General features: G+C 48.7%; 1 protein-coding gene across 1 annotated transcript; it reads right to left on the minus strand.

The window, feature by feature from the left end:
* Positions 1-5,994: 5,994 nt before the first annotated feature.
* On the minus strand, positions 5,995-11,124 carry LOC144095100 (uncharacterized). The gene is made up of 3 exons (XM_077628902.1): positions 10,875-11,124; positions 8,276-8,485; positions 5,995-7,506 (listed from the first exon to the last, which is right to left on the minus strand). Exons 1-3 carry the CDS (start codon positions 11,112-11,114, stop codon positions 7,264-7,266), a joined length of 693 nt encoding a protein of 230 aa, XP_077485028.1. The 5' UTR covers positions 11,115-11,124; the 3' UTR covers positions 5,995-7,263.
* Positions 11,125-72,089: the final 60,965 nt, after the last annotated feature.

The following is a 72,089-nucleotide window of genomic DNA, read 5'->3' on the forward strand; positions in this document are numbered from 1 at the left end:
ATCACTCACGAGTACTCCTGCATTTCGGGAAGGCAGGAGGGATGCATCTGCTGATGAACTGGGAGCACAAAGCTGGACCTGGCTGCGCGGATCAGGTGTCGACTGCGTGGCAGGTGATGGATGCCACGAGAGACGCCGGCATAGAGTTCGTTCGCCAGCTTTACCCAGTCCCTTCATAGGAACAGGGTAGCGCCGGTGTTCGGCACGATAGTGCTCAGTAATGTCTTTAAAAGAAAGAAGAGGCCTGTGATGTGGGTTAAGATCCTCCAAAGAAATGCCTGGTGCCCTATAAGTTAGTGTGTGGGCTGCCTCATGGGCGGCTTCGTTACCTGGCATGCTTTAGTGGCCGGGGACCCATATGATTAAGCGATGAGTTGGATCGCAGTCGCGAGTACTCTGGTGAAGAATTTGGTGCGCAAGTGGAGTTATCCAACCGAACTCAAAGTTACGACAGGCTCCACGAGTCTGTGACCATAAACTTAGAGTCAGGATGGGAGGCTGCGAGGGCGATCGCTACCTCCACCGCATGAGTTGAGCTGGGCGCTCTGGACGAGCGCTCCGCCTGCTTTCCCTCGTGTATGACTGCAGCCGTCTACCATTCCCCTCTGGAGTGGTAGGGGCCTGCAATGTCAACGTAGAAGTCGTGTTTCTTTGAGGCATAGTGGCTGCGCAGGGCATCCGCCCGCGCCTGGCGCCGGGCATTATGGTCTTCCTTGTTCATCTTAGTCGGAAGGGGTTGAACGTAGAGGGCGCGTCTCCACAGTTCGGGCACTCGAACCCTTTCCATCGTATGGTGGTCATGTTTGATGATGTTTGGTTCAAGAGGCAGCGACCGGACACGGTCTGAGCGAGACGCCTGTATTGGTTAAAGAGACGCGCCTCGCGCACTTCCCGATAGATCTTCACCATCCCCAACGCGATCAGTCGCGCGTTGGAAGTGGAGATCGGGAGGTCTAGGGCTCTCTTGAAAATTTTGCGGAGTACAACCTCCAAGCAATCATCGTCATGTTTCCGTAAGCGGAGGTAAGGAGTCGACTACTGTACTCGACTAGTTACGAAGGCATGGGCGAGCCGCATAGCATTCTTACTTCGCAACCCTCCTCGCTTGTTGGAAACGCGGCGAACCAATCGGTCCCCCTGGTCGCCGACTTTGCGGAGTTTGGCAAGGGTCGCGTCTGCCTTGCGATGCTGAATAATGACGAGACCGAGTAGTCGCAGCTTCTGCGCTTCACGGATTGGGCAGCTGGCGAGAGAGAGAGCTGAACGGAGATTTTGCATTTCGGAGAATGTCGAATATGCCCAAATTTAGACTTGGATGGGGCGCACTGGATGCCGCCGTACGTAGCATATTGTTCTATTGTGCTCCCCGCTACTTGCAGGCATTACTCCATCTCTCCTATGTTTCCCGTAGTAGTAGCCCAGATGGGGATGTCATCGGCGTACAGTGCATGCTGAACACCGCCGACACCTGCTAGCTGTACTGGGAGGTGTATCATGGCAATCTTAAAGAGAAGCAGGGACAACACAGCACCTGGTGGTGTGCCCCGCGTTCCCATCTCGAACGGGCCGCACTCGTTCACTTGTATGCGTATATAGGCCAAGTGGTCTGTTAAAAAATGTGTGATGTAATTGAATGTACGTGGACCGCAGTTGGTCTCGATACGATGTTTTAATATGACGGCTTGTTTAACATTGTCCAACGCACCCTTCAGATGGAGTGCTAGGACTATTTTGTGATTGTGTGTGTGTTCTATGGGTTCGAAAATCTCGCGATGAAGCTGTAAAGGTATGTCTTATGCGGACTTATGAGGTCGAAAGCCGAACATGGTGTCGGCAAAGGTGTTCTTGCTCTCGAGATCTTCCGAGAGGCGGTCACGGACCATCGTTTCCATTAGTTTCCCTACGGAAGAAGTCAGGGAGTTGGGCCGGAGGTTGTCTGTGTTTACCAGTTTCCCCGTCTTCCGGATAAAGGTTACCAATGATGTCTTCCAATCGGGTGGCAACGAAGTGTCCCCGGTCCATATGGCCTTGATATATTCAAGTAGGGATTCGTATGCCCGATCGGGGAGGCTCCGCGCCGCTATAATAGAAATATTCAGGCGAAACCCATAAACACCCGTGGGCTGTGCGATGTCAGTGCACGTTAAAGATCCCCAGGTGGTCGAAATTATTCCGAAGCCCTCCACTACGCCACCTCTCTTTCCCTTTTTCTTTCTCTCCCTCCTTGAGCCCTTCCCTTACGGCGCGGTTGAGGTGTCGCCGATATGTGAGACAGATACTGCGCCATTTCCTTTCCCCCCCCCCCAAAAAAAAAACAATTTTCAATTTTTGCTCCAATCCCGTAATCTGCATCGCGGGTTTTGCCGCCTGTGATCGCTAAAATGCCATAACCGCGTTTCTCTTACACCACGATATATGATCACGTGATCATCTCATCTCCTACCGACGTCAACCGTGTCCGTGCGCACTTACTTTTCACGACCTAGAAATTACGAGATTCGTGTCTGGGGTTGCCTCGATGGCGTTCATATCGGTGGACAAACTACTTGCTTGTAGGCAATCTGCAGCAGCTTCTCTCGATGTCAAGGCGTTGAAAAAGCAGATTGTGGATGAAAATGACTTCCCGATATGAAGGGATAGATTATATGCTGCCATAAATTAGTTAACATTTCGATTCGCCGCATCTAGTCATGCCACTGGACGGTTCTTTTTCCTCATTGCTGCACGCACAAGACTTTCGACACACCTCCTTTTTGGTTTTTGAATTTTACATACCAAGACACCCACCCTATGCAGCGAAGTTTTTCTTGTTTGAAACTGTCGCGTCAATATTCACATTACAAGCGGCACCTTCGAACATTTGTATGATTATAGGCTACTGGTGCGGATATTCATGCGAAACAGCGAAAAGCTACCGGGAACGCCATACCTCATGGACAAGACCAGCTTTCTTGAACGTTATTTTTAATTGTAAGGCAACTGCGAAATACAGTAAGATACTGCCATGATGATATTTTGGGGGGTGGTCTAATCTTTTGTTGCCTAGCAAGATCTTGCTTTTAAAGTTTTTTCCTGCGCTCTTCGCAATGAATGGCAGAAAACTACAAGCATCCAGAGGAGGAATATGAGGATCTATTGTTACGGCCGTCAGCTTGGACAAAGAAGATGACGAGAGAGAGAGAGAGAAAACAATAAGATTCATTCGCACCAAATCAAAAATTACAGAGTAGAAGGCTTTAGCTTCAACTCCCATTCATTCCCCTAACCGTCGGCCGGAATCCCTTGGAACTCAGCGGCGGCCATGGCGAGGCCGACCAATTTGCGTTTCTCCTTTGCTTCTTGGTTGAGTAATAAGGTCTCCCAGGATTATGGTGCTTGTATGGTATGGAAGTATTGTGTTAGTGTGTGAGGGACGAAGAGGACAAACTGTATTCAGGCGCTGCCCCTTAGAGTATGGCTTTTTAGCTGTATCAGGCTGTATAAACCTCCAAATCTCTTTTGTAAATATATATTTCTAAGCCTTACAATATTGGATGCTATGGTGCCATCTTATACGATCTGAGAAAAAAAAGTGTTCATAAGTAACTTCCCGCTGAAAAAACCACTTGTCCAGAAATTCTGGCTATAGTTAAAAATGTAGCTTTTGAAAGACTGAAGAGACATGTTTTCTGCTCATCTGACGCACAGAGCACTAAGACAGTATTTTCACTCCGTGGCCGTCAGTTTATGCTCCTCGGAAAACTGCCGGTTGCTACTGACTACGACAATGAACCAACTAGCGCCACATCTCAGATGACGAGAGGGACGAGAGTTAGGAGCAATGGCCACCAATGTCGGGCATGAATTCTGGGATCACTGTCCCTGGTTGAACCCTGTCGAGTCGAGCAGTTTTCGAAGCCATACGTTTTGGTCGTCATGAACGCCGCCACATGAATTGACGCCTCGCGGCGTTGAAAGCACGGATCAATCCTGGCTGCATGCAGTGCAACGCCGGAGTGGGCCCTGTCTTTGAAACAGCCGCCGAAGAAAACTGCAGCGTGCCCGATTGTGTTCTTGTGTCGGTCATTCGTTAACTGTTCGAAAACTTGAGATCATGTTCGATTCGTTTCGAATAATTTTGAAAGTGTACTATTTGATTCGTTCAACGAATCGAATAGATGGATATTAGATTGAATATGAGAAAATCTCGAATATTAGCACACCCCTAGTCTTAACAGAGGTCGTTCCTGAAGGCGTCACCGACAAGCATAGTTGAGCGTCTAACGCCGGCCAGTGAAGAACGGAATTCATCCGGTACACAAAGGACGGGAGTACAACTCACTCAGACACACCAGTCAGAAGCAATGCAAGGCCCTGAGTAGACCAGGCATGGCTAAGGAGATGACGGGCTCGTTAAGATTCCAGGCCACAAAACCGAGGAGACCATTAAGGAATGTTATTTTTACTTCAGGGTGGTGTTGATTAAGCAAGGAAATTAACTGCGTAATCATTTCAGACGGCAGATAATTTTACAATAAGTAGAATAAAAAGCAATACATGCCGTTGGGGGAAGTGAACCCACAACCACTGCCTTTGTGTACAGTACTCTACCAAGTGAGCTACGGTGGATCTACTGCGTTCGGAGGTACTCATCGTGTAGTCTTCTATCTAGAATGCTCACCAGCGCCACGTCCGTCAATTACGATTGACATGCGTTGCACTGCGAGTGCCACGTAGAATGTGGTCAAGCGGGAATCCACACAGGTCTGGTGCCACTGTCAGACATGATCCACCGGCCAGCAGGGTTCCCTCTTCTTCTATTCTCTGTAAAATTATTTGTCTAAAATAAGTACTCAACTAACTTTCTCGTCCCATCAACGTCACTACAAAAAAATTATTCCCGTATGCCTTCATTCGCTTCTATGGCTGCTAGACTGTTTCGTATTTTAACCTAATCTGCCTCTCATTTCCTTACTTTCGTCTGCTTCAAAGAAAAACGAGGCTCTCGGTTCAAGAAGTATTGAAGCCATATAGGCAGCATTAGAAGGCTCTCGTACAGCTGATGCTTTCCCCGATTAGATCACGCTCTACGTGGCACCTGAGCTACAACAGCACGGACTACGTCCACCATTCTCACTTGGGGTGGCGCTGGTGAACAATCTGAACTTCAAGCTACACGTAACATGGATTTTAGAAAGGAGGTGGCTACACAGCCGTGGATTTTAGTAGCACTAGCGGTTACCTTTTTGCTTTCGTTAACACACACCGACGAAGAATGATTACTCAGTGTATTCGGTCCAATAGTCAACACGAGTATGAAATAAAAAAGTACGTTCCCGTATGCATTCTTCGATTTCAATGTCTGTTGCCTCGCTTCGTGAATATACGCTTTGCATTTTATAGCCTGAACACGAGGCACAATAATGCTGTTGCTGAACTGACTTTCCCCTTAACTATCAGTCAATTTTCCTACATGGTTGAATAAGTCTAAGAAACAAGCAATTCGAAAAACTGCGGTCTTTCTGTTCTGTAAGCAAGAGCAGGTGCGAGCATGTTATTCGTGGTGAGCAGCGAGTTCTCCTACGCTCGCTGAGTTCGCTGCCTGATGCGCCACATCATTCGCCCCCTTTTATTCCGCCTTTGTGCCGCGCTTGGCGGCCTTGGCAGTCTTTGATATAGCTGCGCCCTTCTCAGATCCGGCGTCGAACCCACGTTGAATTCCGCGGTTAGATCCTTCCTGCTCTCTACCCATCCGGCTTCATTCCAAGGCCGCAGCACAACCACTTAAGAGAACGTGAATTGAATGCGGCAGAACTAATGCAAGACGCAAAGAATGATCTGTGCCCTTCAACTTTATGTCGGTGCGGTAGCCGGCACCACTTGTAGTTGCACGCACAAATACCAGCGCCAGGCTATTGCTGCGAAAATTGAGTCACTTCCAAGCTGTTCACCAGCTACAGTACATCACAGCATTAACATCATTCACAAATCTTTATAGGCGCCGTGAGTACAGGCATTATTACAATAGGACAAAAAATGAGAGAGCAAGGAACATAAAAGGACAAACACAATGAAACAAACGAAACTGCCACTCGCTTCTTGCCAAGCAGTTTTCCGACCGTCAGACTTCCACGCGTGATGTAAGGGTAACCGAAACGACGGAGGACAAATAAAATAAATCAAACTGCCTCTTTGCCCAGTGCTCGAGCAGCACGAGGCACTGACCGCATACTTCTCGGGCATCGGGTGTTCCTCCTGGTGCTGCTCGCTGTGCTAAATGAGGAGAGTCGACAACGCACTGCTAGAAGCAGCTGGCGCAGCAGCTGGCCGCTCCTTTCACGCATACGGCGCTAGCTAGCAGTGGCTCCTCGAGGCCGAAGTCAGGGCTGACGCAGTTTTCGTCAAGCGCCGTCCTTTTGTAACGGTGCCGAAGAAGACAGCGACAGTGCTGGCCGGCAGCCATTCCCAAGAAAAAGTGGAAGCGTTCCAATGTGCCGAGTCCAGTTGTCAACAGCCCCAAAGCCATGTAGCAGCGTGCATTGAGTGCGGCCATGCTCACCGCCAGCCGCAGCGCCAAAATCAAGGTAAAACACAGTTGGTGCAATCGACAGATCGGCTCCTCATGCACGGTGAAGAATTGCGGCAGCGACATTCGACCTCTTCACGCCCGCTCACGTGCCGCTGAGGTGGGAGACAGCGTACGTATACCCCGGTCAGAGAGAAGACCTCCCGGATATATGAGACAAATCCGGTAGACGAGGGTCACTCGGATCGCAACCCTTTCAACGTGCTTTCGTCCAAAACCCAGATCGGAGATCCACTGGATGCGTATGTGACGGGCAGCAGGACGAGCGAGGCCATCTCGAGGGCAGATGCTTGGCGGTCTTGCTGACTGTGTTAGTATGGTCTGGCTCTGTCTATAACTTCTGGCCGCGGGAAACACTGTGGGTGCAGTGATGGGAACACTGCCCATGGCCCGGCCCAGCACCGGAATCGGCGCCTGGATGTCACCACTTGGAAAAGCAGGTCGAAAATGCAGGCAGGAAGCGAGGTTGATGGCGCGGTGTTTCGTAGCGACAGAAAGAAATTGAATGAAGCATTCAACCCGCGGGCAAATTCGATCATTATGAGCACCACAACCAGCGCGTACATAACAAGCGGCAGCCAACACTGCCAGCAGTGTTGCCCGTCACCGCCGACCCCTCCAAGCCGACGGTATGGTAGTCAAACTCGGCAGTTCGCCTAATACCCATCACGCCATCAGCTGGTGGAGGTCATTACAAATCAGTGACGGTCGCAGACGAGGCTCCATTCACTGATGGCGTTGGAACCGCGGAGTGCCGGGTTATGGTCTGGGTCGGTGGAGGTCACGGCGCGGCCGTAAGGAACTGCCGGAACCGTGGGCTTGAGCGGCATACAGCGACTGTTAGAGGAGTCGCCTTCCAGCAGCAGGATCGCCCGTTTCCATTCGGCATCTTTCATGCTGGCGTAGGCAGCTGGCCAGTGGTCCATGAGTAGGGCGCTACCCTGCAATTACCAGATTGGCGAGCTTCAAATGTGGATGGAATGTATGCACTAGGGGGCGCTACGAATATGAGACGCATAGAAAGGCCTTGCAGAATTACCTAAACGATCGTTCCTGCTGGCGTAAAATATATTATGCTGGATCGACACTCCTTGAACCAACTAACACGATTCGAACAGCCGGTAGTAGCTCGCGATGTAAAATACGTCGGCATTATGGATGGTCCATTACTCGCAATCCGAGCGCTGCTAAAGAAAAAACTATGTTTATTCAATAAAGAGCTCATTTTCGCTTTTTTGTCTATCAAGCCGTGCCTCTTGACACAGGGTTGCCGGCTACAGGAAGAGGTAATATATGCCGCGTAGGGGGTGATGTCCGCGTTGCGTACGCTTCTGCCGATTTATAATTTCTATGGAATGCGAAAGCTGCAAATTATATGCGATCACCAGATCACAAACTATAAAGCGAATCTCTAAAAGGCATTAACGAGCACGGGGCTCTTTGAGGCAGCGTGAAAATTTCGACAAGAAATCAGTTTCGCAGAGACAACTTTTATCGATGACTACCGAATTCCTGCAAGAAAACAGGGCGTACCAAAGAGAAGAGACAAAACAAGCGTTCGTGTTTTCTCTCCCGCTTTCTGAGCTTATTTTTTCGTCATTGATGCCAATAATCCCAACTTCATGAGCTGAGGAGCTTTTAGATGTTCATTTTTCATATTTCTCTCAAGGAATAGTGTCAGCCTTGGGAAAACAACTATAGGTTATTTACCTGTAATATAGCCTGTCTAGTTAGCAGGTTGTAGTCCCAGGCGGTGCAAGGCACGACGCGGCCGCAAACAACTGCAGGAACAGGGAGCACGCGCAGTGTACGGTGACTGAACGAACCGCCGCCTTCGAGTAGCATGGCCAGCCATTTCCATTCGGTAGAGTTCATGTTGGCGTAGGCTGCAGGCCAGTGGTCCATGAATAGTGCGCTACTCTGCAATGGCCAGATCCTGAGATGCAAATGCAGCTGACTTTTATGCACCAGTTGGCGCCAGGTACATGAGGAACACGGCAAAAATTTCCTGTGAAGTTACACACCGGCAGTTGCCGACAAAGACGTCTGGAAGCTGGAGCAGTCCTCCGTGTACTGCATAATCACTGGCGGCAACTGCCCACAATGCAAAAGAAGTGGGAATGTATCTCTTGCGCGGTACAGTGCCTCACTCTGCATGCGCTGGTGACAACAAGGCCACTCAGATTAAATTAATAGGTCATATATAGCTTAAATACAGGTCGCATTTTGTTAGCAGGTTCCTGTGACCTACACAGGGTACTGCATCCTATTACAGGCGGAGCTTGCGTTCGTTGCCCGCTCTCTCGTGACCCAACTGTGACTACCTCGAGATATCACAGCCTTATTCCTGCAGCGGTGCGCTTTCCTTAAGCTTACCGCACAACTTGTCTCTCTGCAAGAAATGGATGGTTTCGATAAATACGCATCGTTGGGCCTACATCTCACTCTTCACATATCACATCTCATCTCTCTCGCACTCTTGGCCCACATCTGGTGCTGTCAGCTGACTTACACAGAGGTGTGCTGCTCCTTGGTTGTAAAAACACCGACAAGCCGAGTTCTCCCGCCTTTACAATCTTTATGCTGAGCTGGCATTTCACAAGGCTTTTCCACGGCACTTAGGACATACCTTGAATCCGCGGGACATACCCGGGACATACCACATCCCGCGACGAGCCAGAAGAACTGGCTTAGCTCCACGCACAGGGGGGCACAGACAACTGGCGCTGTCAGCAAGAAACTACAGGAGTACGGCTGTGATCTCTCGAGTAAGCCTGTGTGCATCCAGGGACGGGGTGATACGTAAATAATGATTGTCGTTTGAAGACGACCTCAATAAACATCTCATTCCTGAAATTAGAGCCCAGTTTCTTTGCGGCCCTCCGCTCTTCTCCCTGCGGAGATTGAGTGCATTCCGCAATGGTGCACAAGTGTGCGCGTGGCGACGGCCCACCGGTGCCCTTCGGCTCGCGCGAAGCTTAAACCCGCGGTACTTGGCAGCCTACGCACAGCGCAGAACCTAGACAATAGACACACTTTTGGGGCGACGTAGAGTGTCGTGGCACTGCGCTCGGATTCAAGGTATGTCCTAAGCGCCGTGGAAAGGCCTTCTGAAATCACAGCGCAGCATAAAGATTGTGAAGGCGGCAGAACTCGCCTTGCTCGTGTTTCCCTAATTAAGGAGCAGCACGCCTCTGGCTGGGCCAACTGAGAGGACCAGACGTGGGCCAAGATCGCGAGTGAGATGAGATGTGATATGTGAAGAGTGAGATGGGGGCCAAGCGATGCGTACTTATCCAAACCATTCATTCCTTGCAGAAACACGAAACTGTGCGGTAAGCTCAACGAAAGCGCACCGCGGAAAACCACAGAATCTATTCGCATGCAACGACAGGGCGCACGACCCTCATACCTTCCGGCGAATTGTTTTAAGTGAATACCAGCAGATTCAGGCTAAGGTCTGGCAGCAGACGCTACAGTGCCGTGTCTAATGCTTCGCTGCGCGGTGAGCAGCGGGGTGACGTGCATAGAAATGGCGTGCAATCCTGCGCCAGCACGATATTCGAGACATTCAAATGAATTACTTAGGCATAGGCATGAGAGGTTGCTTTGAAGGAAAGCCCAGGGAGCTTCAGATAAAATATTTCAAGTCATACTATAGTATGACTTCAGCATAGCACACATTACTGTGCCTGTTGCCGGGTGTGTTTGCATGGCAACTGCAGCATAACTGAAAATATTCGCTCCAAAAAGTCCAAGCAAAAGTGCGCACCGAACTGGGACGAAAAGAGCGGATCGAGTATACGTAGTGTGATTCATGCCTACTTGAAATGAGTACGGCTTGCAATCCACAAGACTTGGCCGGAGCTCCCTTCACAATGTAGAGCGAGCCCGGTGGTGTTGAAAAGTTCTGCACCGAGCTGCGATTCCGACAGGCGACGCGTTTGCAGCAATGCACGACAAAGCGCTTGGAAGTCCCGTGACGCGCAAACCGCAGCAAAGTCGCTTCCAGCGCGTTGCTTGTTATACTGAGCGCAGCATACACATTCGCATTGCACAAGAGCCGTAGCACAGCATTCTAAGACCACTGGATATATGTTCACGAATTTAAAGCTTCGACAGTAGATTTGTCCACGGCGACAATTTTTTTTTTCAGTATTTCTTGCGGACAGCATAATGAAAGCAATTGACGGCGGAGATCTGCCACGACAATCTCCCCGAACCTTCTTGATAAAACTACTGCGAGCCGCAAGAAGGGCTACGGTCTCTCCTTATCGTGGGCCCGGCGTACGCCCCTACATTGCGTTACCTTGATGCTCTCGGCGTGGCTGGCGAAATCGGTGCGTGCCATGAGGGCGCTCACGAGGGCGACGAGCTGGAAGCGGCCGTCGTCGTCGACGAACGGCCCCTCGTCGGAGCTCTGCTCCACGTCCTCCGGCTGGCGTCGACCCTGACCCTTGCCTGCGAAGCCAGCTGACTCCAAGACCGGCAGCGCCTGGGTCTCCAAGGGTCTGAGCGAACGGAGGATACGCCGACTGGAAAAGAACATCCTTCCTGGTGGGCTGCGCATTCTGAAGTGCTCACGCGTCTGGATCTGCGCGAGCGCGCGGTGTCGCTGGGCCACGTCACGCTTAGCGCACCGCTGATCTTCTTCGTCATCGTCCCCTGCCTCCCGCAGGTATCGGTCATAATTTGTGAGAGCGGGTATTATGTGAGCGCCCGAGCCGGGCTACTGTCTATCTGGTATTTTTTTGGATTAGGCGTTTTGTGTGCCTAAGACGCCAAACTTCTTTCATGTCTGCCCGCACACGCGCTAGTAAGAAGAATCGGCATAGACTGACACGCTTTCAGTGTGTTAGGACCTTGTGACAATGAACACCTTTTCACTCACATCGCATGCCACATTGATCGCGGCAGGCTACTTGCACAACACCGAAAAGGACTTGCGCCTTCAGGAATACCTGTATGCCCTGTCTTAAGTTATCGGAGCCCCGAGAACACGAAAGAGCCCGATTGCGTCGCCGCGTTGCGACAAGGCCTCTCACTGATGGATGCATCGTGCAGGTTGCGTATTGGGAAGTGCAGAGCACCTTTCGCTTCGTGGCTGCATGCTTAAGCAGCACACAGATGAAGCTTTTTTGTGACCTGCGTGTTCGGCGAAAACTTCATGTGTGTACACTGATCACTCGTTTCTACACAACAGGCCTTTGTGCTCAATTCGGCGCAGGAATTTGGTGTAAATTTTCGCGATCGCTGTGCCAGTAGTTTCTTAAAAGTTTCTTGCCGAAAACAAAATCCACGCCACTCGTGAATACGCACGCAGCACACTTTCGCAGAACACAGCCGTCGCTTCCCCGCAATGCCCTCATCCTCAGGCAGAAAACGTCATTTACGCTGAAGAGGTGTTTTGAAATTTAACTGACCTTCAGATCATTGGTTCCCAGGCGTCGCGTGCATAATGGCTAAAGAAACAAAAAAGTGGTTTGTTGCTGTTTCTCACCTCTTTTCCACCCGAAAGCAGCGACGCACTTCTATGTAGAAATTTTCACGAAGTACTGGAACCTGGTTTCAAATACCGTACCGGGGAAAAACGAAGAAGGGCTTGTTCCACATAAAAAAGCTCACACGAGTGCCGTTACAGATGAAATACGTGGAGCGGTGATTTTAGCCGGAAGTTATCTGGAACTGAACAAGACCATTAAGGAATGTTATTTTTACTTCAGGGTGGTGTTGATTAAGCAAGGAAATTAACTGCGTAATCATTTCAGACGGCAGATAACTTGCATAAGGTAGAATAAAAAGCAACACATGCCGTTGGAGGAGGTGAACCCTCAACTTCAGCCTTTGTGTACAGTGCTCTACCAAGTGAGCTACTGTTGCTCTACTGCTTTCGGAGGTAATCATCGTGTAGTCTTAAGTTTAGAATGCTCACCCGCGCCACATATCATAATAACATTGCGCATGTGGTACACTGAGAGTGTCACGTAGAATGGGGTCAAGCGGGGACCCACACAGCACCGGTGCCACTGCCAAACATGACCTCCGCGCCAGCACGGTTCCCTCTTCTTCTATTCTCTGTAAAATTATTTGTCTAAAAAAATTTCTCGTCCCGGCAACATCACTACAAAAAAAAAATATCATCTGATGCCTCCATTCGCTGCTATGGCTCCTAGCTTGTTTCGTATTTATAACCTAATCAACCCCTCATTTCCTTATGCTTGTGTGCACAAACGAAGGAGGCTCTCGGTTCTATAAGGAGCTGCGCGCTGATCTTCTTCGTCATCGTCCCCTGCATCCCGCAGGTATCGGTCATAATTTGTGAGAGCGGGTATTATGTGAGCGCCCGAGCCAGGCCACTGTCTATCTGGTATTTATTTGGATTAGGCGCTTTTGTGTGCCTAAGACGCCAAACTTCTTTGATGTCTGCCCGCACACGCGCTAGTAAGAAGAATCGGCATAGACTGACACGCTTTCAGTCATCCCTTTTCTGTTCATGACGAAAAATTCACCGGTGTTATGCTCCCACTTGCTTTTCCTTTTTGTTAACTGCGTTCAGGTGAATAGCCACCAGATTCTTGGCCGATCCCCCAGTGTGGGTATGTGCCATCTTTTGATAGGCTAACAACAACAACAACAACTATGTTTCTGGTGGCTTCTCGTTTGGTGGGCTTTAAGCACGCGGCAAGGCAGTAAGCGCGGGCAATGTCTTCCCAGTCTCCCGGCAAGGGGAGCTTCCCCTGGTCGGCTTCTCTATCCCCTGATCCCCTGCCTTTGGAAGCTTTTATGCCCAGCGGCGTCGGCAGTACCCCTGTTGCGCTGGTGCCCCAGGATGGTGGCGCATTTAAGATGAACAACCCTGGAGCTGCTCGGGCCGCTTCCAGTCAGCCACTTCTTATTATGAGTCAGTGTCAGAGGTGCGCCAATTTGGAAGCGGCGGGAGTCTGTGTAGATCGCCAGCCCTCGACTGTGTCAGAGATTAACTAAACGCCTAATCCTTTGCCTCGCTTCGGGTAAGTTCCTTTATCATTTCACATCTCGCTTGCACGAAATGTATTGTTCGAGGCGTGCACTCCTCCCTGTCTCCGGCAGAGACACTTGAGCTTCTGTCTGCTGCAGGTGTTGTTGCTGTGCACCGCTCTAACCGGGCTGCAAACAACGTGCGGGTGCATACGGAATCTCTGACTGTCCCTTTGCCGGCACTTCCTGCTCCTCTGAAATCAAGGCATGACCTCTTGATTTTTCGGGTACACCCTTTATCATCTAGGCCTCTGCGGTGCAACAACTGCTGGCGCTACGGCCATAGCGCTGGTGGTTGCAAATCCAACTTGCGGTGTTGTAACGGTGGGCATGGTCATGCAACGAGCACCTACACTGAGCAGAACGAGATATGTTGCCTAATCGGACGGGCCCACTCTGCAAACTACTCAGATTGTCCCTTCCGAGCGCAGTAAATCCAAATTACTGAGATAATTGACAGAAATCGCTTTTCGCGCTGTGACGCTATTACAGAGGTAAAAGAACGTGCCCACGGTTATGCAGGTGTGACTGCTCGTCAAAGAATTATGTTAGACTCGACGCTGTCCCAGGTAATAGCGGCTGCTGTGGAGGCTTCCATATCTAAAATGGTAGAAAGGATTGTCGCAAGTGTATCGGAGCTCCTTACAAACGTTCTAGCGACTCAGCTTAAACAAGTCGTGCAGGCCGGTTTGGCCCCTCTTTCGACAGCAGTTCCCTCTTCTCTTATCCGGTCTACAATTCCTAAAGCAACTCAGCCCCAGGAACGAACTACTGCCCCTTCCACGGTACTTACCTCGGGTACGTTCAGTGATGTTGGTATCATCTACGATTCCGAGATGATGGAGCCTGATGCGCGCGTTGTCAAGCGCAGCCGGTCCCCCATGTCTCATTCGTCGTCTTTTCCGCGTACAAAGCCCAAATCAAAGAAGCAGCAGCTTGGCACCAATCCCAAGGATACCATTTTGGGGTTGAAGTTGCTGCTGCTAGGCTTTCGCAACTATAGCGTCGTTGCGAGTTCTACAATAGAACTGTTGTTCTATTATTTCAGCTTCCACGGATTTACTACATGTATTTCTGCCCAGCTTAATCCGGATGGCATAATTCTGCATGAAACCTGGCTTTAAACCAACCAAGATTTTCATTTTAAAAATTTCCGTTCATTTCGGTTAGATCGCCACTCAAGAGGAGGGCGTTTACTACCTTTAGTCTCTTCAGAATTTTGCCACAGGGCTAAGGTGTCTTTAAAACAAATGTTCCTGACTGCGAAATTTTGGCATTAGACTTTGTACTTCCTGGTTGCTCTCCATTTTTCATAGCAAGTCGTTATTTCCCCTCGGGAGTACAGACTATTAGACCTCTGGACTTGTTACTCGCTAACTGCAAAATCCAGTTCTTGTGGCTGACGACTTGAATTCTCACCAGGTGTCGTGGGGTTTTAGAACTAATCTATGCGGCAAGCGCCTTTGGGACTGGGTTTTTGATCACAGCCTTATGTGCTTAAATTCAGGATCGGCCACTTACCTTCGCGCACATACACAATTTGTTTTAGATCTCACGTTCACTTGTCCTGGCATTGTCGTAGCGGATTGGTCGACTGTTTATTGCGGCACCTCATGTGACCATATACCTATTCATTTTGATATTATATGTCGTGTAATTCCTGCGACTTCTCAGTTGCGGTCACATGTAAATTATGACAGGTTTCAGACGGCGTTGCGCTCTTCCCTTGCGTCAGTGTCTAACATCGCCGAGGCCCACCAGTCAACAAGCATATGTCAAGCTATAGAGGAATGCTGTAAAAAGTCGGAGTTTCTGGTGCGGCCAACAAAAGAGAATTCTTCTACCTGGTGGAATGTGGACTGTACAGGAGATTACAGGCGGAGGAAGACCGCATGGAAAAAGCTTCTTCATAACCAATGCCGAAATAACTGGAGTGATAAGTTTATTCCAGCCACCTTTAGACGCACAGTTTCTCGTGCGAAGAAAAAATATGACTCAGAACATTTCGATTATCTTTCAAAGTCTGGCAACCGACGTGCTCTATTCGGCTTTCTACAGTCTAGAAAAGAGCTCACGTCCTCTAGTAATTTACATTCGGTAGTTATGTCACCTAAAGAAGCTATCCAGGTGGTTGAGTTAATTGCCAAGGGCCTGCAAAGCGGTTCTCGTCTCTACTTCATCTGCGACCAATGTTGTTTGCGCCAGTGGTGCCAAATAATAATGCCTCACAAGTTAATCTATCGGAACTTTCACAAGTTGTACAGATATTACCATCTGCTGCTCCTGGTCCTGATGGTGTCACTACAAGGATGTTCAAGATTCTTTTTGATGATGGAGAGTCTCCCGACTCATTATTGTACCTAATAAACTACTTATTAAACACGCTTGGGTACCTCCCGAGTGGAAGCTCGCCAAGGTGGTCTCTTTCCTTAGAAATCAGGGTGGAGGCTATAAATTGGGTAATATTTGGCCAATTTCTTTAACATCAAACGTGATAAAAAAAAAATGACATGTATATTCAGTGCGTGCCAACTCGGTTTCCGGCCATGGTGTTTCACAAGGAATGCACATGCTGATCTTGAGAGCAAAATTCTCCTTGCTCGTCGTCAAAGCCTGGTCGCGGTTTTGGTTACGTTAGACGTCGCCAAAGCTTACGACAGTGTAGAACACTTCATCCAAATACATAGGCTACAGTCTCTTCAGTTTCCAGATTGTATAGTTGCTTAGATATCTGCATTTCTTTTTAACAGGGAAATCTTTTGCATCCATGATGGTGTTCATTCAGAGAGATACAAACAAACGAGAGGTGTACCGCAAAGAGCTGTTCTTTCTCCTGTGCTCTTCAATATTCCATTGAGCTCAAATCCTCTCCATCGTCTTGTAGGCACTTACGTCTATGCGGACGACATTGCGTTTTTGGTGCTGCGCCTGATATACATTCCCTGTATAGTCTGTTGCAGTCATATTTGAGTACACTTGAGCACTGGTTGAGCAGCTTACAGAATCCTGTAGTGGTCTCTCTCACTTGCCAGTTACAACCAATGCCGCAGGTTCAATCCTTAAAATACCTAGGGGTCATTTATGACGATAAACTCACCTTGCGACCCCACAATCACCATGGCGCGGTGAAAGGGGCTCGTGCCGTGGGCACGTGACGTAGATTATGTAGTCACCTGTACGGCATGCGAAGAGATGCCCTATTAATGATTTATAAAATGTATTTCAGGGCAAGTTTAGAATTCGGATCTGTGTTGTTTTCAGGCTCGGCTACATAAAAATTTAGTCCTCTCGTCCTTTTGGAGAGAGAAGCACGTCGGATGTGCCTCGGCCTCCCAAAATTTGGGGCTACCAATGTGTTGTACCTTGAAGCCCGCATTCCCCCTCTCTTATCTCGACTTCAATTTTTAAATGTGCAGACTTACCTCAGAATCTATGGATCTGCTTTCCACCGTTCGCAAAGCATTTTCTGTTGCCAGCCAACCTCTCTTTTGGTGCCCTCAGGTCTCGTTTCCATACCCCACAGGTACTGTTTGTGCAAAGATTACTTGAGCCTTTAGATGTTAAAATTTATAACAACCTTCCTGCACTATGCAGAGGGCCCGCTGTCCACATTGTTTTGGACGATATTTTACCCCAAATCGCAAAACTTTTGCCGTCCCGTATTCTAAATGGTCTACTAAAAGATCATATAAGGTCCCTACCTACAGATATTGCAATAGCAATCAACGCATCACAATGCAATGAAAAGGCAGGAGTGAGAATATTCTCTTCGCATTTAGACTGGTCCGTTTCACAGCGCGTTCCAGATTTCGACCCTAATTTTCAAGCAGAATTGATGGCAGTAGTTCTTGCTCTACGCAAGCTAGACCCCTCTATTACCGCAGTGGCAGTAATAACCGATTCTTTATCTCTGTGTTCATCCCTCGCCGCGCATGTTGACGGCCCCATTTTAAACACATTCTTGCACCTGCTTCCTGCGCATTTGAGCCTTATTCATTTAGTATGTGTTCACGGTCAGAGCAGTGTGGCAGTAAATCAAATTGATGATAATCGCGCAAAGGCTTCCTTAAGTGGCCCCGTCTTGCTTATCATCCTGGCTACAGCCTATATTACAGCATCTAGGTCTTGGCGACGTGCGTTTCTAAACACACAAGACACAACACTTTTAACATCGGCGGATTATCAGCACCTGATCAAGATATTCTTGGAACAGGCAAGTTTGTCGATCTCGGCAGTTTGAAGTATCTCTGACCAGGCTGCGCTGCCGTATCCCTCGTATAAATTTCTATTTACACAGGTCAGGTTTGGCGCTCTCTCCCCTCTGTGCATTTAGCCGTGAGCCTGGACCTATTGAGCATTTTTGGCTCTAGTGTCGCCGATTCACCTCTTTGAGAAGGTTGCTGGAGGAGCCCTTGCAGCCTCTTGGCCTTAGTTTAAGCAACCCACTCTTGCTGTCATTTGTGGCCACCACATTTGGGTTCAGCCACAAATCTGTTTGTACCAATGTTCTAAATTTCCTGCTAGAATCTCATTGACTCCCTTGCTAAGTGTTACAAAATTTTCTATCAATTATAACGTTTTGACTTAAAAATTTTGTTTACAACCATCTCTTTATTATTATTAATATTATTATTATTATTATTATTATTATTATTATTATTATTATTAATATTATTATTATTATTATTATTATTATTATTATTATTATTATTATTATTATTATTATTATTATTATTATTATTATTATTATTATTTCAACATGGCGCCCAGTAAGGACGCATGTGTGCTGTGCTCCCGTCCGTTTTTTGGTAAGCAGCAGTTTTTTCGTTGTGCCGACTGCAACAAACGTGTACACGTGAAGTGTGTCACTTGGAGTGACGACGAGCTGCAGCTTTTGAAGTCCGGCTCGCGACCATTCATGTGCAATCTGTGTTTGTCGTCTTGCGGCGGTGCTAAGCCTAGCGACGGTGGCGTGTCAGCGGCTGCATTCCTTTCTTCCACGGCCCACCAGCCCCATCACCCGACCGACCCGACCGGTTCCCTCGCTTCCTCCCCGACGGGCGAACCTGACGGTGCGCTTGCCTCGCTTCGGGCTCTCCTCCTCGACGCACTTGAGGGAATCTCGTTTCTGAGCGACGAGGTCGCCCAGCTGCGGGAGGAGAATGAGCGCCTTCGTGGTGACAACTCGCGGGCGCTCGCTCTCCAGGCCGAGGTCGTTGCCTCTCTGCGGGCTGATGTTCGCAGCCTACGCGAGGAGCTTGCGAGGCGCCCTGCTTCATCGCAGCGTGATCCGCCTTTCGTCGAGCCCCTGTCCGCGAGCAGTCCTTCCCGTATGCTCCAGCCATCCAAGAGCTACTCTGCTGCCCTTCACAGTGGGGTGGCACCCGTTGATTTGGCCACCTTCCCGACATCTGTATCTGTTCCCCCACTTAATTCGCCTGAGGCGCAGAAGAAGCACCGTAGCCCAGCCATCACTGGCTCGTCGAGCTCATCCAGTCTGAACGTCGCCAGACCTCAGAAGCGCCCGAAGGCTATTTTCGTCTCCAAGCTGTGCCCCGAGACAACGTCGGCTGATTTAACGAACCATCTGAAGTCCGTGAACGTCACCCCCCTTTCCTGCCGGCGGTTGAAAACGAAATATGACTCCTACTCGTCCTTCTACCTCACAGTCAGCGCGGAATTCTACGATCAACTTGTTGACCCTTCGATGTGGCCTACGGGCTGCATCTTCAAGGCTTTTCGTGGAAAACTCCTGGATGGTATGTTACATCCTTCCGAGCTGACGGTTGATTGCAGTCAACCCTAACTTGGATATATATTACCAAAATGCCCGAGGTCTTCGGACTAAGGGACCTGTATTTTTTTCCAATGTTTTAGCCTCTTGTTATTCGGCTGTTGTAATTACTGAGACCTGGCTGTCTAGCGAAGTTAACTCAGGTGACTTCTTTCCTAATAACTATTCTGTTTTTCGAAGTGACCGCCCTGAATCAGCTTCTAAACAAAAGGGAGGAGGAGTGCTCATTGCTATTGACAGTTCCGTGCAGTGCGTTCGGCGTTCCGACCTGGAAACCATCGAAGAATCTGTCTGGTTAGAGCTAACTTTAACTCGACATCAAAAACTTTTATTGGCAGCTTTCTATATTTCCCCTAATCTGCCTCCTCCTGCCTACGATGATGTACTACATTCTATTGAATATGTTATCACTTCTCATAGCAAGCACAAACTGCTCATTTTAGGGGATTTTAATACTCCAGGTATTAACTGGAATACCTTTACATATTCACACAACAATCATTATGTAGTTAGTAAGTGCAACCGGCTTTTAGATTTCATAGCTTTTAACACCTTGCAGCAACACAATTTAATTGAAAACTGTTGTGGTAATGTTCTTGACATTTGTTTATCTAATTTTGAAAATGTTCGTGTCTCGACATCTGACATCTCACTTACTCGCTGTGACAAATTTCATCCTCCAATTCTAATAACGGCTTCGGTTTCTGTCCCACCTTCTGCTAATTGAAATCGTGAGGGGAATTCCCCCCGTTTCGCTTATGCACTTGGCGACTATGTTGGTCTCTTCGGTTTTTTCTCTTCTGTCGACTGGTCCGTCTTAAACGAAATCAGCGATGTTGACGAACAAGTCAGTCGCTTCACTGAAATAGTTCTCAATGGTATGCGCCAGTACATACCTGTGCGCACTCCTACTCGTAGCAAGTTTCCGTTCTGGTTTTCCAAGGAACTTAGAACAGCGCTGAAACTTAAGGAGCGGGCCCACCATAAAGCGAAACGCCCTGGGCTGGATACATGGGCAGATGAATTTCGCCGCTTGCGTTCCCTTTGCAAACGCCTGTACAAGCGTGATCATGAGTCCTATCTTGAATATTTAGAGAATAGTGCCTCTAATCGTCCTACTGAATTCTGGAGATACGTTCGCAAACGCTCGAATAAATCTGATAGTCATATTCACTTAGTTGACTCTCATGGGAATGAAATTCGGAACGTCGCTGACGGCTTTGCTCAACACTTTTCCTCCGTGTACAAATCTCCACGTTGCGATTCCGTATGCCTTCCAGCTGGCGCACCTAATTCCGTTCTTCTTGACGAGAAGTTAGTAAGTGAGAGTCTTAAGTGTTTGAAACCATCTTTGTCCCCTGGACCTGATGGCATTCCAGCCGCCATAATAAAAGCCTTCAATAGTACCTTCGTCCCTGTTTTAACCATGATATTTAATAACTGTTTAAAAAATTCTGCCTTTCCCCGCGTGTGGAAAACGGCGCGTGTTTTCCCTGTCTTCAAATCAGGAAACAAATCTGATGTTTCGAACTACCGCCCCATTTCTCTTCTTTGTGCAACCTCTAAGCTTTTTGAATTAGCTTTGCACAAAGCACTTTCCTTCTACCTCAAACATGTAATCATACATAATCAGCATGGTTTCATAAAAGGTCGTTCTACTACAACTAACCTTGTGACTTTTATGACGTATACATCAGCTGAAGTCCTTCAGAGGAGTCAGGTAGACGCTGTGTACTGTGATTTGAGCAAAGCTTTCGACGTTGTTACTCACTCATTACTTCTTCAAAAGCTTCTGCTGCTTGAGATCGACGTTTCAATTGTAGCCCTCTTACGCAACTATCTTCTTGATCGGTCCTGCTTTGTCAGTGTAAATGGACAGACCTCATTTGTTTACACTCCAACCAGCGGAGTTCCTCAGGGCTCGGTATTAGGCCCGCTTCTGTTCTCTGTTTTTATCAATGACGTTTCCTCCGTGGTTAAAAACTCCTCGTTTCTCCTTTATGCGGACGATATAAAAATGTTCAAGGCAATACATACTCTTCATGATTGCTTGTCATTGCAATCGGACATATCCGCCTTCTCTGATTGGTGCTTGAAGAATGGGCTCACTCTCAATTCATCTAAAACCAAGGTTGTCTCATTTACGCGTAAAACGCACAGTCTTCTCTACTCTTATTCTGTGAATGGTAGGCCGCTGCCCAGGGTTGATGAAATTAATGACCTCGGCGTACTTTTCGACCGTAGCCTCAGCTTCTCCTCTCATACAAAACGCATTGCTCTACGGGCTATGCGTACACTCGGCTTCATCTGCAGGCTTTCGAGAGAGTTTCGATCCCAACTCCCTTTCTTAAAGCTCTACCTCTCCATATGCTTGCCGCTTTTGGAATATGCGTCTGTTGTTTGGAGCGGCACTTGCCAGTCGAACTGTGAAAAATCTACAGAGTTCAGATAAAGTTTTTACGCATATTTCAACATCGGTTTTCTTGCAAAACTTCTAGCTCTCATCCCAGACGGAGTAACTCACTGCAGCTTCCTTCTCTTAGCTGCCGTCGCGTGAGGGCAGATATAATTTTCTTGTATAAACTACTTCATGGTCACATTCTATGCCCTCAGCTCCTAGCGCGTATCCTTTTGCGTGTACCGCGAAAGAGCATAAGGGAATTCAGACCATTTCAAGTTTCTGCGCTCCTGCACTCCCTCTCCCCTCTGGACAGAATGCAAAAGTTGTTTAATTCTCTTTGTCCTCACCTTGATATATTCGAAAATTCTCTCCCTTCCTTTATATTGAATGTTCGTGACGTTCCACTTTGAGCACTCTTTTTCTCATACATAACTTCCCCTTTCATGCATTTTGTCTTTACTACACTTGTGCGTTTGCACCGGTATTATATTGTATTTTTCTCTCCTTAATTGTACATCACGTGTACTTGTTTTCATTAATATTATTTCTTTAATACTGTGTACTCCCGCCTGATTGTCTGTAACGCGTTCACTAATTACATTTCTTATTGTGTATGATTGTATTTCTAGATTGTATTTCAGAGATCTCTTATTCGTTCATATTAGTATTGGCTTTATTCTTGTTTGTATTTTGATATATGCTGTACTTGGCTGTTATCGGTCGTTCTTGTGTTCATTCTCTTCGTTTATTGTTTTATTAGTTATTTATATGTCTGTTGCCTGTTCTAGCTGTTTTCATTTACCGCTGTTCTCGCTGTTTCCTTGTTCTCGCTTTTTTGTTTCATGCTTGCTGTCGCGCCTAGTTTATGTGTCTTTTTTTTCTATCGCCTTGACTGCTGCATTACCTCCCCTGAGTGTCTTCCTTTGTAGTGAAATAAATGTACATTTTGTGCGTGTGAATGGTGTACCAGCACCAAGACCTTTGGGTTGTTCCTGGGCACCGAAAAAATAAAGATTGATTGATTGATTATTATTATTATTATTATTATTATTATTAATATTTACATTTCTTAATGTGTATGATTGTATTTCTAGCTTGTATTTCAGAGGTTTCTTATTTGTTCATATTAGTATTGGCTTTATTCTTGTTTGTATTTTGCTATATGCTGTACTTGGCTGTTATCGGTCGTTCTTGTGTTCATTCTCTTTGTTTATTGTTTCATTAGTTATTTATATGTCTGTTGCCTGTTCTAGCTGTTTTCATTTACCGCTGTTCTCACTGTTTTCCTGTTTTCGCTTTTTGCTTCATGCTTGCTGTCGCGCCAAGTTTGCCTTTTTTTTCTATCGCCTTGACTGCTGCATTACCTCCCGTGAGTGTCTTCCTTTGTGGTGAAATAAATTTACATTTTGTGCGTGTGAATGGTGTACCAGCACCAAGACCTTTGGGTTGTTCCTGGGCACCGAAAAATAAAGAGTGATTTATTATTAGAGTTCAGCAAAAGTTTTTACGCATATTTCATCATCGGTTTTCTTGCAAAACTTCCAGCTCTCGTCCTAGACGGAGTAACTCACTGCAGCTTCCTTCTCTTAGCTGCCGTCGCGTGAGGGCAGATATAATTTTCTTGTATAAACTTCTTCATGGTCACATTCTATGCCCTCAGCTCCTAGCGCGTATCCTTTTGCGTGTACCGCGAAAGAGCATAAGGGAATTCAGACCATTCCAAGTTTCTGCGCTCCTGCACTCCCTCTCCCCTCTGGACAGAATGCAAAAGTTGTTTAATTCTTTGTCCTCACCTTGATATATTCGAAAATTCCCTCCCTTCCTTTATATTCGATGTCCGTGACGTTCCACTTTGAGCACTCTTTTTCTCATACATAACTTCCCCTTTCATGCATTTTGTCTTTACTACACTTGTGCATTTGCACCGGTATTATACTGTTTTTTTTTCTCCTTAATTGTTCATCACGTCTACTTGTTTTCATTAATATTATTTCTTTAATACTGTGTACTCACGCCTGATTGTCTGTAACGCGTTCACTAATTACATTTCTTATTGTCTATGATTGTATTTCTAGCTTGTATGTCAGAGGTTTCTTATTCGTTCATATTAGTATTGGCTTTATTCTTGTTTGTATTTTGCTATATGCTGTACTTGGCTGTTATCGGTCGTTCTTATGTTCATTCTCTTTGTTTATTGTTTCATTAGTTGTTTATATGTCTGTTGCCTGTTCTAGCTGTTTTCATTTACCGCTGTTCTCGCTGTTTTCTTGTTTTCGCTTTTTTGCTTCATGCTTGCTGTCACGCCTAGTTTATAAGTCTTTTTTTTTTCTATCGCCTTGACTGCTGCATTACCTCCCCTGAGTGTCTTCCTTTGTGGAAGACAAATTTACATTTTGTGCGTGTGAATGGTGTACCAGCACCAAGACCTTTGGGTTGTTCCTGGGCACCGAAAAATAAAGTTGATTGATTGATTGGTTATTATTAATATTATTATTATTAATATTATTATTATTATTATTATTATTATTATTATTATTATTATTATTATTATTATTTTTATTATTAATATTATTATTATTATTATTATTATTATTATTATTATTATTATTATTATTATTATTATTATTATTATTATTATTATTATTATTATTATTATTATTATTATTATTATTATTATTATTATTATTATTATTATTATTATTATTATTATTGAAATCAAAACTTTGATTTATTTTCTGTTCATCAGGAAGAATTCCCGGGTGTTGCGCTTACGCGGGGTTTTCTTTTTTATTACCTGAGTACAGGTGAATAGCCACTCGTTACTTGGCTGATCCCCCAGTGTGGGTATGTGTCATCTTTTTATAGGCTAACAACCACAACATAAGCATTGATGCCATATAGGCAGCATTGGAAGGCTATCGTACAGATGATGCTTTCCCGATTAGATCACGCACTACGTGGCACCCGAGCTACAACCGCTCAGACTACGTCCACTATTCTCGCCTGGAGCGGCGCTGGTGAACAATCCGAACTTCAAGCTACACGTAAAATGAAAACTTTCGAAAGCAAATGGCCACACAGCCGCCGCCGTAGTTCACTTGGCTAGAGCATTGCATGAGACATGCGGAAAACGTGGATTTTAGTCACCCCAACGATTGCCTTTTATGCTTTCTGTAACACAGTGACGAGGAATGATTACCCAGTGTATTCTGCCCCGTGCTCAGCACGAGGGATGAAATAAAAAAGTGCAATCCTGTATGCTTTCTTCAGTTTCAAGGACTGTTGGCTCCTTTCGTAAATATACGCTTGACACAGAATAGCCTCAACGCTGCGCTCAATAAAGCTATTGCTGAACTGACATTCCCATTAACTACCGGTCAGCTTTCCACAGAAGAAACAGGCGATTCGAAAAACTGCAGTCTTTTTGTTCTGTATTTAAGAGCTGGCGTGAACATGTTATTTATTCTGAGCAGCGAGTTCGCTTACCCTGGCTTCCTTCGCTGCCTGATGCACCACAGTCTTCGCCCCCTTCCGCCTCTGCGCTGAGTTTGGCGGCCTTGGCAGTCTTCGATTTAGCCGTTTCTTTTTCAGCTTCGGCGTCGAACCTACGTAGAATTCCCCGTTTATAAGACCCTTCCTGCTCTCTACACGTCCGGCTCCTTAGGCCGCAGCGACACCACTTACGAGTACGTGAACTAAATGCGTAAAAACTATCGTAAGACGATAATGATTATCTGTGCCCTTCCTCTTTGTCAGTGCGACAGCCAGCACCACTTGTAGTTGCACGCATCAACGACCAGCGCACAGGCTATCGCTGCGCAAATTGAGTCACTTGCCAGCTGTTCACCAGCTACAGCACATGACAGCATCAACATTATTCACAAACCTTTATAGGTCACGTGAATACAGGAATTATTGCATTAAGACAAAAAATGAGAGAGCAAGGAAGATAAAAGACAAATGCAATGACACACATGAAACATTCGCTTCTTTCCCAGCAGTTTTCCGAGCGTCCAAGTCCCAAGCGTGTTCTAAAGGCAAGCGAAACGCCGAAATACAAAATAACTTAAAATGCTTCTTTGCCCCATGCTCGAGCAGCATGACGCACTAACCGAATACTGCTCGGGCATCGGGTGCTGCTTCCGGTGCTGCTCCCTATGCTTGATGAGGAGGGTCGACAACGCACTGCTAGAAGCAGCTGCCGCAGCAGCTGACAGCTCCTTTCATCTATATGGCGCAAGCTAGCTGTGGCTCTTCGAGGCCGAAGTCAAGGGGGACGCAGTTTTCGTAAGGCGCCGTCACTTTGTAACAATGCCGACTCCTGAGCCAGACAGAGAAGACAGCGACAATGCTGGCCGGCAGCCATTCCCGAGAAAGAGTGGGGGCGTTCCAACGTGCAGAGTCTAGTTGTCGACAGGCCCAAAACCACGTAGCAGTGTACTACGTGCGCTGCCGTGCTCACCGCCAGCCGCAGCGCCAAAATCAAGGTCGAACACAGTCGGTTCAAGTGACAGAGCGGCTGCTCCTGCACGGTGAAGACTCGCAGCAGCGACATTGGTCCTCTTGACGCCCGCTCACGTGCCGCTGAGGTAGGTGACAACGTACGTATACCCCGCTCAGACAGAAGACCTCCCGGATATATGAGACACATTCGGTAGACGAGGGTTACTCAAATCACAACCCTCTCAGCGTGTTTTCGTCCAAAACCCAAACCGGAGATCCACTGGATGCGTATGTGACGGGCAGCAGGACGAGCGAGGCCATCTCGAGGGCCAGATGCTTGGCGGTCTCGCTCGTTGGGGCAGTATGGTCTGGCTCTGTCCATAACTTCTGGCCACGGCAAACACTGTGGGTGCAGTGACGCAAACAGCGTCCATGTCCCCGGCCTAGTACCGGAATCGCCGCCTGGATGTGAGCACTCGGAAAAGCAGGTCGGAAATGCCGGCAGGAAGCGAGATTGACAGCGCGGCGTTTCGTAGCGACACAAAAAAAGCCAATGAAACATTCAACCCGCGGAAAAATTCGTTGATTATGGGCACCACAACCAGAATGTACACAACAGGCGGCAGCCAACACTGCCAGCAGTGTTGCCCGTCACTGGCGACACCTCCAAGCCGACGGTGCGGTAGACACTCGGCAGTTAGCCTACTACCCATCACGCCATTAGCAGGCGGAGGTGAATGGAGCCTCGCAGACGAGGCTCCATTCACTGACGGCGTTGTAGCCGCGAACTGCCGGGTTATGGTCTGGGTCGGTGGAGGTCACGGCGCGGCCGTAAGGAACAGCCGGAACCGTGGGCTCGAGCGGCACGCAGGGGCTGTCCGAGCAGTCGCCTACCAGCTGCAGGACCGGCCGTTTCCATTCGGCAGCATTCATGTTGGCGTAGGCAGCTGGCCAGTGGTCCATGACTAAGGCGCTACCCTGCAATTACCAGATTGGCGAGCTTCAAATGTGGATGGAATGTATGCGCCAGGGGGCGCTACGAATATAGGGCCTATAGAAAGGCCTTGCGAAATTAACGCAACGATCGTTCCTCCTGGCATAAAAGATATTATGCTGGATCAGCACTCCTTGAACCAAATAGCACTCCTCGAACAGCTGGTAGTAGCTCGCGACGTCAAAAATGTGGGCATTATGGATGGTCCATTCCACGCACTGTGAGCGCTGCTCAAGAGAAAACTATGTTTATTCAGTAAAGAGCTCATTCGCGCTTTTTCGTCTATCAAGCCGTGCCCCTTGACACACCGTTGCCGGCTACAGGAAGAGGTAATCTCTGGCAGGTAGGGAGTGATGTGCGCGATGCGTGCGCTTCTGCCGATTTATAATTTCTGTGGATTGCGAAGTCTGCAAATTATATACGATCGCCTGCTATAAAGCGAATCTCTAAAAGGTATTAACGAACATGGAGCTATTTGGGGTAGCGTGAAAATTTCGACAAGAAATCAGTTTCGCAGAGACAGCTTTTATAGATGACTACAGAATTAGCGCAGAAAAACAGGACGTACCAAAGAGAAGAGACAACACGACCGTTCGTGTTTTCTCTCGTTTTCCATGCGTCCCGTTTTTTGAGCTAATCTTGTCATAGATGCCAACAAGCCCAACTTCATGGGCTGAGGAGCTTTTAGATGTTCTTTTTGTTTCTATTACTCTCAAGGAATGGTGACAGCCTTTGGAAAGTAACTATTGGCTGTTTACCTGTAATATAGCCTTTTTAGGTAGTAGGTTGTAGTCCCAGGCGGTGCAGGGCACGACGCGGCCGCAAGCAAATGCAGGAGCAGGGAGCTCGCGCAGAGCACGGTGACTGCACGAACCGTCGCCTTCGAGTAGCATGGCCAGCCGTTTCCATTCGGTAGAGTTCATGTTGGCGTAGGCTGCTGGCCAGCGGTTCATGAATAGTGCGCTTCCCTGCAATGGCCAGATTGTTAGATGCAAATGCAGCTGACCTGTATGCACCAGTTGGTGCCAGGAACATGGCGAACACGGCAAAAATGTCCTGTGAAATTACACAGCGGCAGATGCCGACAATGACGTCTGGACGCAGAGCAGCACTCCGTGTACTACGTAATCACTGGCGGTAACTGATTGCAATGTAAAAGAACTGGAAATCTACCTCTTGCGCGCTACAGTGCCTCACACTGCAAGCGCTGCTGAACAGAAGACCTCGCAGATTAAATGAATAGGTCATCTATAGCTTAAATACTGGTAGCATTTTGTAAAACGTTCCTGTGAACTACGGCGGCTAGAGACTGCCTACACAGGGTACTGCGTCCTATGACAGGCGGAGCTTGCGTTCACGGCCCGCTCTATCGCGACCCGACTGTGGTTACCTCGAGAGGTCACATCCTTACTCCTGGAGCGGTGCGCTTTTCTTGAGCTTACCGCACAACTTACGCACAACTTACGCAAATACGCATCGCTTGGCCTCCATCTCACGCTTCACATATCACATCTCCTCTCACCCACAGTCTTCGCCCACATCTGGTCGTGTCAGTTGCCTTACTGAGAGGCGTGCTGCTCCTTGGTTGTGAAAACACCAACAAGCCGAGTTCTCCATCTTTACAATGTTTATGCTGAGCTGTGATTCCACAACGCGTTTTTGCGGCGCTTAGGACATCCCTTGAATCCGAGTGCAGTGCCATGACACTCTACATTGCCCGAACAGTGTGTCTATTGTCTAGTTTCTGAGCTTTGCGCAGGCTCCCAAGCGCCCCGTGTTGAAGCTTCGCGCGAGCCGAAGGGTCCAAGTCACCCATCGCCACACGCGCACTGGTGCACCGTTGCGGCGTACACTCTGTATCTGCATGGAGAAGAGCAGAGGGCCGTAGAGAAACATGGATCGAATTTCAGGAATTAGACGTTTATTAAGGTCATCCTCATACGAGACTTAATATTTCCCGGGACAAGCCAGAAGAGCACGACATTTGGTGAAAGCGGTTTTGCAACCGTGCCTCATTTACCAAGCACAGTTCCAACACTTAACCAGAGCTCAGTGGGATCGCCTGGAAGCCGTCAATCGAGAGGCTATGAGGGCTATCACTTGCCTTCCACGCATGACACCGTTCGTGGCACTCCAGGAAAATGCACAGCTAAATACCCTTCAAGGGCTTGTGCAGCAGCGCCGTGATGCTCGTAGCCTTAAGGCCACCCTTTTGCATTTATCGCGAGCACTCCGGACTTTTGCTTCACCACACACCTTACTGTTGCTACCACCGTCAGTTCTTCCTCCATGGAACTTTGTGCAGCTGAGCGACAACAAACCTACCGATCCACAACGCCCAACCTCCCCTTATGCGGCATCGCCCCTTCGCGAGCGAATCGCGGAACAAGATAGTCACCTACCCCGCGGCTCAATTATTATTTATGTCGATGCCAGTATCCAGGCCTATGAAACAACGACTGCAGTTTGCTGTTACTGCAAACCTGCACTTAACAAGACGGCCAGGTTTCGATTCGCGGAACCCTCTTCTTTCCTCTGTGCTCAGCTGGTTGCTGTACAAGAGGCGCTTGGCTCTGTAGTCGGAGTTACCTTGCTACCTACAGCCCACATTACAATCCGCACTGACGCCCTTCAAGCAACACGTCTACTCCGACGCGCCAGCAGCAGCCCATAAATCTGCCAGAATATACATCGCCTGGCGGCTCGCATCCCGAAAGCCATTCGAATTGAGAGGGTCCCACGTGGCCTACTCAATTGCCAAAGCTCTGCAGATTCTGCAACCCGCTTGCCGACCATACCCACATTATTTAGTAAGACTTTCTAACAGGCTAGTTGGTACATATTCATTTCTGGAGGCTGTGCGCTAAATAAGACGTTCACAGGAAAAAGGAGACAACAGGAAAGAAGCGCTTCTTTCCTGTTGTCTCCTTTTTCCTGTGAACGTCTTTTTTAGCGCACAGCCTCCAGAAATGTACCCACATTAGTGCCTCAATTCCTCATTACGGATGATGCTACCCTCCTTCTCACAAGAAACGAGCACTTCCGCCGCCGCACACCGTGCTTTTGTCCCTCCGTGTGCGATAACCCTTCCCCGCGGTCTTACCCGTGCAGAGGAGGTTGTGCTCCGGAGCATCCGGGTCGGGGTTACCCTCACACCTGCCGTAACTCGGACGTGGCCTCAATTTCGCCACTTATATCCCCGCCTAGGGTGTCCAGTCTGCAACTCGTAAGACACTGAGGCTGACATTTACATATGTTGTATGTTTCCCCGGCGCTGAAACCAACCAGAATTCGTCACCTTGAAGCAGCAGGTCTCCAGCAAGACAACCCATCCTCATATATTGCTTGGGCGCAGGGGCCATATCACCGCTCCCTCCTCGCCTTCATTGGATCGGCGCACCTTTCTCCTTCATTCAACACCCACCCACACTTTTCTTTCTCTTGTCCCCCCACCCCCCTTTTGCCCAGAGGCAATAAACAACGCTATCAAAAAAAAAACAGGCTCATCTACATGCACAGGGCGGCACAGAGAACTGGCGCTGTCAGCAAGGAGCTGCAGGAGTAAGGCTGTGATCTCTCGAGTAAGCCTGTGCGCATCCTGGGACGGGGTGATTCCTGAATATTAAATGTCGTTTAAGGACGACCTCAGTAGACGTCTTATTCCTGAAATTAGAGCAATGTTTCTTTGCGGCCCTCCGCTCTTCTCCCTGCGGAGACTGAGTGCACGCCGCAACGGTGCACGATGTGCGCGTGGCGACGCTCGACCGGGGCCCTTCGGCTCGCGCGAAGCTTCAACCCGCGGTGCTTGGCAGCCTGCGCATAGCGCAGAACCTAGGCAATAGACACACTTTTGGGGCAACGTAGAGTGTCGTGGCACTGCGCTCGGATTCAAGGTATGTCCTAAGCGCCGTGGAAAGGCCTTGTGAAATTACAGCGCAGCATTGTGAAGATGGGAGAACTCGGCTTGCTCGTGTTTCCCTAACCAAGGAGCAGCACGCCTCTGGGTGAGCCAACTGAGAGGACCAGACGTGGGCCAAAAGTGCGAGCAAGATGAGATGTGATATGTGAAGAGTGAGATGGGGGCCAAGCAATGCGCATTTATCCAAACTATTCATTCCTTGCAGAAAGAAGAAGGTGTGCGGTAAGCTCAACGAAAGCGCTCCGCGGAAACCACAGAATATATTCGAATGCAACGACAGGGCACACCACCCTCATACTTTCAGGCGAATTGTTTTAAGTGAATATCAGCAGATTCAGGCTAAAGTCTGGCGGCATACGCGAATGTGCCGTGTCTAACGCTACGCTGTGCGGTGAGCACTGGGGTAACGTACTTAGGAAGTGCGTGCAATTATGCGCCAGCACGATATTTGAGGCATTCAAATAAAATACTGAGGCCTAGGCATGATCGGTTGCTTTGACGGAACGCCGGAGGAGCCTAAGATAAAATAATTCAAGCCATACTATAGTTTGACTTGAGCATAGCACACTTACAGTGCCTGTTGCCCGATGTGTTTGCATCAAAACTGCAGCATACGTGAAATTTTTCGCACTAAAAAATCCCAGCGAAAATGCGCACCGAACTGTGCCGGGACGAAAAAAGCGGATCGGGTATACGTATTGAGACTCATGCCTACTTGCAATAAGTGCGAATTGCAATGCACAAGACGTCGTCGGTGCTCCCTTCACAATGTACTGCGAGCCCGGTGGTGTAGAAAGGTATTGCACCCAGCTGCGACTCCGACAGCCGACGCGTTTGCAACAATGCACCATGGTGCATTGCTGCATTCAAGTCCCGTGACGCGCAAATCGCAGTTAAGGTCTCTTCCAGCGCGTTGTTTGTTATCCTGAGCGCGGCATACAGATTCACATTGCACAAGAGCCGAAGTACAGAGCATTCTATGAGGACTGGCTGTACATTCTCGAATATTAAGCTTCGGCGGAATATTTGTCCACAGTTACAGTTCTTTTTCTCGGTATTTCTTGTGGACATCAGCATACAAATAATTGACGCCGGAGATCTGCCACAACAATCTTCCCTAACCTTCTTGATCAAACTACTGCCAGCCGCAACAGAGGCTGCAGTCTCTGCTTATCGTGGGCCTGGCGTACGCCCCTACACTGCGTTACCTTGATGCTCTCGGCGTGGCTGGCCAAGTCGGTGCGTGCCATGAGGGCTCTCGCGAGGGCGACGAGCTGGAAGCGGCCGTCGTCGCCGAACGGCCCCTCGTCGGAGCTCTGCGCCACGTCCTCCGGCTGGTGTGGACCCTGAACCTTGCCTGCGAAGCCAGCTGACTCCAACGTCGGCAGCGCCTGGGTCTCCAAGGGTCTGAGCGAACGGAGGACACGCCGGCTGGAAAAGAACATCATTCCTGGAGGGCTGCGCATTCTGAAGTGCTCACGCGTCTGGATCTGCGCGAGCGCGCGGTGTCGCTGGGCCACGTCACGCTTATCCGGCCGCTGCTCTTCTTCGTCATCGTCCCCTGCCTCCCGCCGGTATCGGTCATAATTTGTGAGAGCGGGTAGTGTGAGCGCCCGGGCCGGGGCCACTCTCTATCTCGTATTTATTTGGTTTAGGCGCTGTTGTGTTCGTTAGACGCCAAATTTCTTTGATGCCTGCCCGCACACGCGCTAGTGTGAAGAATTGGCATAGATTCACACCCTTTCAGTGTGTATAGACCTTGTGACAATAAACACCTTTTCACTCACATCGCATGCCCCATTGATCGCGGCAGCCTACTTGCACAATAGCAAAAAGGACTTGCGCCTTCAGGAATGCCTGTACGCCGTGTCTTAAGTTATCGGAGCCCAGAGAACACGAAAAACCTCATTTTTCTCGCCGCATGGCCACAAGACCTCTCAATAATGGATGCATCGTGCAGGTTGCGTACTGGGAAGTGCAGAGTACCTTTCGCTTCGTGGCTGCATGCTTAAGCAGCGTAGAAATAAAGCTTTTTTGTGACCTGCGTGTTCGGCGAAAACTTCATGTGTGTACACTGATCACTCGTTTCTACACAACAGGCCTTTGTGCTCAATTCGGCGCAGGAATTTGGTCTAAATTTTCGCGATCGCTGTGCCAGTAGTTTCTTGAAAGCTTCTTAACGAAAACAAAAGCCACGCCACTCGTGAATACGCACGGAGCACGCTTTCTTAAAACGCAGCCGTCGCTTCCCCGCAATGCCCCCATGCTCAGGAAGAAAACGTCATTTACGCGGAGCGAACGATCAAAAAACACCACCGCGCAACCGGGACTCCTTGCACTAGCTGCTCCTCTTGAATAGGTGATTAAAATTTAATGAACCTTCACATCATTGGTTCCCAGGTTTCGCGTGCCTAATGGCTAAAGAATAGGAAAAGGTATCCCTTGCCGCATCTCGCCTCCTTTCCGTCTCAAAAGCCGCGACCCAGATCTATGTAGAACGTTTCATGAAGTACTGGAACCGGGTTTCAAATACCCTACCGTTGAAAACCGAAGAACGGCTTGTTCCACATAAAAAAGCTCACGCTACTGTTGTTCCAAATGAAATACGTGGAGCGGAGACTTTAGCCGGAACTTATTTTGAACGAATTAGATCGATATGGTACCGAGGTTAATACTGTTAGTAGGACGTTCTTGCGGCCTAGTTGTTTCATACATGAGGTAAAATCTTGTAAAATTTTGTCTTTTTTGAGCTGTTCACTTTTGCATGGATGAAACTGTTCCCGAGACATCGGCTGAGTTTAAACACTTTTCTTTAGCATAGCTTTTTGTTGCCTATACTCGCGCCCATTCTGCCCTTCCATTCCAGTTTTTTTCATTTTTGCAATTCACGTCTTTAACTTCGTCACTGTCGCCTTTACTTTTGGTGTATTTTGGTTTTTAGCCTTTTACTCTCGTTGTCGGTCGCTTTGTTTTTTCTGTTCATGTTATTATTCCCTCACTTTTCACTCTCACACCCGTTAATTGTGGAATGGCATATGCATCTCTGCCACTTCGCCTTTACTCAGGTTAATTGTTGAATGACATTTGCCTTCTTTGCGTCTCTCATGCTCACTTATTGTTGCCTTTTTCTTCTTTTTTTCATTTCTAAATGAGCACAGTGTGCCCTTGACTACAGTTTTAATATTGTTTCTTTTCTGTATTGTTCTGTAGTATTCAGGAGTATTACACAGTTAGTCAGCTGTGCTCCCACATCTATTTTATCTGTACATATGCGAACGACGAGGTACTCACGTGCTGGGGTTTTCGCATGGTATAGTTTGTGTTGCATTTTCATAAATAAACAGTTGACTGTCTGCGCTCGTGGTGTTTCGTGTGTTCCTTATTGTCTAAGCCCTCGCGTTTTGCGCAGTTTTAACATTTCTTGAGTTAAGACTGTGTCACTGGCATTGTCGAAAGTATTCCGTCGCACATAATATATGCAAGGACTGCGTTATTTATTTTGAATTATACACTCTCCAAATAATACAGAAATAATGTAGGAACACTTTGCTAATGTAGCGCACTGGTGTCTGTGGTTCAGTATGCGGTGCACCATAGACAACATGATGGAAATGTGATCATTACAATTTCATAAAGAACGGTCACGGCCAAATAATGCAGAGTGCGTTTCAGCGATCAAACTCCTCGCACTCATCACTTGTAGATAATTAGGTAGTACTTAATTAGTATGCTGGAAAATACCGCTGGCGCTCTCGTGCATGAACGGGAGAAACCTACTTCTCCAAGTGACGCATCAGAGGAGCTAGAGCACTGAATCGTGCTCCGTATCATTCTCGCCGTCAGTGTGCATTTCAGAAAAGATAGGCAATGGTATACAAAATAATGAGGAGCACAAGGGTTTATGTACCCGGCGTTTCATTTTACCATATTACTCCAAAATGAAACACATATCGATTGTACAATATTCGTAAATTGTTTTTGTTATTTCCCGGGAAGTTAAGGAAGTGCTTTCGTTTTTGCACGTCAGGTCAATGCTTGATTTTGTGCGTGCAATTCGTGACCCTACAAGGAATATTTTTTTGAAAAGTTACAGCAATTTCAAAATCCATGCAGCCACGTTCGTCGTTAACAACTACGATCCCCTTTCTAATACCAGAGAAATAAAAAAAAATACATGCTAAGAGGGAGGGAGTTCCTTTCTCATCGTACATATTACAATCAAACAGCCATCGACAAGCATCAGTATCTTTTGAGGCAAAACATTCGTTTGAACCGATTTTATTACTTTGCAAAATGGGAAAGACCATTTCTCAAGCATTTCGTCCCAAATAAGATGAGCTCCAGGGTAAAGCTGGTCCCACTGTATCACTGCTGAGTACCCGGCGGCACTGGGGATCGAATCCCGCACGTCCCGCATAAGAGGCAGGTGCCTAAACCAAAAGGCTAATAGGATTTTCAAAAACCATTAATATCGAACCCCACTATATCACTAACTAGTTAGCTTCTGCGAAAACGGATTGTCTTATTCTTCATTGTGTCTGTGATGGAGTGAAGGTCTATCGCTTTGTAGATGTCCTGTTTTCTTTGTAGATTTTTCTAGCACGTGCGTAACGGAAGGAGGCGAAATGTTTTCCACTAATACTGTGCCTTCCCGATCTACCGTGATTCACTCAATGCTATGTACTACATTTAAAAAAAAGGCGGCCGTCCTGAATAACAAAACTAAGCGTTCTGTGTGGAAAGGTAAATGATTCTTTGCGTAGCAATAACTTCGTGGAGCCCACGGCCGCCACTGGACACACGGCCCGGTTCTTCCTGCACAGAACTCACCCTACACGGCACGTGCAGTTGACGGTGATGACTGCACGTGGTCCGCCGTGCCGCGAAGATAAACACGGATAGCCACCCATGCGGCGGGGGCCCCATCGTACTGCTACGTAAGTCCGCGCGCTGTGCCGCCACTGCGGTCAGGGCAATCACTCCCCACCGGGTGCATCCGTGGCTGAGATTATGCGCGCCATGACCGCGCACGGGCAGGTCATTTGCCTCGGCTGCAAACTAGCGCTGAGCGCGTGTATTTACGCAATCACGAGGACGCGGAGCGGCTTCGGACGCGAGCAATCTATTTTGCTCCTATTAGACCGTCGTGTGCAGGCGGGCATGCTCTGGCGGGCCCATCTGCTGAGCGCCTCCGTCCGCATTGGCCGCAAACTCCGACGAACGCTGGACGGAATGCGGGTATTATCAGTACTTTTTGAGTACTTGCGTCGGGTAATACGTTGAGTACCTTCTGGTGGCCTCATTAGGTTGGGCTATTCGCTGATGACATTGCCTTGCTAAGTCACTCAGGAGATGAGCTTCAAAGAACGATAAATAACGTATACAGGCAGGGCAGAATGGTGGGTCTAAAAATTAACATGCAGAAAACCAAAGTAATGTTCAACAGTCTAGTAAGGGAACAGCAGGTCACAATTGGCAACGATGTGCTGGAAGTGGTAAACGTCTATTTAGGGCTGGTAGTGACAGCTGATCTGGATCATGAGAGGGAGATAACTAGAAGGATAAGAGTGGGGTGGAGAGCATATGGTCTGTTTTCTCAGATCATGAATAGCAGGTTACCAATATCCCTCAAGGGAAAAGTGTACAACAGCTGTATCTTACCGGTACTCACCTACGGGGCAGAAACGTGGAGGCTAACGAAAAGGGTTCAGCTTAAGTTAAGGACAACGCAGCGAGCCATGGAAAGGAAAGTGATAGGTGGGTGAGGGAACAAAGGCGTGTTAATGGCATCCTAGTCGAAATCAAGAGGAAGAAATGGACTTGGGCAGGACATGTAGTGCGAAGGCAAGATAACCGCTGTTTTTTAAGGGTAACGGAGTGGATTCCGAGAGAATGCAAGCGTAGCAGTGGCCGGGCAAAGGTTAGGTGGGCGGATGAGATTAGGAAGTTTGCGGAGCATAGGGTGAGCGCATCTTGCAAAGACGGGGTTAATTGGAGAGACATGGGAGGGGTCTTTGCCCTGCAGTGAATGTAGTCAGGCCGATGATGATGGTGATGATAATGATGACGATGCGGCTCTGAAGATGTTTATCACGCTTCTGCAGGTCGAATTGTTTTCTCGCAAGTTATTTGCAGCAGCGTTTCTTAAAGAGACGCTTAAATATTACCAATGTCTCCAAAACAGTCGATCCTGAATGTCCGCTAGAGGATCAGCGACGCAAGATGTTATTCGAGGCTGTACTGTTCGAGCGAAGCATGGCCAGGCTACCCCTGTACTCTGAGAGGCACGTGTACCCACTCAGTACATCCGTGGTGCGATTTATCAGCCACTGAGGCATGTTATCACTTCTTTGGATTCTCATGCTTGCAGGCGTGGCTTAGTACGACTCGGGTACTTATGACGCACAGCGCAGAAGTCATGGACTGGATAAATTACCACGTAATACGGCAGTTGACAAAATTTAGGGGCGCAAGCAAGTGCAAACTATTTAACAATGCGCTGGTTTTCTCTCAGCACGTATCTTTTCAGTGTAATCGAAGACAACCGTCCTTTCAGCGGTGGCTGCTTCGCTACGTACGTATACCGTGAAATAGAAGTGATGTGGAGCTTAGATCCTTTGGCTTTATCGCTCTTCATTTGAGCGACTCTGTCTATGTTCAGGGGCTGATTCGTTGTATATCTTCAGCAATCATGGAAGCATAACTAATTCCTACAAACCCCGGCAATTTGGCGTCTTCAAAGTAATTATCGTCGAAGACTGCATTTCGCGATGTCAATTTTACTGATGCGCTGGCTCTGTTGGTTTCCCGAAGCACTTTCATTGCTGCCAGGTATACTGGCTTTCACGGAGATATAATCGATTCTGTGACATGGATGCGTTTGACGTGGCGATGTAATGGGTAAATTTTGCCATAATTACTTCACATTTGGTGGATTCTCCGGGTGCGAACGTTCGTTACCCTGCTTCTCTTTTAAGCGTGCCCAGAGCTGTCCATGATGCGGTTCCTCATTTCTTGCAGACCCGTGGGACAGCAGTACTTGTGGACAGCATTGACTGCGGGTTTTTTAGAGCGCGTTCCGGCACGCATAGGTTTTGTATTCCGCCTCGCACGAATCCCCTGAGAAGAGCCGGAGAGCAGAGCCTTAACGCGTTCGTTTTCATTGAGCGCGAGCGGGCTCGCAGTGGCGGCGGATGCGGCGGTGGCGTGCGATCGTCGACCTATTGAGGCGGGCGTAGTGGGCTCGCGCCAGCAGAACCGGTTGCGTCAGAGTGAGAGCGGGGTGGACTGCCGGCCACTAATGAAGCCCTGTCGCGGGTCAGTGCCGATCGGACGCGCAGCCGAGCTGCCGGACACAAGACTGCTGCTCTATGGCCAGCACCGGTGCTCACTCGCGCGCACGCTTGTCCGCACGCTGCCGACGGCGCCGACCTGTCAGGTTAATTTGACCCCCTCGAATGCACCTGTGCGAATGCGTGCACTGTTCTCGCCGGGTGCGATAGGGACGCCGGGAGGTAGCGATTCGCGCCGCCGTCGTGGCTGGAATCCTGAGCATCTTGGATGCGGGGCGAGTGCGAACAATGACGTCCGAATGCCCCTTTGGTAGGGTCACGTTTTAAACGTTAAGGCTCACCCGCCGCCGGGGACTGTGGCGCTCAGCTTCCGAGAACGGGTTCGACCCCGACTGCTGCCGTCTTGTTTCGACGGAAACGAAATGCGAAAACGCCCGTGTATTCTGATATTGATGCAAAGTGAAGGACCACAGATGGTCAACACTAGTCCGCGCTTCTTTACTACTGCGTTCTTCACGGCCCGAGTAACGCCTTGGAGCCTAGAATTGTATTCATGTAATTTGACCCTGCAGTGCAGAACAGCTCTAAAAAGGAATGCTTCCTTTTTTTTTGGAGGGGGGGGGGGGGGGGGGTTCGCATTCGTCAGAGGTTGCGATTTGCTGCGTACTGTGCCCGATTAACGCGAGATGGGAATAGTATACGGCTTTATTCTTTAAATTTTAATTATTGTTAGCACGACGCCAAATTCGTCACAACTACCTGGAATGCCACAATTTTTTTTTTTCGTCAGGTCTTGCGCAGAGAAACCAGCTTGGGTTATGCACAGTCAGCGTCTGAAAACTCCCCTGACAACTGTGGGCCAAAAGCAATGCCTGAGTTCTCGCTTCGAAATCCACGTTTCGATTTTCCCGTTGCCGCCTTTCTCAGCACATAGCGTATCTCAAATGTACCAAAGCTTCGGTATAAGCCTAGTGGTTTACCAGCTGCCCGCACATTACGAATTCTTCTTGCGAAAAATTCTTCTCGAAAACAAAAACACCCATAAAAACAGACAGCGTGTACTAGTAGATTTGCGGCAGGTTTATATTTTTATTTTTACCAGTCGAGGAGACCGCTATACTTCAACCATTTGGGCAAAAGCATTAATGACATCCACACCATGTACAGCCTTTGTCAGAAGTAAAGAGCCTCGTGGGGTTTGCTTGCAAGCCGTGTGGTGTGAGGTCTCTAGTAGCATTGTGCTTAGTTTTGCAGGAATGAGCACGACACCTCCTCTCACATTCAACTCGTTTGGAACGCTTGGAATGTATAACAATACACACGGCGTAGCCTAGAACCAAAACCACCCTGGGCCCTGAACTTTTGGCAAAGGGTGTATCATTAAAGCCTCTTGTTCATCTTCCTGTTTGAAGCTTCTTGTCACAAAGTTTTCATCACCACTTTTCACCAGCTAGATCTCGGCTCACTTCGACACAGGCTTCTTCCTGATCGTCTGTCAACTGGCCGTGCGCAACTTTCGCTCTGACAACGTTAATAGTGCGAGAGCACTGTTCTAATGCGGTAAAACCTGACCAGGACTTTGCGGATTTGCGAATATCTTTTGATGTTTGTGGTTTCGTGCCAAGGAAAATAAGTAAGTAAAAATAAACGAAACAAACATCCACGACTGGGATTCGAACCCGCTGCAGTGCGAACTGATCAGCTTCGCTGGCCACTACGAGAGAGCACTGGGCTGTCGCTGCAGCCGAACACGCCTCGTGTTAAACTCTCGCGCTGTGCATTGCACATCGTCTGCTACATAACCTATTATTACTATCAAACTAATATTCGCGCTTCGCGCTATGAGGCGGTAGTGACAGCGAGATGTCTGCTGCATGCGTTGGCGTGGATAACGGATAACGTTGTGGCAGAAACACAGCCCTAGAGCATTACGCGTTGGCGTTGACAACAATGCTGCAGAAACGCGGCACTGGATCATAGGCCAGCGGCGTACATTGGGCCTGTGTGAAACACTTTAACTGGAACGCCTTGTGTGTGTGTGTCTCCATGTGTGCACGTTCCTTTTTTTTGCGTTTTCCTCTCTGTTATCTTTCTAACCCCAATCCCCCATCCCCAGTGTAGGGTAGCAAACCGGAGACTCACATCTGGTTAACCTCCCTGCGTTTCCTTTTCCTTCTCTCTCTCTCTTGGGTAAATTGTCACTGACGATGAAAACGTTGAAGACGCGTATTACTGGCTCCCTGGGTCAGTGGACACCTCAATCGCGCTTTGAGGTACGTGGCGGTGGTGTCCACAAAAAAAAAATAACTGCTGCAACATAATATTTCTTGCTTAGCAATGATAAACCGCCAGCCATTTTGTTCTCAAGTCCTCGATTCAGAACTCCATAGCAAGGTCCAACGCTTGTGCACTGAGTCAATTATTGCTCAAGCTTCCTTAAACCATGGGTGTTACATACTTTACACGCAAAATTTAATGCCGGCGCAGTTCCACGAGCAGGGAACCGTAGAAGCAGAATTGTGCTCTTCTTTGAGAAGCCAACCTATACAGTCGGAGCGATCAGCACGGTATCTCGACTAAATATTTGCACTTATCACCGCACCTCACAAAGCATGCGACCTCATTTTTATTCATTTTTGTCCTATTTTACTTTCGCCGCCTCGCAGCTACTGCGAAGTGCAAATCAGTTTTAAAAATGAGCGAGCAGGCTTCTCGGCAAGGCTTGAACGCCACCGCTACGTCACCGAAGCTGTGCGTGTAGGGAACAGAGTAGGGCAAGCGCTGCCATATCAGAGAGTAGCGCAGCCCCATGCGCCTCCTTCGGTGAACCCATCTGTGTCACGTGTGCGGGCACCTTAGTGGCACTCCTCCAGCAACGTGGTGAAGGCTGCTTACGAAATTTCGCTCGTGTTCCATTGACCCGGCGCCGCGCATCGCAGTCTCGCAGGCATCGCTAATATACAAGTCGCAGAAGCGCGCGCGTTGCCGGTCACAGTGAAGGTTCCCTGCCTCGGGTCTACTGGTGCTACGAGCGAACCCGCGCGGGTCTGCATGGTTCCAAGCGCCTACGTTTGAACTGTGCGGCGGGCGCGTGCGCGGCGCGTGCATAGCGTGCGCGCGTGTCCGGCTGTTATCAGGCGCTGGCCCTCGGCGCGTCGATCGCCCGGGGCCGCAGCGTGGCGAATTGCGCTGCCTCGATAGCGGTGGCGCAATGTATTGACCCCGCATCACCCCCGGCTGCCACCTCCTCCCTCTTTACACCTCTCAATAGGCGTCTTCTGGCGGCCAGTAGTGTGCACCACGTTTCGTGAAACCACGCGCTCCCATGCATGTGCATGTATGTATATATAATGCGCAAGACGCGGCTTCACGGGCAGCATCCGTGTGCCCCCGGCGCGAGGAAAGCGCGTGAAAGGGGAGAGTACGAATACGGGGCTGGAGCTGGGCTCGTGCCAGTCACGAGCGGTGCTAGTGGCTCTCGCTTTCTTTTTTTTCTCTCTCTCTCTTATTAAGCCATTAGGAGGGGAAACAATTATGGGAGCGTGAGGCCATAGACCACACTGTGGTCGATCGGCTCTGCTGCACTCCGGGATGTAATAGGGGGGAGGGAGAGGAAGCTACCGCAGTCGACCCCTTGAAATGATCGGGGCGGGGGCGGCAGGAGAGATTCATGACTGCAGCTAGGCTTCGCGCCTTTCTGCTGCTGAACAGGGCAGGTTATGAGAGGCTAGAAACGCAAAGATAATGCAGTCACAGACATTGAGGGCTGCGTACAAGTGTTGTCATTACTATACTTTTTGTTTATACCTTCAGAGATGCAATCCCACTCAGAGTACAACGAAATTTTCCTCTTGAGTCAGGGAGGTTTCTCTTTAAGCTGTCCTCAAGTGTCGCTTAGAAGGCGACCAAGACGTATGCAAAGTTTGCAGACGATGGGTCGCAGGATGGGAAGCTGAATCAGCTGTGAGGGATAGCCGAGACCAGATGCAGTGTGTGTTGAGTAGTTTTTATTTTTTTCTTTAGCAACCAATGGGATGTCTCGTACAAAGAATGCAACTGCTTAATATAATGTCGCCCGTACATCGATCGGCGCCTTGCACTTGCAAGTAACCAGCACGTACTCGATACTCCCACTTCCCAACCGCCCGCATGTGTGCTTAATTATATATTATTCAATGTATATCGCCTAAAAATGCGCCTGTTCTCACGGGCAGATTTCGCGGCACTTAGTGTTTCAATATGTTTTTTTTTTCAATAAACACGAACAGCCGGGAGCCGCAAACGCGGCGTAGTATCGAGTGAAGAGTATGGACAAATGCACAGTGCCCAAGTCTAACGTGACGAGGCGCGTCCAATGCGAAGCGCGACTCTGGCGCTAAGGAAAAATCTACGCAGTTTTCTCGCAGCATTTGTCTTGCCAAGTGGAACTTCAGCAGCAGACCCACGGCTGGAACGGTGAGGCATTCTTCCGAGGTCACCGGAAAGGACATTCATCATTCCTCATGACGCGGAGGTGTCCACATTTTTTAATTCCGCGACGCGCTCCACTAACGAGCAGCTGGTACCACGCATACTGTGCAGCTGCAAGATACAATATTCTTTGAAATCTCACGCTAAGTAAACTAACATAAGAAACACAATGAAAAGGTCCAATAAACAAGAGGGACAGAAAAAAAATCGCCCTTACAGGGCGGCACGTGCTGTTAGAACCGCTTGGCTCCTCAAGGAACGAAACGCGAACAAGACAATTGAGCCCAGAATAGCAAAATACGACGCTCTAGCCAAGGAAACCTCAATACCATCATAGCTTGTTTTAACTTCGAATGCGTGAAAACTCTCCTCCAGAAGTGTTAATCAATCTCGCTTCTATTTTGTCTCCAGGAGCTAACATGTTGGTGTTTTTGTGTTGGCATTTCAGTTTTCTTGTTCGCGTTTCATTTGTCGCTGAAAGTAGGTCGCAACAGTTGTGGAAGTACGCGGTTCCGAAATTTAGTGATTCGTCTATGTGTTATGTCGAGCATAAATGCACTTTTTTGGTTGGGTTTCTTCCTTGCATTTCTCGTTCGTTTTATTCCACGAACGCAATGCGTGACGGCAGTCCACACAGTCTTGGGCAGCGTTCCTAAAACGTTGTAATAAAGAAAGCCCGTGAACTTTCCTCAGGTGCCTCCTGTAATCTGACCTCGGAGAAAATTGCAGCAAGGCAGAGAGATGAAACGCGGAAGTCGTCGCTGCGTGAAGCATCTCCATTGAGTCGGGAGGTCGGTGCGCCTTGGAATTTAAATGAGTGCGCTTTAGGCAAGACGATTATTCCAATCAAATGAGCAACAGTTTTTTGCTGTGCGATTTTCCTTGATAGATTACTGTAGCGCAATCACTATTGAGAGAGGCAAAAGCATAGCGAGAGGGAAAAGAAAAAAATACCTTTTGAGTAAAGTTGTTCTAGAATCGAGGGTGGCATACTAAAGACTCGCGTAAATGTGATTTCCGTTCACGAAATGTGGAAGGAGAGCACGGCGAAATAATTACGTCACAATATGGTTAATGCGAAAGCCTTTCCGGAGTAGCATGCCAGGTTATCTACCGGGCAGACCTCTTCTGCACTCAGTAAAATGGTAAAATAAAAAGAAATTAAAAGTGGAGTTTGCAGAAAAGCGGCTCGGGAAGCAGTTAAGGCACCTTCTGTGCTGACCGGCTGACCTCCCGCTCACGGAAAACGCGCTCGCGAGCGGAACATCTCAGAAGCGTTGCCGTCCAGTAGTGCACGCTTGTGCGTCTTGAAGGCGATAAGACACTCTGCGCGGCTTTGAATGATGGAGTGTTCCAGGGCACTTTCCTGTATCCCCTTCTTCGTGCCGAAGGCAGGGCTTTCTCGAGAGGGGTCGTTCCTTGCGAAAGTTCACAGGGGTGCCGCGCGAGCGACTTGGCGAAGCTGTGGCACGCACCGTGTTGTTCCGCCTCGCCTGGCTTCTCCAGCCGACTCGCCTTCCGAACAATGCCCCCCCTCCCCCACATCGCCTAAGAGTGAATGGGGAATCGTTTTTTTATGTTTGTTTACCTCAATTTATGCTGCTTCATTCGAGCTTAAGAAGAGGCCAGTGCTCGCACTTGTTTTCTAGTCTGTTTACTCCAGCTCCTCAGCGCGTGCTCATTCACGGCGATGTCAACTGAATGCTGGAGACAGCGGTCAAAGGTTGGAGGACTTAGACAAAGAAAATTTATGGCAGGAGGAGCTGAGAGATTGGTCGCAGGCATGCAGTATGCCTCCGGCGCGCACTGCGCAGAGAACAAGACAGAATCAGTTGGGATGTGATGATGCATTAATGTTCCGAGAAGCTGTGCACAGTTATTCCAGTGCTGTGTGCTCGCACTAGATGCAGCAAACACGCGAGCACAAAGCATTTGAGGGATATTATATGACTGCACGCTTATGAATCAGATGTTGTATAGCACACGCATCAACAGCTAGCACCGGCAACGATCTCTGAATAAATTGCAGGGTCACCTTCTAACCACCAGGGGTAAGTATGTCTGACGCCAGCCCAAGGAGCCGTGAACATAAAGGGGTGGGGGGGGGGGGGGGGGGGGGGTGCATGCGCATGACTCTGCATGCCGTGGAGACGCGCAAACGATGCTTTGACCAATGTGCCGGTCGTCCGGTACTGCAGATAACACTCCCTATCGCTTTGATTTTATTATACAACACTTCCCAGAGTAATTTTGGCGCATTTTCTTTTCAAATTTCAGTCTCCGAGTTACTTCTGCGCGCTTGTTGGTGGTGAAGGCAAGCGGACCTCCTCTCCTATGTGGATGTTGTTTACAAGAGCGAAAATAAAAACTAAACTTCTTAGGCGGCGTTGGCGTGTGATGGCATAACAGATAATTTCTCGAGCATGGTTGCTCCTTTTCTATAGCATTATATGGTATTCTACGGAAACGAGCAGCACGGGACCATCGCGGGATCATCAGTGTGACCGGGGCCTGTTAACTGATTGTTAGTTTGCGCAACCGAGTTCTTTTCATCGGAATGCGGTTCGAAGGTGCCTAGCAGGTAGTCAAGGGGCAGATTTTAAATATTGCGCACTTTCTTTTGCGCTCTAAACGAAGGAACCACGCTGAAGTTACTTTGAAGAAAGCAGCTGAAATGGAAATTTGTTAAGATGTTCTACGACTTTTATCTTGAAAATTTTACCCTGAATTAAGCGGCAAGAAGTTAGCTAATCATTATTTGTTAATTAGCAAATCAGACTTGGTTGAAATATATTCTGACTGGTCAAGACGACTGCCTCTAGCCCTGCACTAGTCGAACCTTCGTAGAGCACGTAGTCCTTTTTTTTTTAATATAAAGAGTTGCATAACTTGCTGAATACTGAATACTTCGTGAATACTGAATACATCAGGCTCTAAGCTCGTTAATGCCGCTTCAAAATGCATGTTCTTTCATTCTTTAAAGTATCTGTGACTTCTTCAGAAGGGCGTGCGGCTGCTTGAAGTAGAGTGAACTACTTCGCCTTGACCGTGATCCTCCAAGAGTCTGTGAACAGTTCACCCTGTGTTGAAAGCGAGTCCCGTTATCCCACACATGTGCAGCCACCTAGAAAACGGCCTTGACCTGAAGGCTCAAGAAAGCCATTCATGCTTCATTATGTTTCAGAAATTGCACGTTGCTGAAGGCCGAAATCTGCGTGCAAAACTAATACCCGTAATCTCTTTATTATAGTTAAGTGAATGTCACTTCTTGTACATTCTATTTTGAAATAATTTATACTTGCATGTACCACCACGATCAAAAGTTAACTGGGCGCGAGTGTGCTGCAAGAAAATTATTTCGGTGCTGTCAGAAAATGCAGTCACCTGAAAGGTGTGATAGTACGAGGCGACATGCATGCTCTAACCGTTGATAACAACACCACGCGACAGGGTTCCGGGGCAGAGCTAAAATAAACTCTTTTCCGAGAACACGCGTCCCGCAAAATTTGATCGCGATAGTGCACTTAGTGCCAATGCTTTTCTAATATTATTATTTAGAAGTGCGGAATCACCTGAGTGCTAACCTACAAGTACGCACCAAGATTCTGCATTATGGTTTCATATCTTCTTTTCTTGTGAAGGCGAGAACGAAACCTTGTACAATCAACAGATAAACAAAGAAAATAAATTATTGAAATGATGCCACGCCTACTGTAGAATTCACTCTTGCTGTCTGTGCGTTTCCCCGTCTTGTTTTCTCTTGCCGAGATCACCCTTTCAACCCGGCACAAAACGTCACACAGTTTCGAATCCCGATAAGCGAAAGATCTGGGGCAGTGCTGAGAGAAGCGTCTTCTCAGCACTTGCGTGACCCACTTCCCCCATCTACCGCAGTTACTTTCGAGCTTCTCGTTGTCTCAGCATCTCCCCGAATTCCTGAGGATTTCCAGCGGGACACGAAGCCCTTCGAGTTCCAATCTGAGCGGCGGCTGTCCCGCGCTTTATTTCCCTCGACTACGTGGCTCCCGAAGCGTCCATCGCTCCCTACGAAGCCCCTGCGCGCCATTTCTTGTCGAAAGGGCGAAGCCCCAGGCAGCCGGCGGAGTGGCCGTCCGACGGAGTGCCCATCGTGCACGCGCGGTGCCCTCGTAATACAGAATGTGCTGCCCCCTGGCGTGAGTGCATCGCGTTCGTACGACCAGCGTAAAAGCAGGTGCCTTGTCGCAAGGTGCGCGCTCAGGTTTACTGCGGCGTATGTTAGTTTTCAGCAGCGAGCGGCGAAGGACGCCCAATCTGTTGGCTCCCCCTGCCCCTTGACGCGACTCTGGAGGGAGGCTATCTCATCTATGGAAGCAGAGAGCAGTGATCAAGGGAGGGAAACTCGAATGAAGGAACAAATAAAACGACAGCGTGTGGCAGGTCCATAAACAGGATGGAAAGCGCAATACCCGGTAGAGCAGGAGCGGGTCATCAAGGAAACAAGATTCGCTACGCTCCCGACTGCAACTGCGCCATGGGCCGCGTCGGAAGAGAGGAACCCTCTCCGCTCGTCCTTCGCCCAATAAAGAGCGGCCCTCTCTTTTGCCCCGTTCTAATTCTTCTTTATTCGTTGCTTTCCTTTGTTTCTTTTTCTGCAGAGCACGACCTTGAGGTCGACCTTGGGAGTGGCGCCCAGGGTACGCTCCTTATACGCAAGCGTATTCAACCGTGGGGAAGCAGCAGTAAAAGATAGACAGAAAGAATTGAATACTGTAGACCTGTTCTGTCCTTCTAAACGTATGCGTTCCAGCCCTCCAAAAACAAGCATACGTACGCGAAAGAAAGAGCGAATAAAGAGGCGGCTTTAGTCCATCCTGCGTCGAATTGAACGTGTCTTGCATCGTCCGTTACGTGCTGGAATGCGACGCACCTTTCCTATATATTCTTTTTTCTTAATCCTTCGCCCTCCTCTCACTCCTATTTTGTTTCCTCCTCCGGTTTCTGAGCGTTACAAGCTCGGAACGTGAGCTTCCGCAATGGGAATGAAAACAGCGTGAAATGAAAGGGTGCAGTTACGAAAAAAAAAAAACACCAGGCAGGCGGACAGCTCTTCTTTTGCTCTTGCCCCATTTTGCTTCTCCGCTCGCGGCTTTTGATATCAATGGAGCGCCTGTAGCGAAGCGGAAGTTAATTGTTGTTTTTTTGCGCGTGACAACCTTTAATCCCATTCAACCCCGTGGCGCTAAGTCTGTGCGAACAAATCTGCGGAGTGAAGTCTCAGCGCCCTCCAAGCATCAAACTGGGTATATCGCACTTTCGTTACCTGGATGGTTATGTACCTGAGATACCGTATTGAAATTTCGTGGAGCACCTAAACGAGTGGGATCTCAAAATCACTTTGCCTCGGAAACTACTTGCATTGCACACCCTTTCGTTGTTAAAATATATTCTTCTGCCAGGAATGAGAAGAATGAGCGGCTAGGGCATATTTTATTTTGATACTTGAGTGTAAATAGCGGGCTTCTCAAAACCGTCACGGTAAGATAGTCTTGCTTTTTTTCACGCAAAAGAGGCTGATAAAGGCAATAAAAATAAACTGCTCACCCATACGCCACAGTTTTACTGACCCACGCATGATCCATTCTTAGTCTCATGCATATACATATAACTTGTGACAGCAGGTTGCCGATGACCAAAAAATTCGCTCTCAAAATGAGGTTTTAGCCCGTTAATTATGCACTGCAGTACTTTCCTTCTCGCTAGTTTGGCGCAGCGATTTCCGGAGCGACCGCTGTTTGGCCTCTGTCAAGATTAGGGGAGCTTAGTTTCACGCAAGCAGGTTAGTTACGTTGGGTTTTATGGTGCATGGGCGAATAAGGATACCATGCACCAAACATAGGGTTGAAAAAGTTTATTTTCAGTTAAATTACTGAATGGAAAGGAGGGGAGGGGTGGGGGCAGAGCACGAGCGAGAAAGTAAAGCTTAATGAGACATATGACAAAATTAACAAAGAAAAAACTGAGGGGGACACTTAAGCTCTGCCTTAAGGGTACGACGCGAAACTGTTAATGGGTTAATGCCCATATACGCGGAATTGGTAATTCTCGACTTTACACTGATATGTAGCTGGGAGCCCTCGTACCACTCCTGGCGCAATGGTGCTGTGGTCACTGCCCACTGCCCTGTGACGGCTGGCCAGAGGGGCTTGTGAGACCCAGTTGCTCTTCCCCAGCAACCTCTCGCGATCGGTGATTATTTTAACTGCCACCTGCCACGGTGGTCAATCTGCTCACACTCCCGTGGGCAGGTTGTGATGACACCGCAAGGTCACTTGACATAGACGGCCCACCTAGGTAGCTGGGGCACCCGGTTGCTCCGGCTGCGAGAACTGAAACGGTCGCCGACGGCGCCGGTGCCGAACAATGTTTTTCGACATGGGGGATACTAAACACTCTCGTGTTAAAAAAAAAATCATGGGATCGCCGTCGACCAACACCACATATATACGCGCATCGTTGCAAGTGACAGATAAATAAAGGTGAGAACATAATAAATGCTTATTGCAAAGACCTGCGGTCTCGGTTATCGCCACCGCATATTATGGAGCACCATGTCTTCTGGAACCAAATTCAAGTCCTGCTCTACGAAGCGCTTGCAAGGCCAGATCAACCTCGATTCACCCGTCGAAGAGGAATTCTTGCAATGCTTCCCGTGTTAGAGGCATCTGAAAGGTATCAAAACAAAATCCAATCACGCCATTGCCTTGCGCTCACATTTTCGCATTCCAAACGCACTTTTAAGAACAGCCAGTGTTTAGGCGAAATACGAATCTGATTGATAAATCGGCATGAACCGCGGCGATATTTTCCTTGAGGTCATTCACTGTAAAGTTAACTGGATTTTTGGCACAGTGTACCTGCACGGAGCAAGAAGTGTGAGGAGGTAGGGTGGAAATAAAAGCGCGAGAGCACGCAACACATCGTTAATACGGACGTTGAGTAGCACACTGGTGCGGGCAACAAATAAAGAGTTGAGCGATTAATGAATACCCGCTGCGCTGTCCCCCGCTACAGCTTGTCCACAGTGTATGCGCTCCAACAACGTCGCCTGTCCCTGTGCCGGCCGCCTGACAAGTAAGAAGCGCATTACCTCGGTAGGGACACACACGTTACACAGCCGGGGCTATTACCAGCCTAAGAGCGGGACGCTTCTTGCTCTGACCCGGCTCCTGGGCTGCGATGACCATACACTTACGCGGTGCGTGTCACCGCGTGCTCAGAGGTGCAGCCGCCTGTGTGCTCACCGAGGGGCCTGCGTTTATCGCTTCTTTTTCTCCCGGGAAAACACCGGACAGCTGGCGAGACGACACAGCCGACCCAATTACACGTAAAGCGACGGTTCAACCCCGCACGGTTCCTGCTGCCTTCTCTGCTACGTCGTGGGTTACGCGGACGGCGGACGTGCGTACACAATCAAGATAACAAACATGCGCCCAGTGAATGAGTGAACGGCGTCCGGCCCCAGCGGTCCTCCCCGGCGGTCTTTGGCGATCCGCCTCAACCGCCGCCGCGGCTGCAATGGTACGCCGATCCGCGCATCCGCGAGAACGCGCGCCTCCGCACTTAAGGTACGCTAATACGTAGACCAGACCAGAAGCTTGGGCCCTCTGTGCTTAAGCGTCGTTCTGCTTGCGCCAGGAGCGTTTGGCGGCGGCAACTAGTCTTCCCTGTCGCGTAATGATCGGGTTTCGACTGCGCCCGGCAGCAGGCGTTCTCTATAGCTGGACGAAGATTGCCAGTCGCATCCCCCGACCGCGCAAGGGCTGGGACCTTGCTCCGCACGAGAAGCCCGTCGTTGGTGTCCTCGGCCTATGGAGAGGCGCGAAGTGGGGACAGGGACCACATGAAATCAATAAAACGCGACCGAGTGCGAAATAAACGCTTGAAATGGGGATTTTATTCCTTCTTTTTATCGCTCCCTCACTTGTAGATTGAAGTGTGAACCAGGTCCCATAGTTTTCATAAATAATAACAACTCTTCGCGAGCAGCGAAATTGAAAATACCTTTTTATGAGAAAGTAAACTGGTGAGAGTCAAGTACTTGAGCGTTGGCTTTCCTGCAAACCACTGAGACTATTCCATGCACTCTTATAGGTCTGTGGAATATCTTCGAAAAACAGCCGGGTATAAATCTCCACCAAATAGATGAAATGCTCGCGGCGTGATGAAAACAGGGTGGATGTGTGAGCTTTGATGTCCCATAGCAACACGTGGACTATGCATGAGAGACGTCGCAGTCGAGGGCTCCTGGTTAATTTCTACCACTTGGGGTTCTTTAACGTGCTCTGCCATCGTGCCACACAAGCAATAAAAAGAAACTGTGAAGTTCATTTTTAAGGATAAAAAGGGAAGCCGAAAGTGCACGAACAACCCGGGCAGTTGTCACTTGGCAGCGGCGACAACAGCAGAAACAATAGCACTTAAACTGAATCTACCAAACGGCACACGGAAACGCACAGAAAACATTAGCCAGAAGAGCTCCGTCCAAAAACAGTAAGCTCCGCAATAGCGCACAAAACAATAATAATAATAATTAGTTTTTGGTGGAAAGGAAATGGCGCAGTATCTGTCTCATATATCGTTGGACACCTGAACCGCGCCGTAAGGGAAGGGATAAAGGAGGGAGTGAAAGAAGAGAGGATCAAATAGGTCCGTAGTGGAGGGCTCCGGAATAATTTCGACCACCTGGGGATCTTTAACGTGCACTGACATCGCACAGCACACGGGCGCCTTAGCGTTTTTCCTCCATAAAAACGCAGCCGCCGCGGTCGGGTTCGAACCCGGGAACTCCGGATCAGTAGTCGAGCGCCCTAACCACTGAGCCACCGCGGCGGGGGCACAAAACACATCGTTTCTACTTATCAACGTACTCCATATACCCGGCGTTCCTGTTAACGCCTTCAGCGGCACTTCTGTGTTGCCCAAGGGTACCTCTGCTAATTATGAGCCTGCGTTTGCGCAAATCCGTTATACTACTGCGCCCATCAATCTATAAACATAGTATTTCATTAGGCCACACTTCCAGGCCTTCATTCTTTTCTTCGGTGAATAATTGTTTGTTTTGATTTGTTCATGGGGGTTTAATCTCCCAAAGCGACTCAGGCTATAAGGGACGTCGTTGTGGAGGGCTCCGGAAATTTCGACCACCTGGGGTTCTTTAACGTGCACTGACATCGCGCAGTACACGGGCCTCTATAATTTCGCCTCCATCGAAATTTTACCGCCGCGGCCGGGATCGAACCCGCGTCTCCTCGGGTCGGCGGTCGAGCACCGTAACCACTGAGCCACCGCGGCGGAGTGAAGAATTGACCTCAAAGCGGCGCGGCAAAGTGGCTGAATCGCGAAGGTTGAAATATGCAAGCGCCACGAATGCTCCTCAGTTTTACTTTCCCGATTGCCTCACATGCGTAGCGTGCAAAACTTGTCGAAAAAAAAAAAATAACCTAGGACTCTTATGTCTAGTCCTATGGTATAAACGTTGTATTTTATATTATTTTAGGCACTTAAGGGTTGAGTTAGGCTCACTCGATGCCACAATGTACCCAGTACGCATGTTGCTTGCGCTGATTTAATTTGCCCCGTCATGTACGGGGGATGTTCAATAAGTGTTGTCTGCTCGGCTCAAACTATTTCATTATGCTATGGATTCAAGATATGTTATATTCAAAGGGAGGTTTGGAACGTCGTTTGGAACCAGCGCCAATGCGTTTTCGCTACGAGTGCACTGCAGTCTCTGCGCAGTCTAGTCAAGGACCGAGCATGGTAAGTAAGCTATTGGTAACGCACCGAAACAAGTCTGACGCAACTAAGTCATGGTAACCTAAACACACACTGCATTAGTGCCCTCAGCGAGGTCACAGAGCGCTTGTATAATTAATCCGGTCCGCTCATGCGAAATTATCGAATTGTGGTCGCTCAGAGCAAGGGTAAAGAACAATGAGGAAACGGAGCACGTGAAGCTTTGCAGCAAGGTACTTAACGCTGGGTCATTGCGGCTGACTAAAGAGCGAGAGAAAGAGAGCAAGAGAAATGGCCAGAAGGAGTTGAGACTACAACCATTAAAAGAAGAAAATAAAGAAGAAAGACAAGCGTCGAAAAAAAGATAGGTTATAATTCAGGCGTGTAAAAAGTTGGGCTGCTCGAACCCTACTAAAACTCCCCGTTTTGAGGGAGAAAAAATACGGCATGCTTTAAGCAAAAAATAAATAAATAAACAATAATATCAACAGGGGCATTCACATTATTCAGCCCGGGAGCCATAATCGCGTCGCGAATTTCTTCTCGCCAACCAAACTGCCTCGTCTTCCTTGTAAACAAGCATGTGGGACGCTGCCACAATAATCAAAAATGCGCTGACGTCTTCCAGCCGGCATGACGCACGCGCGGGTTATTATAACCAACAGCAAGCGGGCGTGAAAGCGATGTGTTTATATGATCCAGCCGACGGTACAACCCCATTACGTCCGCTGCCGTTCCCTACGCGGTCGCCCGTACCGGATGAGCAACTGCCCAACGATGCACCGCGCTCTGTCTAATATAGTGTAACAGTGACTTGGGCTCCGTTTTTTCAATAACTTGTCTGCCGGGCGACTGTATTGCGTCGCTAGGCTGTCCCTTCATTCGCACTCCCCTCCATGATCAACGTGAAGCCGAGTCAAGGCAGGGCTTGATGGAGGTGATATCGCTCGCGAAGGCCGGCGGTCATTCGGGCTGGAGCCTTCTTCATCTGTCACGAAAATATTAAGTTAGCAGCGCTCACAAATTACCGCAGCCACAAGGAACTTACAAGCACAACCTTGCTGCGGCTACGTGCGCCTTGGCGGTGATTGCCATGGGTGCGGTATCCATGCTAACAGCCGCCGCGGTGGCTGAGTGGTCATGGCGCTCGGCTGCTGGCCCGAAAGACGCGGGTTCGAACCCGGCCGCGGCGGTGGAATTTCGATGGAGGCGAAATTCTAGAGGCCCGTGTACTGTGCGATGTCAGTGCATGTTAAAGAACCCCAGGTGGTCGAAATTTCCGGAGCCCTTCACTACGGCGTCTCTCATAGCCTGAGCCGCTTTGGGACGTTAAACCCCCATATACCATAAACCAAACCATGCTAACAGACCCGGACGTCAGGGAAATAGCAGAGCTTATAGTCGAGCTAGTTGCTACAGATTCGAGAAAAGGAAGAAAAACCAGAACGGTTGGCACGCCTTTTCTTGTGTACTGTGTCAATTCGCTGCTATCATGGCAAGTGAAGCAGATTTAAATCTGGTCATGAACACGCATTTTTGATCGGCAATTCACTTGCCAGCCTCCTCCCATATTCGTCTACAAAGCAATTGTTAACGAGCTATAGTTGAATAACACCACTTGCTGGGGTAGTTGGACCATTCCTAATACCTGGTAAAGAGCAGCGCCCCTACTGTCCCTTGTCTGTTGTGTGTGCGTCCATCTTTAGCGTTGTAGAACTTTGCCTTTATTAACAAAGCAAGAATGTGCGCGGCCTGCCTGAGCTACGACCGTGAATATGCAACCAACAATAAAAAATGGGCTTGTTCATCGTAAACAGGAGTAGAATCAGGGTATGCACATGTGTTAAAATAGTAAATAAAGTTGCATAAAGCTCTGCGGAAACCACAGACAACGTTGAGCAGACGGTTGAGAAACAAACTTCTACATGCTGTTGCAGTGGAACTGAGGCAGCATATATTTCTATAACAATGTTCGCGGTGACGTGGAGGAAGCTGTAGTTCACTTTCCTCCATATTAATTTAGTTCATCACTGGAAATTATTTGGTGAAATATTAAGCTGCAAAAAGTACGTGAACAGTTTTTTCATTCATGGTTCTAGACCGTAAGAAAGAAAAAAAGAAGTCTCGTGTTGCGTGATTTTCACGGTAGGAATTTGTTGCGATCTCCGAGAGACGTGGGTTAAATACGAAGCGCATGCAGCAGCTCCGCGGACGTTAAATATCCCGCGCCTGGCAGCACTGTAGTCTGCTCACATCGTGCACCCAAATTGGCAATGATTGCATTCGCTATCATTGTTTGCAAGCCGTCCCACTCCTGTTCAGTTCTGGCGTTTCAAGAGCTTCCCTCGAAGCGTAGAAATAAAGAGAAAAACTTGAGGAACGAGGCTCAATTAAAAGAAATAGCAGCACAATTTTGACCCGTTTTACGACGTCCAACTCTCATTGGAAAAATTTTGCGCTACTGCGAGGTTTTAAAGCATGCTCAGTTAATCCTAGCATAATTATTACTTTACAAGAAAAAATAGATTCAACTTGGTTCTGGCGACTGCCGGCAACACTGTTTCTGTTTAAGTGGCCCAAATGAAAGCGCAAACGCCGGCATGTGACCGGAGGGCCAGTCGGTACAGCACTGTACGCGACATGAGTAGGCCGTGGGTTTGGATCTCGTCTGCGTCATATGGTTGTCTACTTTCCGTAAAGTCACCTTGTATATAAAAATCGGTCAGGCAACTAATTTATCACTCAGATCAGCACCCCTATTAAGGAAAAAAACACTCCCCTAGGGTTCGCCTGGTTTCAATTAACGTTGGCCTGCTGTATTTCATACGGCACTGAGCTGTGTCATTTGCCCCAGTCGCTGCCGCCCGTAGATCCATTCTCACCTATCCGTCATTTAATTACCACTAAAGATTTGCCTCCAGCAGCAGCAGACATCAAACGGATTGCAAGTACCTTTGCCTTAACTGGAAAATTCCTGACAATTACTATTAGTACCTAGAACTTCTGTGGTACACGTAAAAATAGTCTGGAAATAATTGTTGAATTATTTCAGTCATCACTGTCCTTGAAAGGCAAACGGTGGAGTACTGACCCCCTAGTGAGGAAGAGCGGGAATAAAACTTTTATTTTCGGGATAGAGTTAGAACGCAGTATGAGCTCTAATGGTCATGCGCCGTTGAGAACTAAGGGGGCGAACACACTTGTAATCTGCTACAACGAGGAATAACCAGCTCCTTTTCCGTGTCTAGGCATCTTCATGAACGCGCCGACAGAGAGAGTCATAGCGTAGTGCTTCAGCTTCCTCTGCACGCTCGACCTCTGACTGGAGTGATTCACGAAATGGGAGGGATGTTCTTTCCCACTGTTTCCTGCGCAAGCGTTAATTAGGCAAGAGGTAGCGGGAAACTGGCTCGACTACTTCGGTAAGAGCGCACTCACTTTCGCCGGCGTTCAAGCGTGGAACGCGGAATGCGACTTCCAGGCTTGAGCCTCGTAAAACGCCCGAGGCGGCACGTGCCACAGATGGCCGCCGTGAGCCACGGTGTCCAGCTGCACAGGCCGCTTGAATGGGGACGGAAACACCTTGTATCCAAGCACCACAGCTGCTGCCATTTGGGGATAACGCACTCGACAACAGCTGCTGCTCGGTATGCAAGGTTTTCCAAAATTAGACTTTCAGGGTTTTTTTTTAAATAAGTTATGCAAACAGGCGGACGACGGAGTGAGAAGTTCTCTGTCGTCGCCAATTTCCTAATTACCAAACATTCATCAGTAAACCTATTGCATGTTTACTCTAGCGTGTAAGCTTGTACTGAAAATTTAGAGGTGGTCATACTCCCACATTGCTTCATCTGGTAGATTGTTTGTAGCGCGCACGTGTTCCGTGATATTTGCCCTCAAATTTCTAACTCAATCCGCGGAAGTTACGGGCGCATGACAGCGACAGTCACAGCGTAACTTGTGCCGGGTGAGACGCACCCGTTGTGCGTCGCGTTTTTTGCGGTTTCGCTAGCCGAAAGTGAAAATGGGACAGTTATCGAACGCACCTATTTTTTTTTACGCCACTGACAAGTGAAACGCCAAACAAAACTTCTGCGTCATAGCTGGATGAGTTTCGCGACGATCGTCACCGCCTTGCATGCGTGATTGTGTAGATGGAAGTAGAAATTTGGAGGCGAATATCGCGGTACACTCGCGTGTCAGGAGACCTCTGCCGCATGGATAAATCTAGGAATACGAACGCCTCTCAGTTTCCAATAAAAAAACGTTCGCGCTAACTGCAGGAACAAAATGTTCTTTTTTTTTATTTCAGTCCATTAGAACTTTCAAGGCGGCAATTGCCTTCTCCCTTCGTATCCACCAGATCTCTCTACCTACGTGAAAACAAACGAGTTTCATGTTGTTGTTTTTTTTATCCTGAAAGATTAATTTTGTGATCTGCTTTTTTCCCCTTCCAACGTCACTGCGCGTCTGTGAATCCGCACCGTCTCTAAACTGCGTTCGTTCGCACGCGAAACTTGCGTCAGCCCCGAAAGAAGGACACATCATAAAGTAGGGGCAGGAACCTTCGTTTGCATTTTTCATCGTAGTGAGCGTCAGAAAAGTCAAGCCACTGTGTAACATGTATGGACCGGGCGGTCACGTAAGCGCGTACGCATTTCGCAGCCGTCGGCGAAAATGAAGACGCCAGCCTTTTTGCTCACACCTGCTGAGATTGTAAAAATAAAAGAAGAAGCCTCCGAAGCAGCGAGGAAGGAGAAAAAAAAGCATGAGACGAATCGAGTAGAAAGAAACACAGCCTTGTCCAGGGTTCAGCTCGCAGCGGTGACCGAGGGAGGCCGAAACGATGACAGCGGCGTTTTCTTCTCAGCCCACAAGGCAGCAAAGCAAGTCAGGAGCGGAGAAAAAAAAAAGAAATACACACAGCGTTCCGAAGTAACCTCGCAAGGTAGAAAAATCAAGCGCAATTTTGCTTTCTCCGTTCTTGGAGCAGCGGCGGAGGTGTCAAGGTTGCGATGACTAGGAACTTGCCGTTGCGCTGACCTGACGTCACACGGCGCATCACGTCAAAGTGTTCTCAGCGTGGGACCGAGTGGAGTGCGTGAGTTCAGTCGCCCGCTTCTGACGTGACCGCACGGTCGGAAACGGAACGAAAAGGAGCCCATGGAGAGAGCAAGAGAAGAATCAAGAGTGCAGAGATATCCAGGTCTTCCGGGCCTCACCGATTCGGGTGTGGCCCGTACACCCGTAGAATGCTTGTACAACCAAGAAGGAAGCTCAACGAAATAAAATACAGATTTCGAGAAAGAGGTTACGCCTGTGCCCAATCAGCGCCACCTGAAGACAAAGAGAAGCTAAGCGTCGCTGTTTCGTCACGGGCCGCTGCGATTGTGATGAATGGAGCCAAATGGTTAGTGAGGACACGAGGGCTATACGCCATAGCAAGGGAAGGCGAAAGAGACGGGTGACGCCATGAAACAGAGTGAAATAAATGTATAAAATGATAAAGAAATAGACAGGAGTGACGACAGGGTTACAACGGCCACCTTGTGTGCGGAAGCCAGGAATAGTTCGGGAAGACGCCAAAGGCTCTAAAGGGCGTCAAGGGGCGGGCGAGAGTGAAGATGCCTGTCTGCCGCGGTGGAGGGTGCGCCCGGGAACGGAAGAGCGGAAATCAAAGGCCACAGACGCACGGCTCCCGCCGCGAGATGTTCGTGCAGATTGTTACCAAGCGGCAGGAAAAAAAAGAAAACCCGACGACTAACGACCGGGCACAAGAACGAAACAGCAATACAGGGGCTAAGGTGAGGCATGGGCCTCCACTGAAGATGAAAGGAGCCCCGAGCTCCATCTTCCTTCCCACGTCTGCGCACTCTCAAACGCGCTGTGGCTTGCGTGGCTTCAAGTCTCTGAGCGACAGGTTCCTTCTTCGGGGCTTGCCCATATCGGAAGAGCATCGTTGGGTGTGAGGGAAAGACGAAAATAATACTACAAACGGAACTGCGAGAAAAAAAAAAAGGCACCAGCTGGCGCGCTGTGCGCACCGCAGCGCTCTGGTCCGACGCGTCCGCGGGGAAGTCGGCGCGTCCGCACCGGCGTGTCTTTGGCTTGACAGGCGCAACAACCCCGGTATGTGTGTGCGCGTGTGTGTGTGCGTCGGCTGCAGACGGACGCGGAAGACAGGCGAACGGGAAGGTACCGGCCGCGGGCCACGGAGCGCGGCGTGGAGCTAGCGCAGTATGAACGTCGGCGCGAGTGCTTGCGGAAGACGAGGGACCTTGGTGAATGGAGAAGAAAAGGGCAGGATTAAAAGGCGGCAAAGCGTTTCCGGATGGAGACGCCTGCTGGCAGAAAGCAAGACCCAAAAGATCCGCAGAAGAAAAAGTCGTTTCTCGGCTCCTGTCGATGTGCTGCAGCGCTTATATGCCACTCCACCAGCGGCCAAAAGCAACAACAACCACAGTTTCTTGACGTCGTGGGCACGCATTGTACCGAGGTGTGATAAATTTTACCCGTTGTCAACGCTACGGCAACTCTGCTGTTTCCTTCGGGAGTTACTTGCACTTCCATTTGGCTCCGAACAGCGAAGCTGGGCCAGAATCTCTGTTTCCCTTTCCTTCAACAAACCGACTCACTAGGTTCAAGTAGCCAACATTAATTCGCTCCTGTCCTTAACCATTTGAACCAGAAGCAATGCACACAAGATATTTAGGCGCAGTAAGGGCATCTGGGGCCAGATTCGTAACAAAAATATTCGTGCATGCGTCTTCGTACTTAAGATTGTTCGGAACAGGGCTGACCACTACGCGCTGGTAAGTCACGTTAAGCATTACACAAGGATACTATAGCCCGGGTCTCGGCCATTCAGGAACCAATTTATGTACGCGCACGAGTGATCTGCTGCGTGAATTTGGAGGGTGTTCCTGCTGTAAGGACTTGTAAAAGCGCCAAACGGGTTACCAGGGAAATACCGTCGATCAGTTTGATGGCGGTCGTCCCTTCGCGACTGTCTCGGGCTCTTGCCAACCCTTCACCCCGAGCCTCAGTTCGTCCCTTCCCGCTCGTCATGCGCCAGCGACTCGAAGCTCGCAGGTCACCGTCTTGGGGCTCCGCTATAACCAGGCGAGATTATTAATAGGCGTGATCCTTCCTGACCGCGGGGTGGCCGCTTGGTCCTTCTCCGAGCCGGGTTCGTTGTAACCGAGAGGCTATAGACCCGAGAATAAATGTGCTGTCGGAACACCCCCGGCGCAGGCCGGGAGAGACCGCCGAGCGAGACAGCGGAGCCTTGGCCTTGTCCGACACGCATGGCTTGGCGTGGCTCCTTGCTCGCGCCTCGCCAAACACCGCGCACGCATCCGCATTTCTTTCGTTTTTCTTTCCTATTTCTCTCGAGCGGACAGTGCGACGAGAGGCGAAGGTGCGGGAAAGAGCAGCACTGGGCGAGGGAACTTGTCGAGTCTGGAAGAAGAATGGCAGATGCCGAGCTCCTGCGAAGGCAAACACGCCGCTCGCAGTCACACTCGGAGCGGGTGAACTCGTGACTTCCGCCGGGATGGCCGCATATGAAACAAAGCGGAACGCGAGCGCATTCGCGGCGGTGTTCAGTTCGAAGCGTGCTTGACAATTGTAAGACAAGAGTGCGCGAAACGAGCTTTCTTTGTCACCGTAATCTAAGCTAATGCTGACGCTAATTACGTTCCTGACGAGTAATGCTCCAAGAGTTGCTGTTTCAAAGGAGAGCTTTGCGTCAGTGTTATCTTTCAAGGATGTGACGACATTCTGGAAACGGATTTACATAGCTTTTCGCCAGTTTTAAGAGCGTTGTCTTAAATTCTTCCTGTCTTTTCCCAGAGCACTCATTCACTTCGTATGCCTTCCACACTGAGGCGAAGTTACGGTATAGGATATAAGGCGTAGCACCGTACAAACACTCGCACGGTCTTTCCCGCCAAAATTCCTCCGCGAGATCCATAACCTACAACAGTAGCGGCAGTAATGCTTGCACTGTTAATTTAATAAAATCTGGACTGGATGTTCATGGGAGTTTATTAATGTCGTTTAAACTCCATATAGATGGGCAGAGGCAAAGCACGGGTGGTGTCGCTGCCACATCAACCGGCGTAGAATTTGTGTGAGCAAGCCCGCACCAGCGGCTTCGCAGCGAACCTCCCACAGTGCATTCAAGCCCTCATTCAAGCGCGTTTTGGGGCAATTTGAGGACGCGCGGCTGGCGCGCATTGTTCTTAATGTTCTGTTTGTTTTTCTCAGAACAGCTAGTGCAGCCAACGATAACTTAGTACCGCGTGTTTGCCGACCCCGTATGCACAGGTGAGGCGTTCCCATCGCCATAGCGGCAGGAACGGCGCTAGGGTGGATAAATGACAGGCGCTGTGACGCAGGTGAATACCTCATTAATAAACCAGGTTCAGAGAGAATCAATGCTAGTCTATTGGACAAGCAGCACTCTCGCCTGGTGTTGTCTATCAGTAGGACAACGTCCTGCTGTCGGCTTGCGAGCCTTTTCGGCTCGCTAATTAGTAAAGTGACTGCCTTATAAGGTACGGCAGTATGGCGGCCTACTATGGCGCTTGTCCCGGGTACGAGCTTCGGACCAGAACGGGCAAAGGACAAAGATCTGTAAAAGCTCCCAGGGTTTTCTTTGCAGTCAGGAGTATACGAGACCCTTCTTCCTTTTCCTAGCTATTACGCAAGAAGAATGTGTAGTCGGCAAACCATTGTTCGTCCCATCTCGCCGTTCGCGACGTATTTTTCGTGGAGGTGAAGCGTTAATGAGTCGTCGTCAAGGCGCCTTTGTGCTTCACGTCCGCTGTGCCGATAGTACTGCGCCTGAGGCCCATTTCGATCATCTGAGCACAAATTGCCACACTTGATAGCACCCAATACTCAGATCACATGTTTTTTTTTTATTTCTTCAGCAAGCCTGGGAAAGATTGCCCTTGACCAGCCCTCGAGCAGCTCTTGCTCCAGTACTGCACGTCACACGGCAGTTAATCTCCACATTGATTAGGCGTAAAAACATTCCCATTGACGTTGCGAGCTTCAGAAGTAACGAGTAATGGAAGAGAGTCAAACAAGCGCAGCTCTTCGAGCCCCGTCGCTGTGGCCCGGCATTCGCAGTCAAGGTGAACAACGTTCACGCCGGCGTATAGTATATAAAGTGCCCCATGACAGACCCTTAATGCACGGCCGTAGAAGCTTCAAGCGCGGTAGCAACGCACACAGACGCTCAAGCCGGAACCGGAACAATGCGGCCCCGTGTTTAGCCAGAGCGGCAACAGCTGCTGTTGTGGCGGGGCGTATGCACTCACGAGGACTGCGTCCGTCTGCGCCTGTCTGCTTGTCTCTCAGACTGTCAACATGGCCTGGTATGCGACGCCAGAGGCTGCGCGTTTTCTGCTCGCTCCGAGCGGCTTTGCGCATAGGGGGCAGCGTGCTGTCGCTGTCGCGTGTGTCGCGATGTGTCCCGCATAAACGGGGTCATGGATGCACCGAACAGGGCCTCGTCTTGTGCCATTGTGCCTCTGCGCGGGCTGCGGCCCTTTTTCCTCCTCGCCACTCCGGGTGCAGGAGCGCCGAGCCAGCGCTATGATACGCGCAAGCCTACAGCTGCACGCATTGGAAAACAAGGAAGTGAAAAAAAAAAGAGAAAATAAAAACGCTTCCTCTAGAGCACACCCGCGCAATCCGTCGAGAATCCAGCACATGTACCAAAGCGCACGTCTGTGTCGTAATGTGACCCGTCATCTTCTTGGGCCTCATGTTGGTCCCTATGGAAGCGAAATATGTGATGCAACCGCTGCCAGGCGGAGTACCTTTCATCTCTCACTCGCTCGCTCTTCTTTTCTAGTAGCCGTTGTTTCTCTTCCTCCGTTTTCCTATTCTAGGCGGGTTACACGGGAGTTTTTGTCTCGATCAGCTGTCTTGGCATCACTCGGCGGACACACCCTACCCGGGTCGGGTAGCTCTTTTGTCGCATGGCGCTGTCGGAAGAAAAAATGTCGCACCATGCATGAAACAGCACATATATATGCATGCATACGTATTCAATCTTTGCTCTCGCGTTTGTCTCTTCAGCTCTTAACTGTCCCGTATTATTTGCACAAAGTTTTCCTTTTAACCATGTCCCACGTAGGTCCCAGCTAGTAACCGCAACTTAAATTGTAAGTATTGAGAGGTTTCTTATTTGGCTAGAGCTTCTAGGTATACTAAATCAATCAAATACGTAGAACAAAGTAGTCGAGAAATATGGGGTGCAGAGGCAGAGAATAGGAGGAATGTGAAGCAAACTAAAAGCTGGAAGTTTGGAAACATTACATAGTTTATCATAATTTCTATGAGGAATTAGGTTAGGAGATAAATGGTCATAATTTACAGACGCAAACCTGCCTTGAAACACTTATGATATAGGCAACAGCCGTTCAAACTTGCGAACTGCTTTCAAACGTTGCTCTTATCTTCCGTCTTACAACCATTGTGTATACATGCCTGTACATTTTTGAAGCGCGAGAAAACTGCTCCCATCAAGATCTAAACAAGAGTGTCGACGTTTCAAAATGTATTCAGTCTCTTCTTAACGGTTGGCTACTGGTGCTCTTTGAAGGCTGCAACTTTAAACAAATGGGTTTCCCCACAACGTGTAACAGAGTCCCTTAGGGCAAACACTTGAAATGGACCGAGAAGCCCGTTGATGTTTTCTATTTTCTGCATATACCACGACGCCTCAAACTCAGAGTCTTTGAAGAACTTTGAGAAAAACATGGCCACCGGATCGACATCAATGGCGCTCGACTAGTGAACCCTGAAGCTGACTTCGAAACCCAGATATATGGCAGACATGGTAGATTCAGACATCAGACAACAGAAACGGGCCATTCGGAGAGTAGACTTTTATCCTGTCACCGAAAATTGTCACTACGTGACCATTAAATACCCTGCGAATCTGAGTGCTACCTGGCCTCTTGACTCCGCCTCCCTGTGATGTTACTGACGAATGACACGGTTAAGCATACGGCCACTATTGAAATTCGGAACACCTGTAAAGGTCTGCCGCTGGTCGAACATGCAGATCCTTAGGGGGTGGCGTTTATCGGAGGCTCGAGTGCGGTTCGGCTGTCTCCAGGTTCTGGCGGCTTCGCGGCCGCGCACTTCCTGATCCTGGCGCCGTTGTTGTCGCCTTCGCGGCACCGCATCAGGATCTTAGCAGCGCCTTCGCTCCGATTCACGTCCATGCAACTCCGGATCACCACGTAGTCGTTGCTTGCCCCCGCATCCGTGGCGACGAATGATTCAGCCCATACTATCTGCCACGATAGCGACGGACACTGCAACAGCTAGCGAATATGAAATATTATTCCTAATTTGTGCTAAACTTTTTCATCACGATCATTTACACGACGACTTCTTTCAGGCGTCCTCTGTCATATTCCCTCGCCGAGACCAGCCGTATACAAAGTCAAACGCCCAACGTGTCACTCAGTTCTTTATGCACAATCGTTTATACCCTCAACCATAGTTGAAAGGAATAACCTACCATCCCATATTGCTACTGAATTTGTCCCCTATAAATTTCATCAGATGTTTCCTACTTACATCACTGCGTAACAACTCTGTGCACCATTAATATCTACGTTTTGCGGTCTATTTTCCTTTACTTTCTCTGTAATAATTGTGCAGTCTTTCTGCTTTTTTTTTCTTCTCCGCGTTTTTCTTAGCATTTTCATTCCGTGTTTGAATTTTCTTGATCGCTCCAATTTTTGTCATCTTTCTCAATTTTCTTTGAACATAGAATTGTAATCTTGCTTATTGGTGTTATTGTACACTTTGTGTGATTTTTAAAACTTTTTCTGCATTTAGAATGCTAAAAATTGTTATTAAATTGTCTTTCGTCCTCACTCCTCCCCCCCCCCCCTCTTCCCTTTATGCAATTTCCTCTAGCTTCAAGGAGTATTTGAATAAAAAAATAAACTCGGATGCTGTCCTCCCTTAATACACGAAATCGCTTCCATTCGTAAATTTTAGTCTTCGCCCTCCTTTAGCGTCTGCGTAATCCGTATATTTGTTCTGTAAGGCAGAACAGAGCGACGGTTACAACCCTATACATGGCGGGGAACTTAAAGCTAACAATCGCAGCAAAACCCAACAGGGAAAATTACAGCCCTACACGGCAGGGAACCTGAACGTTCGTCGCTGACCAGTTTCTTCTCATCCGTTATGCACCTATCTGAACAATTTAGTGCAAACAGGATGGGCGGCCCTTAGAAAGGGAACGCACCGACGATTAGCCCGAAATCAAGTAAATAAATCAATGAAATGCGAGCTAGCAGAGCACCGATGGCCTCCGCCGGAGGCGCTGTCTGGCGTTCACAGCGTCGCTCAAGCGCGTCGACGCCGCTTCCATGCGTGCAAGGACCATTTCCTCCCCGGCATCGTGCTCGTGTACACGAGACCGGCGCCGTCTCCGTACGCATGGACCACGCGATTTCCTGACGCCACACGGCGGAGGCGGCTGGTGCACAAACGCCAAGTGTACACGGGTACCTCTTCTGCGCTTGCGGAGAGTTATTTTATTTTCAACGGAGAGGATATTAAGCGGCCCGAAGGCGGCGATAGGGAGGAGGAGGGGCGCTTTTTTATTCCTTATTTCTTTTTTTTTGCTGTCTTATTCGAGAAGTCCTCATGTACTCGGAGGCTCCTGCGAATCCGCTTCGCAGGCTTAAGAGGGAGCTTCATGATTCTCTCTTTTTCGACGCCTGTAGCTATATGGTTTAGCGTGCATTACGTGCCCGTCGCTGATACCGACCCCGCGAATGCAGACGCACTGAATGTCTCCAGATATGCATGCAGAGCTCCTGAGCCAAGCAAAGGGACGAAAGGACTGGAAAACATACATGGAGTCAACGAAGCTTCGAAACATTTAGGACTATTTATAGTCATGGGCAGACAGTGAGATTTGTTGCGCATAAGATTGCGCATAAGAACTACGGGGTCGTAGAACGCCAAGGGAATTGGTGCTCTCACTAATCGCTACAGACAGAGGGCAACTTTCCTGGGGGTACAGTACACGAGAGCAAGAGTAAAGTTGTGTAGTTCGAGATAAAAAATGCCGAGTCCATGCATGACGTGACATTTTGAACGTACAGCCGCCCAGTAATTGTGCGCCCACTGCTTGAAGGGAGGGAGCGCATAATTTTACGCTTCTGAATTCCTTGCCCTCCTAAAATGTGAGCATCATCCTGCAGCGCAGAAGTTATTGCATAATTACTGACGCACACTAGTCGAGAGCTGCTAACGCGAAGTAATGAACAGCGTCGATATTGAAATAAAGCAGCACAGTTACGCTCTCAGCTTCAAGCAACATTTTACGTATATGAGATGTCCTGTTTCAGTGCTGCAGTCAAGTGGGACGGGTAGCAACGGGTCGTGCCTAACCTCACGTGTGCAAGGTAGGAAAGGAAGGGGGAAGGGCGTTTTGAGATATTTGCTTATTTTCGCTTTCAGCTCAGTACTAATACATATTGAAGAGCAGAAAAAAAGAGAACAACACCGAAAATACCGCTTAATTTAACAATAGAGCTTTATTAAAAGACAATTCAGCGACGTTAATTTCCAATCACATTTGAAATTCTCTACGACGTCAAAGGCTTCATCGATTCTGGGCCACAACGGGTACATTTGACAAGCAATAGCGCGAGCATGCATTGTGACTAATCGAACACAGGCGAGAAGAAAAACCGCTGATGGTATTCACTGCAGAAAGCATGCGAACCTACGGAGTATGGGCTTTGAGGACAGAGGTTTGTTAATTCATGGTTGCAAAAGAAAAGAAAACAACTTCGATTACTACGTCGTCCTGACCGCCAATTTTGTGTTGAATATAGGACAGCTTTCCTTGCTGACCCGCCGTCGCTGTGTAATCGCGGTCCCTGGGAGGTATAGCCACAGCGCATTGTTATCGCTCAAAGATCAGAGTTTGCACGCAGTTCTTTGTAACAACTCTACATGGCGCTTTTACTAATGAGTACATCTTATCATATGCGTCAGCGTCGAGCTCGGAATAGCTGTACTGTAATAGACATTCTGGTAGCAATGCTACGTTATGCAAACTAAGAGCGCTCAAACAATAGATGCGATCATGCCTTCTATATATTGACCGCCATATTTATTCAGAAAAACTGCACTGAAAGATATGTTCAGCAGCTAATCCCTGTTACTCACACGTGCTGAAGAAACAGAAACCTCCCTGCTCTTTTACAGAGTTTGCAGAATTTGTACAAAAATTTTAGTCCTCTTTCGTGCAATGACTTCAAATTTCTCTGAAAAAAAAAGAAAAGGCAAAATTTTGAGTACGTTTACACATGAAAAAGCACATACCCAGCGAGAGAATAAGGTGGATTTGTTTTCGTTGTGAAAAAAAAAGGAGGTCGAAGGAGGAGGAGGAGGTGAATGCAACGTATACGATAGCATGCGAGTGTGTGGCATACACGAGAACTTTGACACTCGACTTCCATAAAAAATCGAGTCTACATGGACACAGTGTCTTCCAACAGCGTCAGATACGCAGACGTGAAATAGGACTTTGTTGCAACGTAAAAGAGCCCAAACTTCAATTACCCTTGGCAGCTCGGCGTATACACTTTTGCGCACTTCATTATTGTCGTTGTTTTTCGACAACATATTTCTTGGCTGCGCCAGGAGAATCGTTTTTCAGAAATAACAGCACTCAAACCGGAATGAAATAAGACACATTATGGCTTTTGAGCGGTTCGTTTTGTTCTCTTTAGACTTGTGCACAATTAGTAGCGTGTTATAATCCCAAAAAAGTCTAAAAACGGTGGCAAAAAGAAACTTGTGGTGAGTGGTGTCACATGATGTCACATGTGGTCGATGCAATCCTGGAGCGTGGTTTTGTGATGCCCACTTGCCGCCACGTGGTTGACGGTCCTGGCGCGAAATAGGAATTCCTTCCTTAATATCGTTGTTTTATGCTAAAAAGAAGAAAAAAAAGAACGCTGCTTCCTCACCAGGCCATGCACGAAAATGTGAATACCTAAACTTTTTAGCGTCTCATTTTACACGTACCAATTCGCCACTGACGGCCAAGTAACCAGGGAACATGGACCAAATTTTGTAACCATTCTTTTGCCGCTTTAATACCGGAGCTATCAACGTATTTTACTACCCCACCTGACGTAACAAGCGGCAGTGACCAGTGGCAAAACGACAGGTGAGGTACGCGACAAATCAGCCTGCAAAGAATGGGCCCAGATTCGACTTTGGCATCGTTATGTACCAAATACTACACTTAGTTCTATTCGCACCACGCACGCCGTTTCGTTGCGTGTACCCGCTTTACTGTTTCCTTGATTGTTCGGAGAAAGAAGACTGGTTCTTCGCATCAAGCGACATTTGATGGATTTCCTTTGTCCTCTCGGGACTTTACGCCTGCGAGAAATACCCGCGGGTTGCGCGCAACCAAACTCGGAACGTAAACATTCGGCAGCCTCAGAGCAAACACACCACTCAGCATACAGCTTGCGGCTGTCGCCGTCGCTGGCGAAGAGTCGCACTTTGCCGGCGCACCCGGAATGTATAATGCATGAGTGGGATCTGCGTGGCTTTAGAGGCCTGACACTCGTCCCCTTGTGCATGCACAGAAGCAGCGTTGCCGTCACCACTTGACACGCTCCTCCGTTGGCCCCTGCACGTCTGAACAGCATGGCCTGCTTTGTGAGATGTGATTTGCATTAAGCGGAGAAGGTATACGAAGAGCTAAATGCGAAGAAGCTGATTACATACAAAAAAAGTACGGAACATACGTAACTGATTGTAACAGGAATCAGGGTCGGTTTGATATGAATGTTCCATTTCGATTTCGTTCCATTCTATTATTTTTTTTGCGTTCCTTGTGATGAGCTGTAGTTGACGCCCCGCGTTCCCTCTTCGTCATCGGTTCAAGCCTAGTTTGAGGGCAGGTGGTGGCGCTTGGGCCCGGTAGAACTCCAGAGCGTGTAGGCAGTCGTATATCAAGCTCACGCATCTTTTGCCTTACAAAAGCATCGGTGCGGCTTTGAGTGGCATCATAATGAATGGTACGGGACTGGCAATTTACAAGCAAGAACTCAGCGCACGCCCTCGTTTGCGTCTCAGCCCATAGTTGGGAGGCCGCCATGACTATCGTGACTATACGCGCCGAAAGAAGGATAGTCGATTTGCGGTGGTTCTAGGACAGCACCGATGGAACGACTCCCATTCCGTTGAACACTGCTGATATCCAGAAGGAGCTCCCGGTTCACGCCGACGGCCTCTGCGCGCGGTTGTCAGCAGACAATACCTTCACCTTTAGGCGGAGGCGCGCTGCTCAAAAGCGCAGCTTCCAGACACGCAGGAGCGGGTAAAACTGGCCGCACTTCAGTCCGTACCACGAGAAAACCTAATATTGCGCAGCGAATTTATTGCTGCTTTTTTTCTTGCGCTTTTTTTTCAATAACAGCATGAATGACTTTCTTTGAGTTAAATGCAGTCGGTGCCGCATGTCGCAAACGAAAACACCATTGCTCTTTTCCTGGCCGAAGAGATGTGTCATCCTAGTCGGATTGAACCATACGGGTAAGATGAGCCAATTGGAGTAGATGCTGTCAAAAATGCGACAAATGTGGTCACGTGATTGAGGAGTGGCTCTGAGTGGTGACACGCAAAGGGCACCTAAAGGTCTCGAGAGCTACCACAGCGAGAGAGACGTTAGTCTAGCGGCTCTTGTTCGTTTGCCTCAGGCGCCAGATTTTTATTTTCTCATCAAGCTCCCGTCCTCCCGACATTGGACTCTATCGAGGCTACACTGGGCGTCAAAAAATCTCCAGATTCCGCTCCATGAAAAAGTTCGCATATACAATGAGAAATAAGACAGGGAACGATCTACAATGCGAATATAAACTAAAGGCATGTATGCACGCACGAGAATATAATCTACCAGCTGTCACAGAGCCTTGAGTCCAGCCTGCATTGAGGTCCTGAAAATTAAGTTAGGTTCTCATTATTCAGCTTCGTGACAGAGATAAAAGAGCACATGCAGGACACTATCAGTAACCGGCAGGATACCGGCAAGTACTAGAGATCAGACTACTGCCCGCGCACTATTCTGGTGCGTTCTTCCGACGGATCCCCACTTCGTCTTCTCCCAGACTAGAATATATGAGGCCTTCAGCAGCTGTCACTGCCCTTAAGCCCGGCTGTTTGCGTGGCAGGTGATGCGCATCGACATGGGACTCGATACGACTGAACGGCGAAGTTGGTGTGGCAAGCTTGAAAGACATAACAGGGTGTCGATGGTCCGAGAAGGGTATTGGAGACATGTCTGCCTGTGCATATATAGACGCCTATGAAGATGACTTCATGAGTTAACCAAAAAAAAAAAAGCTGGAGAACTTGGCCGAATTCTCGTAGGTCTCTCACACTGGGATGGTTTGAAACTGGCCACAGCTTATGAGCAGGGGCTCCATGTCATGAAAATGGGCAACGGTCACGCGGTGCCAGTAAGTTCACGAAATAGTTCTTCCGTGCTAATCTCGCCCCGGGCTTTGCAGCCTAAATACCTGTTTATTACTTCCGCGCCAGCGAGTCGAGCCGAACCATGTGCTTTTATTTGATCCACTACGTGGCTTCTTCGCGTCGAGCGTGTATCTCCGTAATTAACGCGGTCAGAAGCCGTTAGGGAGTTTACCTAGTCTGGACATTTAATAACTCAGGACATTCTTTTCTTGGAGGACATCACGTGGAGATTTCCGTTAGAAAATGGCTGCAGTACACAGTCGCGTTGAATGTAACGTGCAACTTGCAGGCCATGGCCAAGCTGCGGTTTCAGCTTTGCATGGACCGAAATGCGGCACCGTACACAAGCATCAGGTACGCATCGACACAGTAGTGAGCCATATTAGCTTGTTTCTCCGTTAAAAGCATAACGTTTCAGCACTGCAGTTCTCTCACAGCTTTGTCAAGCGTGCTTCGACAATGTAATGCGCGTTGCAGTTCGTATTCAGTTCACAAGTGTAGTTGGATAATTGAGAACCAGATAGGATAGAGGAGAAAGGTATTTACTTTCTTCTGAAATGTCGCATGCATCTGCGCGATTCGATATAGCGATACGACCCAGATGCTGTGGAGCTACGCTGAATCTATGTCACCTGTCTCTATATTGTATTAATGGACCCAGCTGCCGCTGCGCTCGCGGGCTTCGCCAAGGAGAATTAAGCAATGGACAAAAAAAAAGGCGCCGGGAAACCTAAAGCGCTTTTCGTTGTGAGATGGTTCAAAGAAGTAAAAACGAGCTGCCATGCGACATTATCGCGATCTTTTTTTTTTTTTTTCCTGCATGGAGGCGCTAGCGCACCCTGAGTTGGTCATGGCTCATCGGCCGAGATGAAAGCTCGTTCCATGAAGCGATATTATAAAATCAGGATAGCAGTTGAAGGCGAAGCCTTTTTTCTTTGGGCTGTCCGAGCATATCGATATACTGCCACGAAATGTGCCAAAGTTGTCGGGACTCCGCCCTTCCGTGCCCCGTTCCCACAGTCTTCAAGCGCTCTCGGAGGACCATTAATCACATATCGAGGCCACCTTTAAGTTAATGACTGACTCGGACCAGCCTTCTTTGCCTTCTTCGTCCCTCATAGCGAGATGCTTGCAGAGAGTGTAAAGATTAGACCCGCGGGGAGGCGGTACCCGCATGCTAAGCGACGTTTACGCGTAGCTGTCATTCTGTACGGTCTGCCAGGGGATATAATAATGCGGCGCGCGCCGCATAGATTGTAGGGCAGACATAGTTTCTGAACTCTTATGCGTATACGCGGTGCAACTGATTCATTAGAGTGATATCGTGTGTGTCATTACGCTAAGGCACTCATCGAGAACGCGTTTGATCGGTCTAGATCAAACCGTTGCTCGGTTCCTCCCACCCCGCAACCTCCACGTCTGGCCACTTCAGATGTGGTAGCCCAGGTTGTGTAACGAAGCGGCTGCGAGGACCCAAAGTGAATACATAAGGGTGCTGCTGCTCTCGATTGCATACATAAGCATCGCCATCGAGGAGAGATGCTCGTTTGCCGCGCTGCCTGCGGACGCATCATGACGGGGTCACCCCCACAGCGCCAACGACGCGAGCACGCTAAACCGATCGACACGAACTGGTTCGCTCGCTCATCGCTGCACATCGCCATCATCATCACCGCTTGTTGCCGCACAGGCGAAATGTGAGGCAACACCGGTGGCACGGCACCGCCGTATACAAGCCGTCGCACCCGGAAGCCAGTTAGTAGGCGCGACGAGGCGATTATGTCAGGGGCGCTCGCTTCGTCTCCGCACTGCAAACAAGGACGATCTGCATACGCGCCTGAGCCGAGTC

The sequence above is a fragment of the Amblyomma americanum genome, chromosome 1 (genome assembly GCF_052857255.1).
Source record: "Amblyomma americanum isolate KBUSLIRL-KWMA chromosome 1, ASM5285725v1, whole genome shotgun sequence".
Lineage (NCBI taxonomy): Eukaryota > Metazoa > Arthropoda > Arachnida > Ixodida > Ixodidae > Amblyomma > Amblyomma americanum.

What these genes read in the sequence shown, in the direction of transcription:
- LOC144095100 (XM_077628902.1), bottom strand. Translation starts at nt 11,114, where the DNA reads ATGTTCTTTTCCAGTCGGCGTATCCTCCGTTCGCTCAGACCCTTGGAG. An exon ending in GCCACGCCGAGAGCATCAAG is followed by an intron (nt 8,486 to 10,874) that starts GTAACGCAATGT and finishes TGGCCATTGCAG; the next exon opens with AGTAGCGCACTATTCATGGA. An exon ending in CTAGACAGGCTATATTACAG is followed by an intron (nt 7,507 to 8,275) that starts GTAAATAACCTA and finishes TGGTAATTGCAG; the next exon opens with GGTAGCGCCCTACTCATGGA.